The sequence below is a fragment of the Sturnus vulgaris genome, chromosome 12 (assembly GCF_052056855.1).
Source record: "Sturnus vulgaris isolate bStuVul1 chromosome 12, bStuVul1.hap1, whole genome shotgun sequence".
NCBI lineage: Eukaryota > Metazoa > Chordata > Aves > Passeriformes > Sturnidae > Sturnus > Sturnus vulgaris.
The window spans coordinates 7,315,524-7,386,872 of record NC_142254.1 but is presented as its reverse complement, the minus strand read 5'-3'; the positions used below and the strand labels follow the sequence as shown (position 1 = coordinate 7,386,872).

At 41.8% G+C, this 71,349-nt stretch overlaps 3 protein-coding genes across 6 annotated transcripts in view; 1 reads left to right on the top strand and 2 right to left on the bottom strand.

Annotated features, from left to right (window-relative positions):
• Positions 1–7,423, bottom strand: part of C12H19orf12 (chromosome 12 C19orf12 homolog) — a 10,021-nt gene extending 2,598 nt beyond the window's left edge. Inside the window, exons 1-3 of the mRNA XM_014882255.2 lie at positions 7,247–7,423; positions 5,182–5,288; positions 710–886 (exon numbers count right to left, since the gene is read on the bottom strand). Coding sequence (XP_014737741.2) covers positions 710–886; positions 5,182–5,209 — 205 coding nt within the window. The 5' untranslated portion in view covers positions 5,210–5,288; positions 7,247–7,423. The remainder of the gene's footprint in view (positions 1–709; positions 887–5,181; positions 5,289–7,246) is intronic.
• Positions 7,424–27,812: 20,389 nt separating this feature from the next.
• LOC106856702 (uncharacterized protein F13E9.13, mitochondrial-like) lies at positions 27,813–48,932 on the bottom strand. 3 transcript variants are annotated; one of them, XM_014882242.2, is made up of 7 exons: positions 48,881–48,932; positions 48,580–48,655; positions 47,364–47,446; positions 40,502–40,682; positions 35,513–35,663; positions 33,613–33,740; positions 27,813–28,748 (listed from the first exon to the last, which is right to left on the bottom strand). In XM_014882242.2, the coding sequence occupies exons 2-7, from the start codon at positions 48,650–48,652 to the stop codon at positions 28,558–28,560; spliced, it is 807 nt and encodes a 268-aa protein (XP_014737728.1). In that variant the 5' UTR covers positions 48,653–48,655; positions 48,881–48,932; the 3' UTR covers positions 27,813–28,557. The 3 variants fall into 3 exon arrangements, 2 of the variants coding, with proteins under 2 accessions (XP_014737728.1, XP_088027980.1); XR_015806202.1 differs by lacking the exons at positions 48,580–48,655; positions 48,881–48,932 and adding an exon at positions 30,337–30,449 and having other exon boundaries at positions 28,724–28,748; positions 47,364–48,554; XM_088171854.1 differs by lacking the exons at positions 47,364–47,446; positions 48,580–48,655; positions 48,881–48,932 and adding an exon at positions 42,747–44,218.
• A 140-nt stretch (positions 48,933–49,072) lies between these two features.
• CCNE1 (cyclin E1) lies at positions 49,073–61,681 on the top strand. Of its 2 annotated transcripts, XM_014882223.2 has the most exons (11): positions 49,073–49,256; positions 49,549–49,639; positions 49,858–49,926; positions 56,274–56,416; positions 56,494–56,629; positions 57,434–57,580; positions 58,334–58,429; positions 58,785–58,919; positions 59,003–59,114; positions 59,201–59,358; positions 60,203–61,681. In XM_014882223.2, the coding sequence occupies exons 2-11, from the start codon at positions 49,604–49,606 to the stop codon at positions 60,323–60,325; spliced, it is 1,155 nt and encodes a 384-aa protein (XP_014737709.1). In that variant the 5' UTR covers positions 49,073–49,256; positions 49,549–49,603; the 3' UTR covers positions 60,326–61,681. The 2 variants fall into 2 exon arrangements, with proteins under 2 accessions (XP_014737709.1, XP_014737716.1); XM_014882230.2 differs by lacking the exons at positions 49,073–49,256; positions 49,549–49,639 and adding an exon at positions 53,706–53,833 and having other exon boundaries at positions 49,880–49,926.
• The last annotated feature ends 9,668 nt before the right edge of the window (positions 61,682–71,349 follow it).

The following is a 71,349-nucleotide window of genomic DNA, read 5'->3' as shown; positions in this document are numbered from 1 at the left end:
CTTACAAAAGCTTCATTTCTCTTCTTTGTTCCTCATAACTTCAGTCATGTATTTGTCAAAATACTATTCTGGCTATTAATTAAGCTTTGCACCTGTAACAGGAGTAAATACACAGCTTCAGTTTGCATTTTCTGTTATCACTCCTCACGAATTATTTGCTTGTTTTTGTAACTCAACCTGATGGAGGATCACTGCAATTCACTCCGGAATCAGTAAGCCAGTGAAATTCCTGCAACTGCTCACAGGACATTCAGCTGCTCAACATTCAAGGGCCAGGGCTCACATGCCTTTAGTGACAAGGCAGCTTCCAAACTAGACAACTCTTAATTCCAGAGTTACAGAGGACAGACAATTCTTTACTATTAGACTTTGGCTTATTCTTTACTATTAGACTTTGGCTTTCCTGTAATTTTCCGTAATAAGAAGAAAAGCAAATAATGAATCCCAGAGGGAAAAAAAAAAACAAGTTCATCAGGACGTGGATATCAGGAACTTTTAAAATACAGAAATAAGCACCATTTTCAGTAAGACTATTTGGAAAATGATCCTGCCCCCACGTTAAGGCTTATTCACCCTCACTCCCCATCACAGCAGGAAATCTCAACTCTGAATGCCCCCTTCCTTCAACCCACACCTGCTACACAGAGCTCCTCATTTCTCCACTCAGGGATTCAGCCACCCTCTTGTTCCTGAAGCAAAGCACACTTACCTACAGCGATTCCAGGTGGGCCTCCCAGTATCCCCCCGACAAAGGCTGATGCACCTGTCAGCAGTGCTCCCCGGCCAGAGTGTGCCACAGCAGCTTTCATGCCCTTCACCTGGGCAACGTGGCTGAGCAGCTTCATCACATCATCAGCACGCACCGGCATCTCGGCCACTCCAAACCCTGCAAAAGATGCTTTAGGTTTTCTCTTGACCGCTGCAACCGAGACTAAACCCAGCTGCTAAATGAATCTGGAGAACAAAACCCTGGCGTTCCATGACAAACACAGGAAGTATTTATTTTCTCTTTCGGTTCTTTGAAAACCACCCCCTTTACAGGAATTGCTGAAGGTTACTGAAACTGCCAAAGAGATCTCAGGTTAGACCAGGCAAAATGGGTTTATGACAAATTCAGAGATTCTACAGTATCAATTTCTTCAGTACATAGTTTTTTGGCCTGAGCAATTCTCATGTGTTCAGCATCACACACATCTCCAGGAAAAAGACAGAGCTTCACTCTACCACAGCTAGCAGATTATAATTGACAAATCTGTCAGGTATCATCTCATTGTCCTAATTTTTACCACAATTCAGTCAATTATTTACACAGACCAGTTCTTCCTGGTTTGTTACATGTTTAAACACTTCCATGCTGATTTCTGAAGGCAGGAGGCTCACTATAGCAACCAAGAAATCCCTGAGGAAGTGCTGGAGGAGACTCAGTACATTTAGTGCTCGGGGTGCTCTGCAGTCAGGCCATCTGACATATAGGGGTGGATGGATAAAGCAGTCAGGACTCAGCAGAGGTGCCAGAAGAGTCTCATATAGGAGGAAGCAGAGACACAGGACCCCAGCTTGCAAAATGCTATCATGTCCTCAGGAAGGGACAGAGACCTGTCCCTGAGAACAACACTCTGAGACCGAAACTTCACCTCATTCACTTCCTGCTGCTGCTCATTACATAAGTAGTTCCCACTAAAAAGTGGGAAATGCATAATAACTATGCACACCAGCTGAGGAAAGGGCTTCCAGGGATAATTAAAAACAAACAAAAAAGTATCCAATAAGATTAAAAATATAATCACATATATACAAGTTGCAGATTTCTTGTTGCACATGTAATATCAGCACTATGGAATAGATGAGAATTTGGGTTTTTTCCAGCCCCAAGAATATCTCTTATCTCAGTATGTGTGTAATACTTTCTCAGCCCAAGCCAACCTGTTTTAGAGTTTTTCCTGAATAGATCTCAGTGCAAAGTGAAAGTGGAGTGGTATCACACTATTTTTCATATTAAAGATTAACTACTCCAAAGAGAAAGCTTTCTTTTCCACTAAAATGGCTGACTGCAAATCATCCATGCCACTGCAGGATGCAAGCACTGCTGACACTGAACAAAAGTCTGAGTTTTGGGAAGGGACCTCATATGCTCCATAGCTGCAAAGAGGCACAGTAGGAAATTCATCAAATAGTTGATTTCTCTCACTACTTCATTCATCTTTGTGCCAGTCTAAAGAAAACATCCAAGTTCATCATTTTACCACTGTTGCTTTTGGGTTTTTGGCAGGCTGATGACACAGCAGTGGCTCAGAACAGCAGTGAGTGCTGGTTAGGGACAGCAGAGTGACACACTCTGCTTCTAGAGTTACATATTATCTCATTCAATAGGGCTCAAGCTCCAAGTAATGAACAAATGGCTGCTCTGTCTGTCCTAGAGCAGCAGGGAAAAACCCCCAAAATATACAACTGGTACAGCTCCCACTGCCAGGCCTGGGAATGATGGAAAGTGAGACAATTAAGTGTTTGTTTTTTGTTTTCTAACAAAAGGTGAGCAGCTTTCCACTCAGTGACATTCATAGCAGCCCTGAGGAGTCTGAGGTGCTGCAGGATTCACTCCCTCCTCTCAGACACCGATTTGTGCTCGTGTTTCAGCTCCGTGGCATGTCCTTGGACTAACCCAATGTGCTGAAAACAACTTGCATCTTCTCTCTGGGCTAAATTCAGTGAATGTCTCACACGAAGCCCTCCAGTATGAAGGCTCTGCAGCACGGGTGGGACAACACAAGTTGAAGAGGCGACAACACAGGGCTCACTGATAAGTAAGATAATCAGCTTTGCCCCCTCAAACTGAGGGAGTGCTACAATTTCCTACAGCAGTCTAACTGTGACAGATGTGAAATGATGTTGTATGAGCAGCCATGCCCACAGCTGAAGCATGAGGTTCCTGCACTGGGTTAAAGCTGTGTGCCCAAAATCACCTGCATTAGCATCCTGGCAAACGTGACACAGTGCAAAGGTAACCACCTACCCCTGGTTTCTCTGGGTAAGCAAATATATCTTTAATAACTAGCTTCAAAGTGCAGTTGACCTGAAGTTAAAAAATAGCCAGACCATAATGAACATAGTAACCACACTGTTGTCTGGCAGTGTATGAATTATTAATCTGTGGCAAGCAAATTTGTAACTTACTAGTCACCCTCAAGATAAAGCAGAAACTTTCTGGGACTCAAGAAACTGAAAGTAGTTTCTCCATACCAAATTACTGACTATCTCATTCCCCTCACAACTTCCCCAAAGGAAACTTCCACTTTCAAAATTAACATTTATTTGGGCTTTTTTGGCTTGACTGAACAAGGCTCTTGGCATAGCAGAGTGGTTCCTGCTTAATTCTGGAAGTGAGCATCACACTCAAAACTCTCAAAGACTTTATGAGGAGCACTCATTTTCTCTAAACTCTTACAAGTATTTCTACGATCTCTTGTCATATTTACGATAATTTAAGTCCTGCAGAGAACATCAGTGAACACAGTACCTGAGGCACAGCACATACGAGGGTTTTTTTTTTAAACTGTACGTACAGAGCACAAGTGGGAGCCACTGAAACATATATCATGCCCTAACATGTAAAGTAATCCCAGATTCCTACATTTGGCACACAGAATTGTGAATTCCTTGAAAAAAAATTCAATTAGGTTCCAATTAAGAATCAAGACGATCAATCAGGCAATTTTCAGTGAGCAGGTATTTATTTAGCCACACACCACAGGCCTTTAAAGGATATTTTAACACTACACTAACAAGTTGCAGCACAGAGACACCACAATAGCATTTAACCTGCTATTAGGATAAGCAGCCCCCACCGAAAAAACCAACTAAAGAACTGTCAGCAGCCAGCCAGCTCACTCAGAAAATCAAACAAAAGGGCTTATAAAGCTCTGCAGCTGCAAACCTCTAACACCTCACAGACTGGTAATGTCTCTAAGAAGCCAACTGCAAGAATGTGGAGCACAAAGTTGCATCTTACATCAACCTACAAATCAGATTCACAAGCAAGCAGAAGAGGACATTAGGCACATTGCAAAATGCCAGTGGTGCTACAAAGGAGCAAGGATCCTACCCCAGAATAGCACAGAAGGAGCTGTAACTTTGTGTATTAGAGGTACAAACACATGATAGCCAAAAACATTTATAAGCTCTGATGATGTAACTGACAAGTAACTTAATGTGCATTTTGATTCTAGCAAATCCCTACTGAATTCACCCAGACATTAGGAAACACCAGGACTGTAAAATACTGGATTTGGTCTAATGAAGAGATAGAAATGTCAAAATCCCTAAAATTGTGCGCAGTTTTCAAAGGTGCTAAGTCCCCACAGCTCCTACTGGCTTCACAGGGTACCAAGAATCTTCAACTCAAGGAAAAAACCAAACCCAAGAGTTCTAGAACATGAAGTTGCTGAGAAACCAAGCTTTGTTGTGCAATGTTTCTGTGCTACTGCACGTCAACAGCAGTTTGAACTGCAATAGACAGTTCTTTTGGGGAGACCACAAAGATGTACATCTCCTTGTGTCTTTGAAGTCTCCCCAGATACTCATCCAAAGTCAGATTCTGTACTTCAGTTGATGCTCCCTCCCTTACTTTCACCCTATGGACAGGGGAACAAAGTGAGCAATGATCCTGCTCTCCCTAACCAAAGGGAATGGTAAGATCATTTTACATCTCAACTTTGGACCTACAACCAGCAGGTTTTCTTAAGAAGAAAAATGCCATAGAAAGAATTAAAACAACAACATCATACCCAACTCATTGAAAGTCCTGCTAATATAAATAATTGAAGAGGGTCCTCAGGTAACTCTGTGGTGTGCACTTCATTTCAGCTCTTTGCAGATTCACATTCCTATCTCATCACCCTACTTCCCCCTTCACCAAATGATGACTTCAGACAAGCAAAAGCCCTTTTATCCCTGTGCTCACTATCCCACTTAGAGAAAAATGAGCCTCTTCCCAAATGTCCCCACAGGAAACATTCTCATCAGCACCCAGCCTGCCCCACCATCGAGCTGTCCTCACCACTCCTTACAGCTTTTCACTGAGGTAACTGAGCAAACATCTCTGTGCACATACACAGCACAAAAACCCACCCACACAGACACCACAAACCCACCAGCCCAGGATGATACAGAGCTAAGTCCTCTTACCTGCAGCTGTCTCTATCATCGTGGACATTGTGGTGATGAACAAGAATGTGAGGTGACAACTTCTTCTGTCTCAACTGTACAGCAACAAGCTCTGTATGTACTGCAGCCTTTCACAAGAAATAAGAGAACAGCACTGAAACAAGGTACTCAGACACTGAGACAGACTAAAGAACACAACTTCACAAACAACAGTGTGCAAGAAGATGTCATTAATTAAATTAAATAGGCTAGAAGTCCATCAATTATTTCAATAACAGCTGGTGGACAGACAAGGACTCAAGATATTTCCATCTGCAAAAGAGGACGATCTCATCACTGGTTCATACACATCCTGTAAGCATGAGTAGCACCTGGCTCCTAAATCATTACTTTTTGAAAATCCTACCTTCAGAGCCTGGTCTGGTACTTGAAACCCACAAAGCAGGTGGTCTGTCTGATATAAATCATGCATCAGCATCCAGTAAATATACCAGTTTTGAACCTGCTCTACATTTGCAATTTTCTTTGACTTTGCTAAGAACGAGTTGACTCCTGCTTTGTGGCATAACGGTTAAAATATGCTTACTGCCATTCTCACCTCAGCATTTGGTACTCTTTCCTAAGCATGAGGATTCACCGTATCTACAGATACTTACTGTAATAATTTGTTACTGACTATATATTTACTCAGATTTCTTTTAGTTTCAATTATATGAGGACATGGTAACAAACGCTTGTATTTGCTTGACAACCTGAAATCAATTGAAATGCATAAAAGAGCATTTTGATATTGTTTTGCAAGAACTGAAACCTTAATAGCATTGCTCTTCTTCTGTTTATTTATCAAAGCATATAATATAATCAAAACACTTGATTGATTTATTTAACACAAGAGGTAGCAAATTTACTCATTAGATGAGCAAACTACTTCTAGGGACCTAGAAGCTGATTTTACAAGGTTCTTAGATGCCTGAAAATGCAAGTAAGTATTCAATGGGAATGATCTCATTCCACTGAGATAAAAGGAAATTTGGCAACTAACCTGCCTAGGCACTTAGGATACCCAGCCTACCTGGTCTGCTAAATTACAAAGCATCTGTGAAAGACTGGCCGTCACTCCTTCCGCCCTTGAATTTTTATAGACCTGTTCATTGTCCTTCTAATTATAAACTGAGTGATTCCCCCCACCGTTTCCTAGCCAGTTTCTCCATTTGGAAGGCTGTATTAAACAAAGTTACAGGTTGCTTTCATGAGCTGGCTGATACTGAAGCCAATAATCACTTTCAGTTTAGAAAGAGGAAAGAGTGACACTCAGAAACACAAATAGCGAGTGGTTGTAGAGGTATTTACATGAATTTTTTCAAATCTATTTATTCCCAGCAGAGTGGTTTCCTTGTAGAGGTATTTAGCACAACACACAGCGGTGATATCTTGAAAATCTGAACTAAGCCTGAAAATTAAAGATGTTTCCCCTGACTCAGTGCAAAAACATAAAACGTCATCTCATTAAAATTAGTCAACATGTTCTGAATGTTTTAAAATTTATTTAAAATGTTATGACTAAAATAGGCTGAGCATAAAATGTAATTATAAATCCTCTAAAATAGAGATTCAATTACACTATAGCTATTTCTTTATTTGTTTTCCTGTCGATTTCAGGTTTACTACTGCTGAAGCATTGCTCCAGCCGCAATGGGACTTGCAGAAATGAGGACTGGGATGTTCCTTCCAAGCCCACCTAACCGCGCTCCTGTGTCACCTGCTCGGGGTGCCCTGCCTGGCAGGCGGGTGGGGCTGGATGATCTCAGAGCTCCCTTCCCCCCATAATGACTCGGGGATTCCGTGCAGCACACGGGGGGTTCAGCGGGGCCTGGAGGTTTTTAGGGGCACTAGCGCAGCACTGATGCCCGGCCCCAGGTCCGGGCCGGGCCGCAGGGGCTGGCGCGGCTCCCCCGGCGCTCCCTGCCCGGGGCTCAGCGCGAACCCCGCGGGCCACGGCTGTGCCCGGGGAGGGCGGCCCTCACGGGCAGAGCCAGAGCCAGAGCCAGCGCCGCGCCCTTCATCCCCTCCTCCCCTCCCCGCCTACCTCCGCCGGCAGCGCTCGGCTCTCCACAGGCCGGCCAGGAAACAGCGGTGGCACCGGAGGAGGGACCCGCGCAGCGCCCGGCCCGGCCCGGCCCGACCCGACCCGACCCGGCCTCAGCTCCGCCGAGCGCTGGGCCTGGGCAGCGCTGCCCGCTCTCTCGGCCTCGGGCCCTCCCTCCGCGCCTGCTCCGCCGCCGGCTCCGCCCGCCCCCGCAGCCCCGCACGGCCCGAGTGCGCTCGGCGGTGTGCGGGGTGGCACACGGTGTGCGGTATTGCACACTCTGTGCAGGGTGGCACACGCTGTGCGGGGTGTCACACTGTGCGGGGTGTCACACACTGTGCGGTATTGCACACACTGTGCTGTGTGTCACACGCTGTGCGGTATTGCACACTCTGTGCGGGGTGTCACACGCTGTGCGGGGTGTCACACTCTGTGCTGTGTGTGTCACACACTGTGCCGGGCCCGGAGCACGCACCGCGGGGCTCAGAGCGAGGGACAGCCTCTCCTCCTGTCGTGCGGGGAAGGGTGGCGAGGGTTGGGGCTGCTGAGCCTGGAGAAGAGCAGCTTTGGGGTGATCTCACTGTGACCTTCTGGTGCACGAAGGGAACTCTGAGGAAAGATGGAGCAAGGCTGTTTACTAGAGTATGTAGTGAGTGACAGGACAAGGGGGAACGGCTGCACACTGACATAGTGTAGGTTTAGGTTAGAAATTAGTGCCAGGAAATTAATTCACAATGCCAGAGGTTTATGTCCAAAAAGGAGACAGAAGAGTAAATAAAGTTCTGTAACTTTATTTGGATAAAGGGAGAGGCCATGGGACATTTCCTATGAGGGTCTCTCAGACTTGCTAGAGGATGCAATCCCCTTTTTATCCTAATTTCTTGGCTGCATTTCCCCCTCTTTCCCCAGTGGCTGAGGTACTTGAGAGGTGCAGACTTCCCTTAGAGCCTCTTCTAATGTGTATCCTGATATTTTTCTCTAAGTCCAGGAATTTAGCATGGCCTTGGGTGAGCAGCAGTCTGTGTCAATTAGTGGAATTCCTCTGGAATTTTTGGTTCCCCTCATTGCTTATTTCACCTATCAGTATCTGGCTTTATCTACCAGCAGGCCCACAGTGTGTTTGTAAAGATACCTCCCTCTCATTGGTTTCATTAGGAAAAAATTCTTTTATTGTGGTGAGGCATTGGAATAGGGAAGGACACACATTGTGGCTGCCCCATCCCTGGAAGTGTTCAAGGCCAGGTTGGACAGGGTTTGGAGAAACGTGGGATTGTGGAAGGTGTCCCTGCCCATGGCAGGGGTTGGAACAAGATGTTCCTCAAGGTCTCCTTCCAAGCCAAGCCATTCTCTGATGCTATGATTTTAGGAACATGGTTGTGAAACAGAACATCCCAGTCTCATCTGAGCTGGGATAAAGGAGGAGGACAGGGGCCTGGTGGTGTTAGGACATGCCTGGTCCTACTCTGAGAATTTAATCTCAGAATATTTTTGCATGCTTGCCATCCAGGTTTGTCTCAGTCACCAGCTCAGTAAAATGCAGCATGCTAGTCTGATAGAGCACCAGGAGCAATCAAACGAGCATTAAAACAGCTGTGTCACATATGGCTCCTGAAATACCACACTGGCTCCTAATACCAGTACAGTCTCGGAAAAGTTACTGCCAAATGTCAAAAATGCTGCCATTTCTTCAAGAATGGTTTAATAACAGAGGTTTTTGGCTTTGTAAACTAAGCATTCATTATGATTTCATTTCTGATTTAAGAGAAACCATCTCCCATCAGTTCCTTGTTCAGAAATTGAAAATGCAGGATGAGAAAATGAAGGAGAAATATAACTCACAATTTTTGTCCCTTTCCTGTGGCTACACTGGGGACTTCTTAACCTCCCCATGCTTTATATGATCACATAAAATAACTCTCTGTGTAACAACTCAAAATGTTACAGGTCTACTGATGCTCTTGATTTTTATGATTTGGATGTAAAACACAAATGTAATTCCTAAAATGAGCAGAGAACCTAAATGCCATGTACATTTTAAAAAGTAACACCCCGAATTCCAGCTGCAAGCAGCTTTCCAAGGGGCAAAATTAAAAGCAATGAAGTCTGCTAACCATCAAAGGAAGGAATTTTTATCGCTATACCAAATTGAATTATTACTTCACTCCTGCAGTTAAAAATACACACGGGTTATTAGGGCTACATCAGTAGGTATTTAGTAGGTTTGGTTTTTAGTATGATACAAATTACTAAAATCAAGATGTAAGATAACTGTGTAGGGTAAATATCCTTTAATGCCATACATACTGTTGCAATCGCACCAAACGCTGACTCAGCTGCAGTCAACAGAAACCTGGTTCTTTACGGGAATTTGAATCTTTACGAGAATCTGGTTCTTTATAGGACTTTAGTTCTCTGCGGGAATGTGGTTCTTGCAGCCGCTGGTTTGATACGATTGTGCCCGCAGTTCCCAGCCAGGACCTGATGGAATATGCCTGTTCCTCTCCTGGCTGAGCACTCAGCGATGCTGGAGTACCAGCACAGCTCTCTCTGGTGTGCTTGGGCTGGGTCCCGGCGCTGTTTCGGCTCTCCCCGATGGGTTTTTCCGCGCCCAGGTCCCGCTGCCCGGCGGCTCCATCTGGCGGCAGCCGCACCTCGGGAGAGCCCGCAGCTCCTCGCGGGTCTGGGATAAACCCGCAGCTCCTCTCGTGGCTCTGGGATAAACCCGCAGCTCCTCACAAAAGCAAGGACAGCTTTGCTCCGATGCTCGTGTGCTTTTTAATTCTAGGAGCTGGTGGAGTGAGAGCAGTTCAAGGCTGCACATCCTATCCTGTCAATAACTGAACTGTATTCTCTCAATATTTAGGGCCTGGAACATCTTTCTGCTGAGGAAAGGCTGAGGCTGGGCCTGCTCAGACTCGAGAAGAGATGGCTGAGAAGGCACCTCATCCTTATGTGTCAATGTCCAAAGGGAGGTGTCAGAGCATGGACTCTGCTCCATGGGGCTCAGCAATGGGACAGGAGGAGCAGGCAGGAACTGATGGCCAGGAAGTTCCACCTGAGCATGAGGAAGAACTTTCATGTGCACTGAACAGGCTGCCCACGGAGGGTGTGGTGTCTCCCTCCCTGGGGACATTCCACAACAATCCTGGTCACAGTTCTGTGCCATGAGCTCTGCTGGAGCAGGGAGGTGAGATCAGATGACCCACTGTGTTCCCTTCCAACCTGATCCATTCTGTGAATCTGTATTCACTGCACTGAGTGGGCTGTTAATAAATACTAGATGTCATTGCTCTTCCCTCATCCCTTTTATCAGCATTGATTGACTATTTCATTTCCTGTATCAGGATGTTTTATATATTTTTCCACTTCAGGTTACTAGGATCTCCATGCTTTTAAAAATCGAGGTAAAAGCCACATTCCCTTTTACTCCCAAAAATCCTCATTATGTGTCAAAAGCAGGCATCAGAAATCAACCACACACTGGCATTCTGGTCTTGATGAGCCACTTGGCAGATTTCTGTCACGGGCTTCCCTAACATACAGCAGAATCCAAAATGACTGCAAGCCCTTTCATTGTGTCCTCAGCCTCATGTTTGCACAGCTTTTGACATACTAAGAGATAGGCTAAGGGGCACCACGAATTATTCCAGCTGCAGATGGCTGTTGCTACCAAAATAATGATTCATTCTGGCTTTCAGCCTGTCCTTTACTACATTTTGAGAAAATGCTCATCAGAAGCAGGCTCAGTCTGGAGAAACTGTCCAGAAATCCAATTATCTAAAATACCTATTACCTATTTCCTTCACAGGAAACCCCGACAGATTTTTTTTTTTTTTTGTAAGATGAGATCTTGTTGCACTGAAAAAAAAGTTGTTTCTCTACATTTTTCTATGCTAGAGAATCCCAGAGAAAACATGAGGATTAGGCAACTAAATGTGACATAATTAGTTTCATCATTTCATCTAATTGGACTTTTTTTTCTCTAAAAATCTTGAAATTTTTTATTATCACAATAGCAGGACAAAAAAATCATTCCAAACTTGAGGCATGCTTGAAGTAATATTGATCTGTTTGTCTAAGTTTGCAAACCACCTAAAAATACTCTCAAGGTTTGCCTTTTGTGACAATGCATTGTTTGGATATGGGCGAGGACGGTTTAATTTACAATGTTAGATCAAAGCAAAGAGAAAAGAGGAAAATGGAAGAAATGTCATGTGTTCTCCAGAACATGTGGTGGGAGTAGTCCGCAGAGAAGAAAGAGGATGGAAAATGTAAAAAAGCAAGTTTCTAATCACATCCCAGTTTAGGAGGGTATGAGATTATTGTCATTTTCCCCCAAAGTCTGGAAAAAAAAGAAAAGCTGCTTTGCTTATCAATGTCTCTGATGTCTTGGGCTCCAGACAACTTTCATCTCTCCCTAGGTACTGTAATACCCTGGTATGTGTGCTCTTACAGTGTCACAGCAATCACAGCAGCTGTTCTGGAAGAGTCTGCCACTTCTGCTTCATATTACAGTGATCATCTGAACCTTCCCTTCTTGACAACACAACAGTTTTATAACTTCTGAGCTACTCATGTTATACTCAGGATTGCCAGGAGAATGGAGAGCCTTCACAAGATCAAACAAGGCACAACTGTATCAAAAAAGAAAATGAATATGGAAGTAAGGCTACAGCATTTAAATCCTCATAGAGCTACTTACTAAGGGAAATTTGCAACTGCAGAGTGGCTTTTTTAAAGGAATGAGAAAAGGCAACATTTCAAAAAGCAGGACTTAACTCCAGTTGTCACCTATTAACACTCTTTACTCCTGAGCTGGAAGGTGTAAATAATGCAGTAGAAATGACCTAATCACTGCAGGCAGACACAATAGCAGGTTACTGAGATCCACTACAAGCAAAGCATATGCTTGATGGCAAATCTTTTCCCATTTCCTACATTAGATATTCATCGGGGTCTGACTTCTAATTGAATGCAAATAAAGAATAACAGGTTTTTGCATATGAAGTGAAGCTATAGAACATCTGCCTCTTCACAGCCTTTCAATGTACCTTATGTGATATTAAGCAAAGAAGAGGTTTGCCTCATCACTGTAAGAAACAGTGAATTTGAAGAACGCTGTGACAGAACTAAATCATTCCACTGCTGCTGTAAAAGGTGTCTCTTTGATCTCCCCACTTACTCCTAGGTGATAAAATGCCAAGTTGGGCAAAATCAGTTTCAATGCCAAAAAGATGGACTACTGGTGCAGAAGGTCACAAAACACTATTAATTGCCTTATATCATCTCAGTCTTGAAAGATGATCCAAAAATATAGGCTGGTGCTTTGGAACAGAGCACACATTGCTAGCTAGCACTATCCAAGCAAGCTGTTAAAGGTACTTTAGGCATGCTCCTACCTGCAAATGGAATAACCTATCTCCTGCTCTTTTAACCTCTTTTACAGTAGTAATTTATGCTGTTTTTTTACTTCCTCAGCAACCTAATTCACTAATTGTGTTTACTGGCATAGTCATTTTGTGACCTTTTCAGAAAAAAGCTACAGCAATCTGAATGTAAAAGTCACTGTCCTGAAATTAGCTTACCTGTTTATAGGTTATAGCATGGACAAACGCTGGTGTGGAAATAAAAACCTGGTTAAAAATTGCTACACAAAATACCAGAGAGGAGCTAGAAAGATTCCCAGAGAGGAGCTAAAAAAATCCCTATCTCCTGCAGCCACTCTTTTGCAGAATGTGTCTAAAATAGTGCATCTGAGGTTTTGTCAGAATTAAAGGACATAGACAAATGTCAAAATCAAATCTAAAATGCCTATTGTACATTCAGTTAAGGAACAAAACATTTGAGTATCAAGGATGGATGACATTTGAAGGTGTCTGGAATAACATCAGTAACACATTTCCATGCTTGGTACTATTCAGTGGTGTGAGAGAAGTGCACTGGTGCTTCTGGAGCCTGAGAACAATAAGTGTCCAGCTGTGTGTAATTCTGGCCCCCAACACACATTACTTTGGAGACATACTGTAAGTGCAGAGAAGCTGATTTCAGTCCCATCACAGCCAAGGCTCCTTGGCTGACTTCACTTCCAACCTTACACCTACTCCAGAGGTGCTGAATGAGAGCCCCAATTTTCCAAAGGAAGACAAATCATTCCCTCCACCATTCCTGGATATGAGTTCTGATGATGTGGCAGGCAGGAGGGGAAGTCACAGGCAGCTGGGTAGTAGAGTGAAAGAGGCCAGCTTGTACAGATTACATTACCTGATTTTCTGTTATTGTGGTAAATAGGAGGCAAAAAGATGAAAAGGTAAATTTGAGTCACTCTCTACAATGATGGACCAGATCTGAAGCTTCCAGAAGTCACTGCAAATACTCAAATAAGTTAAAATGGGATTTTCAGATTTACACAGTTTAGCAGATTTTAATACTGTCTCCTGGGTCACCCCTCAGCGTCACATGCAAGCACAAAGGTGTCACCCTTTGGGATCACAAAATGCCTATGTGGCTGTAACAGGGTTCTCTGAAGGACTAAGTTAAATGAAGAATAGGGAAGTCTTTCTATAAAATTTATATTATCCTCTAAGATGAGCTAGACTTTGGAAACCAAATGAACTGGAAACCTTGCAAACAACAAAGGGACCTTTTGCTGGCTTTTTGCAGCCCTCATCTTGGGAGCCACTGCTTTAAAAATGTCACAAATGACTGTGTCAGGAGTAAAATGATGTGCATGCAAAACCAGTAATGGGCATAACTTGTAAAGAACAGCTAATGCTGAATGGCTTTACAGACAACAGTTACACACAATCATGAGAGGCAAGTGCAGGAGGAGAGGAGGAGAGGGCACTGTCCAGGCAGGTGACTGAATGCTAGAAAGGGAAAGAACTGGTTATATTTCTCTACAAAATGTTCCAGAAAATTCTTTACTCTTCCCTAAGCAGACAAGCATTAAGTTTTCAAAGTCTGTAGGAAAGACTCACAGCAGGATGTGCCAATTCAATCAATACCATGGAAGAATAAAAGGCCAAGACTGCTGCAGTTAGAAAAAAAACTGTCCTAAATTTCTGAAGAACAGTAGCTGTGTCTCTTTGCTAGTATTTGAGATGTGTATAAGATGTTGTTAGGGTACACATCCACAGCATTATTACTCTTTTTTTTCGGCCGATATTCCCATCATGCCTCAGAGGTGACAAAACCAAATACTGAGTCTAAACCTGAGAACAGAGTCTCATGAAAGCAAGAAATGATGCCATCTACTGAAGAGATTTTCGTCAGAAAGATCACAGGTCTCATGCTTTAGTCATGGCCTGTTCCTTTGCCAGCAGGTTCACTGTGAGCTAAGTGATTTCTTTCACGTAAGCTGCTCACGATGACTACAGAAACCTCCAGGCTTACAGTGCACAAACAATGGGAGAAAAGCTGCTTCGAATAATACACCCAGACAATGGAGTTGCCATTATGGTAGCAATGCAAAATATAGACAGGGATTTAAATGAAACGGGTGATATCTGTATACTTTGGAGGCCTCACGTGTGCCAAATTTGGCAGCATGAGTGTTCATATTGCTTGTTGCTCCACCCCTTGAACAATGAGGCTAAACCCCATATGTGCAGGAGTTGGTAGAGCACAAGCAGTTTTGCTAATCACGCTGCATGCAAAAGCAAAAAGACAAAGGAAACTAGTAATGCTTAGACTAGCATTGGGGAAATAATTAAGCATGAATGAAATATTGTATATGGATTTGAAATGAATGTTCTCGGAAACAATTGTGCTGTTTCAGTTGTGCTGCTTTCCCCCCTAAGTTTCACAAAGTAATTTGCATGTCATTTAAATAAATACCATAAATTATTGCAAACTTTTTGTTTTTATTTACATAAAACAAAATAGTCATTTTCATTATTGTTTGGATTACCTGACAAGAGTGAAATGCAGGGGTCTGAGAGGAAACCTGTCTTTCCCCAAAGTATTACACATTTCTCATGCATGAGAGAACCAGGAAGCAGGACTCCATATTCAGCTTTGCCTTACATAGACAAGGAATGCTCTGTACATGAAACAGAGATATGGGATCAGATCTTGGCTTGAGCCAAGCTTCAGCTCACATTGATTTCACTTTCTTTCAGTGTCATCCACACGTCACCTATTTGATTTCAGCTGATAAATATTTGTCTTCCTTCTTGACTACTTAATTACACTTCTTTGTCAGATTCCTTCTCAAACCTGCTTTCTCCTCTCACCCCATCATGGGGTTAAACAGCAGCCAAATCAGAATCCTTGACAGTCTGTGTGTTTAGACAAATCAGAAGAAAATAAATGAGTGAAATACAGAAATCCAGGAAAAACTGAGGGGACGATAGCCTAAAAAGTTAGGAAGGTGCACACAACTCTGCAGGATCATATGGAGCCTGATGGCCACTCAAAACTAAATACAGGTACCACCACCTGGAAAACCAAGTGACCTAACATCCTGCAAAAGGAGGAATTTAATACATAGCATGAATTTTAATGTTCTGGCTATAAGAGAGTAAATGACCATGCTTCTGACCTATGAAACATGCCTGCAGGTTTCCTCCACAATGCTTTTATTTATATCTAGTTGCTCTCTCCAGTCTAAATGGGAACCTAAGAGATATTTCTCACTCTTCTCACATAACCCTAGGCTACTGTTCCCCATGTTGTTAAACATGTCAAACATCATAGATTGCAAGCCAAATGAACTCATTATACACATGTTCTTTTCTCAGAGGACTAGCCTATAGTCTCACTTTCTAAGGCTGTTTTTTTGCTTTATAAACCCACTACCTATCTTGGATACAAAGGCATTTAAGCATTTACTTTCCTGGACTTTGCTTATTGGAGCCCTAAGATGTGCTTCACCACAAAGGAAATAAAATTGACTGGGTGTAACTTCACGATTTCCAGATATCACTAGGGTGTGCTGTAGATCATGAAATTTCAGTAAAGCACCATTAACAGGGAAAAATCTAGCTGTTATAATAAATACTTTAAATTAATTACAAACATAGAAGCAGCTCTCCACTGACTTGAATTCCTCTTAAAAAAACATACACACTCAAGAGAGGTAATGTAACATCTAAACAATTTAAAACATTTTTGTATGCAGGCTTGGTCAGCACTCTAGCATAAAACTTGAGTCAGGCAGATAATCACACACCTAAACTGCATGTAGGTAACTAAAATTCAAGCATGCAAGTCTGGTGGGAATAGAAAAAACAGGACTGAAAACAATGTCAATAACAAACCAGGTAACAAGCAAGAACACCGTGGAAGGCTTTCTCTGAAAAAAAAGAAAAAAAAAAGAGTTTATATAAAGTCACCAAAACTCACAAAGGTAGTGCAGAGTGAGGGGATGAATTGTAGTTATTTATACAAATTAATATACACAATGGTGCTGAAGTTTCCAGTGAGGATAGCAGTAGGACTGAACCAAATTCACCATAGGAGACTGCACCTCTTGGGTGCCAGCTCTTAGTGAAAGAGGAGGAGGCTGCAGCTTGGGGAGGAAGGAAAGCATCAGCTCCCAGCTCTGGGCTTCCACCCACTTCCAGCCCCTGCAGGAGCTGGGAACCTTTGTTACGAACTACTCCCAGCAGCTGCTCAGCACCTGGGACAGAGCACCTTCCTACTCTTGCACCTTTTACCTTCACAGCCTAGGAAGGAAACACCCTGGCACCCCATCCTTCAGCACCCAGCAGCTCCAAGTGCAGTCTTGGAGTGGTGGTGGGATCATGAACCCAGCACAGTGAGCATACTGAATCAGAAGAGTTTTTAAGCACAGATAACTTCAAGCATATATTTACACCAAAACCCCACAGACTCAAATACAAATTTAAAAAGAAGCACCTATTGAAACACAAACAAAAACTTAACTGGTTTACTGCTGAGACCCCAACTGTCAAGACATATCCAGAATGCCATAGTCGGTGGTAACAGCAAACAGAATTAGCAAGTGATGTTTCCAAGCTCCATGAACTGAGTTTGGTAGTTTTACACCATGAACCACATATTCATTATTATAACAAATTGTATTACTATTTGCAGCATCTAGGGAACCCCAATCAGGGCTCTATTGTGCGACAGACTGTACAAGCACAGAAAAATAGGATGGCTTCTATAATGAGTGCATCACAAGCCCCACTACCATAATTAACATTGATTAGCATCGATGCAAACAGCATGGGAAGACAAAGATTGAGCCAGTTTGGAAGCTGAGGTACTCTCTAACCCTTTAAGGTGGCTCCTTTGGTTCCCAACTGCAGAACAGAGGGGAGGCTGTTTCACTGGGGAAGGCAGCAGTCCCCAGCACTCCCAGGAGCACATTCTAGGACATGGGATTCAAAGAGGCATCTTTGTCACTTACTAATTCACTTTCTATCACAGGCAAAATTACATGGCTGCACCACCATCAATTCTGATAAAAAAGGATGGTTGGCAACGTCTGATCTACTCCATATACTAGAAAAGACCCCAAAAGCCAAATTCACTTAAAATGAAATCTCAAAAGAGTGACCTTAATGGGCATGGGATGTGTAACTGCATGTAATAAACTTCCTGCAAAAAACCAGCCCTTGCTAGATCTAGTAATTGTGATATGCATCTCTTCATCCCAGGTCCATGGCATTTTCCCAGACTTACTTTGGAAACTAATGCAGTTTTTCTTTTTTAACTGTAGGAAACAGTTCTGTAATGCCAGCAAAAAATGGATAGTGTGAAATCATGAGTTTGAATATGTTGATTGTGTTAATGAAGTTATCTTCACTAACCAGATTCCAGACCCAAAACCTTCCTATGAACTCTCCTCTGCCCCAAAATGTTACTACACTTCTTTTATTGAATAACCTAACAAAATCCAGACACCTAGAATTTTAATCCCACATTCAGCACCATGGAAAATATATCCACAGAAAATATAATCACACTAGAAATTTTGTTCAGTTCCCCATGCCACAACCTAGCCTGCAGTCTGCTGTCTCTTCAGACTGACTGCTTGTTTCAAGAATTCTCATATGCATTAAACTGAACATGTATGTAAATATTTGCAGGACTAAACTGTAGCCACAATTTCAAATGCAATCAGGATATGTTGTGCTCAACTGTAGTTAGGGTCCAGTGTTTTGCTATTTTTTGCTGTTCTAGTGAAGTTTCTTAATTTGTTTTTCTTCTAAGCTACTTCCTACAATTTCACTCACAGGGAAATGAAACATAATTCTATAAAGCCTAAAAATAAACTCAGATCTGCTAAAAAATTCATCATTTCACTCCCAGGCTTCCACCAGCTGGGCTCGTCTGCTTTAGGTTTGACACCCCTGAGAGCTACAAGCATGACTTACAAAGATGAGCAAGTTTACATGAGAATGATGAAAAGATCAATTTTTTTAAATCTTTGCCAAAATACCATCCGGGGCATTTATTACTTGAAGACATTTATTTTTGGCAATTTCTCACTCCCTTTTAGTACAGTACTTCCATTATTTGCAAATTTGAAGAGGTAATACCCAAATCCATATTCTGCTTTACGTGTACTTCTTTCAAGCTTGCTCATTACATTCATTAAACTATTTAATTCTCAAGGATCTACTAGAGATACAGCGAAGACCCCCTGAACACCAGTTAAGAATAAACCTGTAATGAGAATAAATTACACACGCATATCAATTGCTACAAGTCCTGTAAGGAGTGAGACCTTTCTGCATAAACATCTGCTGCAAAATTAAATCTGATACATTAATAAAAGCCCTCCCCACCCAAACCAAACAATGGACTTGTAACAGTTACTCAATCAGTTAAAAGAATAAACCTTTTAAATAAATAAATTTGTGCTTCACCAATTTATGTCACTGTGGTACTTAAGGCGAAACCTTTTAAAGGAATAGATTTACTGTGCACACAGATCTCCACTGGGTACGTGTAATTATGCAAAGGAAAGGCATTACTTTTAAAGTGGATGAATGGCTGATACTTTTTGATTTACTGCTAGAAACAGAAAAATGGTAATGGCATGAAATAAGCATTTGCAAAACCGTTTTGGCAGACGGAAAATGTTTGATTTACCTAGGGCATCTATCAGGTTCTGTATTTTAGATCAAAGTAGATAAATGGAAAGGCAAATGGATATTTGGAAAAAAAATCTACTGCTTTTCTGTCAGCCCAGCAAGTAAGTTAAATGTTTGAATGAGGAAAAAGCCCAAGGCTCTTTGGATGGAAGCAAATCATGATTCATCACTGCTCTGGCAACTACAGCTTTCTGTATTTACCTAAAAAGGTGACATGGAAGTCATTGTCACTTTCTTATTCTAGACTTGATTCTGAGAGGTGATTTTAAAGGCAGCTGGCAGAACTCAGCATTTCCACCTGACACTCGAAGTAGACAATGCATACCTTAGGTTATATTTTCATCTCAACTCCACCTTGTTCACTCTCCTTTCTGGTTTGAATTCCCGTGGGTGAAGAAATTATATTCTAGTTAAGAAATACACATGCAAAATCAAAAGCCACTGCCGTCTCAGAAGGCATAGGAAAAGCACCCTGAAGGCAGGGTAAGGCTGACTACAACTACCTGTTACAAGTCAGGATGATGAACCTGAAAGATCAGCTTCTTCCTATGGCAGAATTCTTCCTAGAGGTTCCCAGTAAAAAGCATGATTTCTGATTGTGCCATGATCCTGTTCTGAACTCTTCCAACACTGAAATGCATCCCCAGGAGCTGTGTGGTAGAAGCACTGTGTCCAACCCTCAAAGCACCACCAGCCCAGTGGTACATGTGCTGCACAGATGGTCTGAACATGCAGCGTTAATCCAAAACGTTTGGGTCCCCTCCAATTTGTTGTGCTTGTGGAAATCCACGGGAGGGCACATGCACAGGACCCCCAACCACATCAGATGCAGTGTGAGTGTGCACACCACGTGCAGGGGCACTCCCAGGGAGTGTCAGGTTTGCTCTACAGCACGGTAGGATTTGTTTGTGTCCTGAGAAAAGGCTGGGATTACTTGACATCTGGAAATCCTGACAAACACATAATCCTTGCACATAACTTCTTGACAAAATGTCTGACGTGGGAAGGACACGTCTGGAGAAATTCAGCGTGTGTCCCTCTGCCTGCTCCGTCAGGGAATGATAGAGAGAAGGGTATGGCCTCTCCAGCTCTCTCCACAGCATTATGAACATGAGCAGCAAATCCATCAGCTACTTCTGCATGCATTTATTCTGTGAAAGGGCCGACCAGCTCTTGAAAGGCCAAAGAGCAATCAAAACTCCTATCTTTTGCCTAGACAGGTAAAAAGCCAGCAGACTTATAAATACAGAGGGAGTTGCCTGCTCTCTAGGATGCAAAATAAGCAGATATCTGGTCCTGCTGACTTATATGGCCTGTATTTTTAACTCAGTAGCTTACCCTTGACCACTGAAATATTGGAACAAGTTACCCTGAGAGGTTGTGGTAACAACCTCTCATTCTTGCATTCAAAACCTGTATGGACAGATCCTGAGCAACCTGTTCCCACTGACTGTGCTTTGAGCTGGTGGGTCAGATTAGATGCTCCTTCCAATGTCCACTGTTCTGTAATTTTGTGGTGAAGAACTCTCCCTTGAGTTTTGTAGATGCACTCCCCTTCTAAAAAGCAGCTGATTGATCCTCCCTCTGCCTTAAGCCTGGGTTATCACTGTGGACAGAGTTCAGTGATGCTGTGTTTGTGGAGCTACCCAAATCCTCTGCCGTGATCAACCAAAAATGACCAAAAGTATGAAGTTTCACCAACAGAAGACCAAGACGCATGATGCTGGCCCTCTGCTTCATTCCAATACCTGCGACTGCTAAACAGCCCCTATACAAAGGGTTTTACATGCACAGCTCCACAGATGAGCAGAAAGCCAACCCATCTTCACACCAGGCTCAGCCACCAGCACCCAGACATTTTGTGCCCACATGCCCTTCAATGTCCCCTCCTTTCTCCCCAAGCTTATTGTCAGTTATGTCTCTCTGAAGTAACAATGCCCCTATACAGACTTTCACATATATAAACTCCTAAAATCAAGACTTGTGACTGTAAAGCCACCAAAGGCAGGATGCTTGTACACCCGTAAGTCAGATCACCTCTGTGAGCTGAAGATTTGTGCATACCCAGAGCTAGCTGGAAATTTTACACTTTGTCTGTAGAAAAAGCTTCCATGCAAGGAATAAAATAAGAGTTAAAATATTGAGCCAGAAGTAAGGCCAGACCATATTTCTTTTCCTGTAATAAATCAGCACTATATGTATATATTACATCCAATCCCTTGATGTGTCCAGTTTCAGTAATAAAAACTTAGTGAGCAGGGCAAAAGTTATTGGGTAAAGATCAATATTCTTGCTTGTTGTCCTTGATTGGCAATAATGTGACGCTTTCTCCTTGACTGTAAGAGGTGCTTTTGTGATTTGGGAGCATAAAGAAATTCTGTACTTGACAGATTTATACAGTAGGAATACGCTAATGTCCTTTGACCCGTTTAAGAATAAATATGACCTACCAAATTGTCATTTTTATGGGTATTTACAACTGAGGCACTTTGTAAACCTTAGAACTAATATTTCCCAAAGGAAATCTGTGCTCTCGAATCTTGATAAATTATTGAAAAATACAAGCTACTACCAGCCCTACAAATTTTCTCTTCTCTTTCTCCTATATTTGGTTACATAGGAGTTGTCAAAGGAGACTGGACCACTGATCTATTTTGCCAGGTATGCTGCTGCAGCCATGGTTAGTAATTCAGAGAAATCCTATACAATTTTTGGCTATTTGATAAAGGTAGTGCAAAAAAAAAATCCTAAAACTTAAAGGTTTTCAGTGCATGACTGAAATATTAGTTACAGAATTCTTTAAACTCTCCAATTCGTGCTAGAAGACTATTACAAACTATAATTTTCATAGCCCAAATGCCACCAGCTGCATTTGCTCTCATAAATGCTTCAGCTGATAAACAAATAACACAAGGAGTTATTCTACAAGGAGTAGAATAAACCAGCCCAATTCACCCAGATGCCAGTACTCACAGCCTTGTGGGTGTAGTGCAGCTATTCCTTAAATTTAATAATTATTGCTAACCAACATCCCTAGTTCCTTAACTCAGCAGGCCAAGTGACAGAAGCCTTCACTTAATTGCTGTATCTCAGCTCCAGTTCACCTCACCTTCCCACCCAACTTGCCACAAATTTTTTCCACGACATTTATATTGTCCCTGCCCTCAAAGGTTTCAGAAAAGACAAACTCATTTCCCGCAGAGATGGGAACTAGTGAGCTGAGGACCTCTGCCCTTCAGAATCCTCCTCTGAAGAGGAAGATGACAGCACATGACTGCCTCTATAGTTCAGTCTTAAGGAAAGAGAAATTTTTGACACAAAACTGATTATTAATAGTGTCATCCATACCAAAATTATGAAAGCTATTTTCTTCTATCCTTATTTGCCATCTGAAAATTGGTGAAGAGGACTGCTCAGGACAGTATCTAAGACATGAGACTTAGAGCAGCTTCTTGTTTCACTTCTTGGTTACATCCCTGCACAACAGTACAGAAGCTCTCAAAGGCTTTCAACACACCAGATTTTGAGTAAAGCATCATGACGTGGCACTCAGCTCTACTTTTCCTCCATTTCTAAGGGCAGCTGCTTTTCTGTTTTTCTTTGCGCATCTGTGGACAACAAAATCTTTTCTCTCTCACAAGAATGTCTTCATTAAGTCAGTTTCTGCCTTCAGCTTATTCTTGTGCATATTATAATCTGTGTATATGCACAAGAAAGGCTTGAGAAGCAGACTGAAAAACCAGGAAGCCGGAATAAACAATGAGGCAGGAACTGCAGGAAACTTAAGCATCTTTTCTTGCCCTTATTGTGCTGCCTTCCTTTTCATCTTTGTTTACTGCTGAATTTGGGATTCCTCCTACATGTGTATGAAACATGATTTCAATGTTCTGTTCTGTGACCTCTTTCTGAAGCAATGACACAGCACATCTAACACAGTGACCAGGCACAAAGTCAAACAATTCTGAGTTCAACTACTACTCTGAACACTTGGTTTCATAGCAATTAGCCAAATTTAGATGTACTTTTTTTTTACATTTAACTTACATTTTTACACTTAATGTTGTTCACCGAGTAATAAAAAGGTCCTATATACCCACCAGTTCAGCAGTTCCTACACCCTACACTGAATATGGTAGGACAGAGGGAGAAATTGCATTTTAATAGACAAAACACCCAGTAGCCAGTAATTCATGCACCAAACAGCATCTCTGTCCCATTCATGAATATCCCTCATTCATTCATCATTCATTTTTAAAGGAGTGACATCCTTTTAAAATAGAAATTATGAAACACTAACATTTGCTGGCTGACACTGAATTTACTTTTATGAAACAATGAAAATTTGAGTGATAGGAAAGAGAGGAGTTAAACATACATAGAGTAGTCATTCCAGCCCAAATCAGCAAAAGCCCTTTTTAGCACCTTGAAAAATACCTATTAAAGATGATCAAATTTTTTAATCAAGGTAATTACCCTCACACATCTTTTCCTATCCTTAAGTGTTTAACAAGAAACATCTTAGGCTCTCCTTAGCTCTACTACTTCTAAAGCTTCTAACTGTAAGCAAAGAAACAGATTATGTTGTGAATTGCAATCCTTTTACCTCATGTGAAAGGCTTTACTGTTTGCATTGCAGAAAGACTTTTTTTCTACCTTTAATTATCTGTGCTTTTAAAGATTAGGGTGAAAAAGCATCTACTACTCTCAAGATTTCACTAGAGATCAGCTGGTCTTTTACTTTGGCTGCACCAGGAGAGGTTGGATATCAGGAAAAACATCTTCACTGCAGGGGTGGTCAATTCTACTACATGCCCTGGTATTTCAGCCCACAAAAAACAGTATCTCAGCCCAGTTCTCCACCCTTTCTGAAAAAGGTAAGCACTGTAATTGCACAAGAAAAAAAGAGATAAGCACTGTAATGTACAAGAAAATCCACAGTCAGTTCTATTCCTGAACTCAACTTCCTCAGCACAGCAAACACTGCCTGGATGTCAGGGCAAAGGAAGTGAAGGTTTAATTTAAGTCACCTTTAAAGGGTTTTTTGGAAGATACATGCATGTAAATCTGCTCTTGAACCAAAGGGCTGTGAATTCCAAGCCTGGATTTCTCTACTGGCAGCACTTCCCCTATTGCCATAAGTACCTTGCAAAGCCAGCTTTCACTTAGGAAAAAATGTCTCCCCAAGCACAAATAGAGTAAAGATAGCCTTGGAAACACAACCTAGGTGCAAATTCACAAAGTCTTAACTGAAGAGGCTGCAAACAACCTGAAAGCAGAGCAAACACCCCCACTCACTTCTCCCAGGAGAGCCATGCAAATGTAGCAACTTGTCGAGGACTTCAAGATTCTACTGAAGCCAAATATTTCGGTTTCATTTGCCCTTCCTGCTCTAGCAGGGCCTGTCTGCGAGTTCTCACATTCCTCAGTCTCCCCCTAGTGAGGAGTGTGCTGGGATGGATGTGGGAAACAAGAACTGGACTCCAACTTGTGATCAGGGAGTCTGTGGTGTCAAAATAATGGATGAAAGAACAGCCCAGCAGCTGGATCAGCTGCTAAAATGATACTAAGGAAAATTTTATCAGTTGATACCTTTTCAGCATCAAAATAGAAAGAAAGATGGGTTTTTACTTAAGTCCACCTAAAAATACTTGTTTTATGGATGGAATGAGAGTTTATGAAGATTGATACGCTGATTTACACCACTATTATTAGCACTGCTGATATTTTATTTATCTGTAATTTCATTAAAGAGACTCCATTTCACTATGTATTTTTCCTGGTCTAAAGGTGATACTGAATCTTCATATTAAATAATTTTCCTACATAAATGGACACTTAAATTCTCTGCTGGTTCATAGGTTAACAGCAGGATCCACCTGTGAAGTTTGCAAGGGCAATTGCCATTATATTTTCACAACCTATTGTTATTTTTCTTTCTACTCAGCACAGAAGAGACACAAGAAAGAACACTAACTATGCAAGAGCAAAACCTGAGAGAAAGAAGAGATCCAACAAGAAATGGAGGCCACTATCTGACATTTTAAAAGGGCAAATCGAAAGCAATCAACACCCAACAAAACGCTCAGTGTAAGATGAGGTGATAGCTTAGGATATACTTAGGGTGGTGTAATGAGGCTAACAAGTGCTGTGTGTTTTAATGTAAATTAACACAAGATAATCTCTTCACATATTTAAGTGATGCACTTCAAGTTAATTAATACATATTTAATAGAAGTCTTCTTGAACAGCTGTTATTTACTTCTGGAGTTTCTACACATTAGCACTGGCTGCTTTGTTCTGCTCTGAAGTTGTTCATGCTCCAAAGTACTTTAACAACTTGGGCTGTATAAAAATTGAACAGTCTTCCCAAAAGAGTCAGCCTTTCTGATAACTTAATATTTTCATGTTAAATAATCAAACACTTGCTGAACAAAAGGTCAAATTCTACTTACAGCATCTGTGTGAAAAAGGCAAGCAGATGCTTAATGCTGCTAGACAAATACTTTTGGCACAAAGAATGATACAGAGCTGGTGATCACTCACATTTTCAGGCTTGAAAATCAGCTTTCCTTTACTTCTGTTTCCTAAATTCTGCACTTACCTTTCATATGTAATAATACAGACCCAAATTATGACCTGTTCCTTCCACAAGTGCTGGTGTTGCTTACAGTGGTGTGCTACATGATATTGTGGCAGTGAAAGTGCTGTCTACAGTATGCACTGCATTACTTTGAGTATCACACCAATTCATTCAGACTTCTGTCTTAAACAACTACTGTGTATAACATTACTGCCTTTAGACCTTGCATACAGCACTGAGGAAGTTCTCACTTACCCCCTCCTCCTTTTATTCAGATGAAAACCCATTTGAGTTTCAGGGACTTCTGGGTTTTTAGGATGTGATTAAGTAGAAACCAATACAAGAAACACATTGGCAAACACAAAATTCTCATACTCACAGTGGTGAATGTGACTTTTGACAACAGGCACCAGTTTCTTTGAAAACAACTATCACTACTGAACAATCCTTATTAGTATATCTTGTAGTTTTCAGCTGACTGAAGATTTTTTACTCTTGTGGCACTAGAGCACCAGTGCTCATTGCTTGCAGGTCAGCCTTTCAAGCTCACAGGTTTACTGAAAAGAACTTCCAACAATTGTATTAGTGCATATCTGCTGGAACAACCTTCACTACATCTTCTGTGCAATGCTGTATGGAAATGTACACAAAACAGTCCTAAATGCACATATGTACTCATTTAAGCAGACTGATATTATTAGTATCTAAGTGCATATTTTAATTTAATATGGTGTTTTTCATAATACAGAGGACATAAAATAACATTCTCTACTCAGGCTAAGAATTGCAAGACTAAACCACATCATTGCTTTACCTGGCAAAGATGCTGTGCCTGTGTGGAATACAAATTCATTAAGCATCACCACAATCCTTAAATAATTCTGCACTGCCTCTACCAGCAGCCTGGAGTGAGAGCTGCAGATGCAAGGACTGAGGAAGATGACCTCAATTCTCCCTTCCCCACCCCCTGAATGTGGCTGGTACAAGCTGAGTTAGGATCCAGCTGGAATCAGTCTCCTGACCCCTGTAAGGCCACACGGGTGCTCCTGGTGGCACAGGGATGAGTTTGGGACACAACTGCTGGTTCTGAGGGAAGCAGCACCACACACAAATTTAAAGTGCCTGTGTAAATGTGAACTTTGACAAAGCAGTGCCAGCCACAACAACCAGGCACCTGAAAGGATTTCTGTGCATTGAAGTTGTGTCAGTGCATTTAGGAGAAAAAGGGAGAGAAGGCATGGTTGTCACAGGGCCTAAAGAACCTCTTTTCTAGCAGGTCAACACACCAAAGAGATTTCATTGCTTTTGATGGGAGTCATGTGGGAAACAGACCAGTCCAGAAAAAAGAAACCTGAGAAGACAATCTCATACTGTGACATTCTGGAATCAACCACACTGCAATGTTCCAGAATCACCATTATGTTAACAAAACTAAGTATCTTGAAAATCTTTTTGTCTTTGGAAGGAGGATGTATCCTGTTCAGAGAACATGGGCACTCTGCCAGCTGCCACCAACTCCACGCTTGCTTTGATATCCACAATTTAACTTTCATTGTCATCAGCAGAAGCCTGATGTGTACACACAGGAAAAAGAGAGATCCCAGAGGACAAACTGAGCTCCAAGTCTCAAGGAATGAAAACATATGCCTACATTTTGTGCAGCCATGACATAACAGGTATTCCTTGGGTTCTTTTAAGATTCTTTAGAGCTAAAGGATCAAATCAGAGAATCTCTTACAACATACATAGTAAGACTGTAATATTTTTCCTCTACATTTTACATGAAAAATGAAAATCTGTTTACCTGTGGCTTTGGGAGAAAGGTTTCTATTGTAATTATATCTTGTGTATTCCAAGAAAGTTTTTTTACATTACTATTACTAGTCTAGAGAGGTACAAAGCTGCAGGTGCTTGCTGAAAAATAATAAACCTTTATTAAAATTTCCAGGTTTTGCAAAAGCATTTTGACTACATTCCAAATCTACTTAAAATGGAATTAAATATTTACATTTATTTTCTAATAAGTATTGTAAGTAAATCAATACCCCAATTATCTTAAATTTTTGTGTGGTATTACAAAAATATAGCAACTGTATAAATGCACAATTCTAATGAAAAAATAATGATCTTGAACTTTAAAAGAGCCCTTCATTTGGAGAGATGAAAGTGCTGTACATTCTTTCATTCATTATGTCTTACGGCCCCTGTGTGATGTAGGTGCTATTATCATCATTTTACAGATGGGAAACTGAAAGGCTAATTAACTTGTCCAATTTACAATACTTTTAGCTGTAAACTTAGGGCAACCTAGTGTTAAGGCAAAACAGAACTCAGCTCACCTGTGATGAACATTTTCTAAAAATTCTTCAACTCCGTAAGCATTTAACTTACAGGAGAGAATATCTCACACAAGATTTCAGAGCTGGTTTTGCACTGCTGGTAGCTTTGAGCACCACAGAAATGTTTGCCTAGAAGCAAACATCAGAGCACCTGGTTATTGTGAAGTATGTCACCAAGCTTCCCAGCTCGTTATGGAGATGATGTGCATTTTTATTTGGTGTTATTTGCCATTCGGCCACGTGTTAGTGCTTTAATTCCGTAGGACGTACCACACTGCATTTCTACAAACACACACAAACAAACAGTGTTTGCTGACAAACTCATTCCCTCAGTGTACTTATGTGTTCCATGAATTTCTTGACTCGGTCAGGATCAACAGCATTTGCCCAATATCCTTCTTTCTTGAAATACGAACCAATTATCAGAGCATCTGCATCCAAGTAATTCCTCACATTCTCCAGAGTCACTCCAGACCCAACCAGCACAGGAATCTTCACAGCTTGCTTAACCTCTGAAGAGAAGAAAACCAAAATCAAGGTTAATTCCTGTCTTGGAAACTCTCTCCATAAAGACTCTAATTTGCCTAGTTTTTCAACAGAAAAATAAAGGTATTGAGAAATTGGTGACTGTGGTATTTATTACTTCTACTGCAAAATGAAACAGGTTCTCTAGAAAAAACACCTTAGCTCTAAAGAGAAAAAAAAAAAATCTTACTTTTTATATTCTGTTGTCTGGAATGCTTCCTATATTTGCTTTTATGAGAAAGAGAGCAGGGATCATAGAGGCACCACTGACAGCTCAGCTAGTTTTTCCAGAAAGCAAAACCCAGAAAGGGAAATGGTCTTTTATCAGTATGAGGAATGACAATGGAATAAAAAAGCCTCTTATTTTTCCTGTATACAGTGTTACTTAATCAGACCTTTTACCTGGTTTCATGAGGAGAAACAGACAAAAAAGGCTCAAAGTACAGTACTAGCTTTGGGAGGAGGAAAAAAAGCCCAGTTCAAGAATTATTTAAGCATTCTTCTAATCATTTTATGTCAAACTGACCATCCAAAGAGTGACTCATATGACTGGATGCTTCATCCCTTAGAGGAATGTTGTGAGCCATTATTTCTGACCTTTAAAAACATATAAATTGGCTTAATTAGTGATAAGCTGATGGTAAGGTAGTTATAGCTTGAGGTAACTAGGGAAAGCATACATGCAACAAATAAAACTCTGCTTCAAAACACTGTTTAAATGAAGTTTCATCAGAAGCCTAACTTATTAATTATGCTTCAGGGAAGACTAATTATTTATCACCTTCCTACTTCACTGAAGAAAGGGGATCAATTAAAATGCTCTTGAATCTCTTTTTAGGTCACATGCTCTACCATTTTTCCCATCTAGGAACAATAACTCCTTCTTAAAAAGATTTTAACACAAAAATAAAACCATTCAACTCAGCCCTTCCTGAAATTGTAAAACAAATCAGATAGATCATGCATATATGATTAAAACTTTAGTTATTTCTATGCATATTTGATATTCTTAGTCGTTCTGCTTACAGCAACAAAATAATTAATTTCTAGTTACTTATAGCATTATTACTGATACCCTGTTCAAAAAACCTCAGAATTTTATTTAGATAATATCTATATGCTCTTAGGAACATCCTATCTGCTTTACATCAATACCAGAGCACGATTAAGGTGCATCTGACCACACATTTGTGACAGCACTTGACTGAATCCCCAGAACAACCAGGCTCCAAGTCAATATTGTTCTTACAAGTGCATAAAGCACATTAGCAGGGAGTTGTTTCATAATTATTTCACATCAGCAGGAAAAATGAAGAGCCAAATAATTAAACAGACCATGTTGATATGGGTCTGAGACAACAGCTCAGCCCTGCTGGGCAAAAGGGAAAAACCCAGTGAAACCTGAGACTGATCTGAAACTCCTGAACAACCCAAAGCCTTCCAAAGTGGGAAGTGCTGCTGTGATCTACACGTGACACACACAGTGCACACACATCTCCTGGGCTGGAGATTTATTCAGAATGACAACGTGAAGAATGGCAAAGGGAGTGCTCAGTGTGCAGTGAGATGTGTTACCTCATTAAGTATGCTACAGATGCTACTTTTAAGTCCTTTCCAAGCACATCAGGGCCTAAAGTTGATTAGTAGAAGATGATTTGTCTATTGGCTGTGCTAATACAAATTCTAACCTGTAAAAGAAAACAAAGCAACAGCAGTGAGATGTGCCTTTGTGTGGCAATGTTCAGTCCCTGTCAAAATATCTCTAAACACAGAGCTTTGTTTCAAATTGCTCAGTTTTCCTGGCATTCTTTTTCTGACTTTTTTTTGTCACAACGAGAAAAAGGAGACAATTTTGTGATGTTACAGTAACAAGGTGCTGAAGTTTACAGACGTTTTTCTGTTCCAGTGGACTGTAACTAGAGGGCACTGTGCTCTTTCTTGTGGCAGCACAGCTGCACACAGGTCTTTAATAAAACCCAATGAAATCGGGCTTGGTTGTAAAGCACAATGAAAGCATTTGAACATGGTATGCACAAGTTTCATGAAATAAAGGCCAAGTGCTCCTAGCTTGAAAACAATGGCAAAGAGTGGTGTAAAAATAAGCACCACTGTGCCAATAACTTGCTCCACTACTCTTCTTTAACAGCTTTCTCATTGCAGTGATCACTGTACCGTACACAACACTATGTTTATGGTAATGTTCCACTCTTAACACATTTGAGGTTTTTAATTCAAAGGACTTTTTCTCTGTCATTAAATTTAGGGCTTAAACAGAAAAAGTACTGATCACTCACATCTCCTATCTCTGAGGGTATCACATAGGCAGCAGCCTCTATTTTGGCCATCAAAAGATGAGAGGGTGAGTCAGTCTTGAGGTCCCTTTTATGAGCAGTAATTAAGGAGGTGACAGTCACAGCCAGCTGTTGGATTTCATTATGTACCTGTCTTCCACAGGTTACTCAACTGAGAAACTTTGTTTTGTTCAAAGAGGTAACTGAGCAGTCATTATGCAAAGATTTGGTCACTCAAAATACAAGCTGAATGCAAAGCAAGTATTTCAGCAGTTATAGCCAAAGAAAAAACTTGATGGGTTCACACATCCAACCAAAGAACATTCCACAATGCAGCAAACTAGAACTTCTATAACCTCTTAGATGAAGAGATGGTTTATTAATGAACTGCAATTCAAAACGCTCAGCTATAATTCTTGCTCTTTAACAACACAAAGCCTGATTTTTCAGACCTCGTACTCCATAGACCTCTGGTGCCCTGGAGTGCCCAGGCAGCCCTGGAGCAGAGCCTGCCAGCCTAGAGAAGGCAGCGACACAAACTGCAAACAAAACCTGACTGAACACAGATCTCTGCCTTGACAGGGAAACACTTCCCACAGCCCATCACAAATCAATCAATTGTACACAAAGACACAAAGGCAAAACCACCTCTATATTACTGCACAACAAAGCTGAAAAAGAGACATGACAAAAATCTCATCTGTCTCTCAGCTTTGCTTTCAAGAGCTGCTTTGCAGTGTGATGAAAGGTGCCCAATTGTATCACCGTAATATGGCACTGCCAGGGCTGCATAAATTCCTGAAATGCAAAATATCACTCACATCAACACCAACTTTGTAGAGTATAGATCTGATCTCTTTTAAGAATCTCCTGACATAGATATGCCTAATTTGTCATTTTTTATACTGTGGAATATTGATTTTTAAGTTCTTCTCTTAACTGTTTTAAGACATCTTTCTCATGAGAGGGCCTGCTAACATCCAAAATGCTGTGATCTAAGTACAATAAACCCATGATCAGCACGCTCTTGCTTTCATAACACAAATCCAAACACAGAATTAATGTGTACTTCATTACAGCTGCCAACTCTGATTCATTTTGTTCTTTGGACCCAGAAAGAGAAAGAGACAGACTGACAAGTTTGTTCACATGAAAGAAAAGCAGAAGATATGGTTCTGTCTGGTTGGGGTCCTGTGACAAGAAAGCCTCTGGGCCTACAGGTTGCTTGTGCATACATGAAAGCAAGATTTAACCTAGGATTTTGCCCAAAGACATATCAAATATTTTTTTAAAGTTATTTAATCTGCATTAATAACAGTGGAGACATTAAGTACAAACAGGGATGGATCTCTAGATTAACAAAACTTTGCAATCTCTAAAGCAGACACAGCTTCCAATATCACCTGTTTCATGTATAATTTCTAATTTACTGTACCAAAAGACCCAGCTAATTCAAGAGGCTGTTTTCATACATAATTTTACTTTTAAGATTGGTGACTGAGATATAGCAGTTTGTAATCTGTTTTAGCAAAAAATTTAATATGTATAAAATAACCATTTTGACAAGTTCAACATGGATTTTAAATGCTCTTAAGCATGGGTGATATACCTAAAGCCCTGAAAACTCTGAATGACTTTATGCTGTTTCAAAAGATACACAAATACAACACAAAAGATACAAATACAGCCTGTTGAGGTTCAGGTTCTCTCTGGCAAGTAAAGTATGTTTTTCATGCTGATCTGCTAACTTAAGTTGAATACAATACAGTGCACTAGAACTTCAAAACATACCAAGTTACAGCGTGTCAGGTAAAGTAAAATCTAAAAAACCACACATTCTGTTTTATGTAGTGAGACATTCACATTCAAGCCATTGATCTAAATTAAAATTAGTGATGAAAATTAAATGTCCCCATGATAGAACTTTAATTCTAGCATGGGAGCAATACCATTTCATGAACACAGCCCAAACTTATGCCAATATGAAAATATCAAGAATCATAGCACTTTTGCAAAGGTCAGAACTCATAGGTCAAATGAGTCTCCCTTGACAAAAAGTCCACACTATTTAAAAATTATTTTGATGTTAATATCTTCCTGTCTACCAATGACCTTGTGTTCTTTCTGAAAATCTTCCAAGCAGTACTTTCACTGCTATTAATGTTTGGAATGTTGCTTTGTCAAAATGTCCCTTTTCTTGCAGGAATTCCATTTTAATTGTGAAAGATAAAAACACCAAACTCTTCAAAGGAAAGATTTATGGTTAGCTAGTTAGTTTAATATGGCTTGTTTCAGTACAGCCAGTTTTCTAGGGTTATAAAGTGACTATTTCTGATATTAGCGATTTTTACAAATGAAACAGTATTTTCTTTCAGCCTCAGCATCATTCAGAGTTATAAAAGCTTGGAATAATTGTCATTTTAGAATAATTGCCATGTATAGAAACATACCACAGCCCATCTAAGTACCAGCCCAAATAGGTTCATTCTGATCCAGTCAAGCCCCCCAGTGAGAGTTGGTTGTCTGTCCCTGCTGCCCGGCCGGGTGTCCCGTTTCTCACCTTGCAGCTGCTGGGGGTCAGCAGGGTGGCCGGTGGCCGTGCCGGTCAGCACCACGCCATCGGCCAGGAACAGCTGGGCAGCGGCCGCGGTCTGCGCCACGCTGACATCGGCAGTCAGGGCGTGAGCACTGCAGGGACACACACAGCCCGTCACACACACACACAGGGAGCCACGTCCTGCTTCCCCACCCTGCTGCTGGCACAACCCCCCCAGAGCTGCTTTAGCAGCCTCACATTGGCAGTGCCCAAGCTCGAGTGAAACACCAACCCTGAACGGATCGGTTATTGCTCCGGCTCTAGACAGCGAGTGCTACGTGTGAACCACCAAGTGTCAATTGAGACAGCTGCCTACATGTCAAGCACCTGTATTTCAGAAGTGTTGAGCACACAGAGCTCTCTGACTTCAAGTGGGAGTTGTGGATGTGCCCTCATTCATAAATCAGATCCTGTTGCCTAGGACAGAATCAACAACCTCCACAAGTCCAACTAACAGGAAGTATAGTTAATTCCTATGATATAACCACAGGAATCATCTTACACAGCAATTACAAACATCAATTACACCTGCATCCCAGCTGTTCAACAGCAGGCTTTGAAGTATGGGTGATACACTTTGTCTGAAACCTATCTCAATAGCAGCTATTAATTTATGTGGTCCCAAACTTGGAAAGAATTCCAGCCATTGCTGGTTGAATATCCAACACTGGTGTTTCTGTATTTGAATAGAAAACAGCTATGGCAAACATGTTGCACTGCTGAGTGGTGATGGCACAAGAACAGTTTCTCCTCATTTAAAGAACAGGAGCATAGCTGCTCTCAGTGGCAGCTGCATTTTTCTACATTAAAAAGCTCAACCAACAAGTCCTTCAGCATTTCCTTCTGAGCTTATGTTTCTGCCTGAAACAAACACTTCTCTGCCTTTCTTAAAGGCCAACTGTTTGAAAAATGGGAAGTATAATCCAAATACCAATTCATTAATTGTCAAGACTAAGAATAAAAATGACATGATGCAATTTCATTTACAGAAAGTCTAATGCAATGTATTTGAATTTATATATACATTAAAAAATCATCAGAAAGAAACTGCTCTGAATGGACCTGAACAGCTTCATCTGACCACCACTGCATTGTTTCCTTTCTCTTTTGAAATTACCTGCTTATTACATATTTAAGATCTTCCAAACTTGATTATTCTCATGATTGCTCACATACTACACAAAAACATTTTAATTAGGTTATTTAGCATGTATAATACATAGCACTTGAGCAGTTTTTCTGGGGAAAAAAAAAAACAACAAATCCAAAGAGTGACATCTAAATAGCTGAAAGTACCATGTGACAGGTAAGATAAAGTATAAGCAGAAAAGAAACTGGATTTATCTGTCATAAGTTCCTTCTGTTTGATAATCATAGAACATAACCCTTACATAGACAGCACTGATTTAAGTAGCAGGAATCAGAATTATTGGCAGGAAGAAGAAGAAAGAGAAGAGCTTTTTAAAATGCCAAAACATTATCACTTGGATGCTTTTATATGGCAACTGCCTTCATAACTAAAAAATAACCTTGGATACCTAACTTTCAGAAACAAAACTTCTTTAAACATAATAAACATACACATGCATACAGAGTCTCAATACCAGATGCAAGGCTTTTACAGCTGGCATACTGAAAAACTGAAAGTTAAACAACTACAAACTCCACAGATAAAGCAACTTGCAACTTACAGCTGCAAATTTATTTTTAAATGTATCCCCTTATAGCACTGCAGGTTCGTGCTTAAGTAATAAACTTCTCCCTATATGATTAGCTTTCCTGAAATTGGCATTAAAAAAAAAATGAAGAAAAATATAAGATCATTATTACATTCATATTTTAATAAAATTTTGCTGGTATTTACCTATGTTTCTTTTTAATATCAGCAAAAATCTGAATGTTGTCCGCTCCAATGTGTTTTCTGTATCGAAGCAAGTCACCTGCACAGGCATTTATAATGCCTTCATCAGCCACATGAGAAAACACAAATCCTTCAGCCCGGATAAAATCAAGACCTGAAAACAGTCAAAAGCAACATTTTAGCTAAAACTGAGAACTGGAAAAGAAAAACACTAAAACCAAACGAAAATCCACCTCACTGCCCTCCCTATTTGAGCCCAACACAAACTGTTTCATGTGCTCTAGGACGAGCCATCACTTTTCCACACATCTTCCATTCTTCATTTTCACTCCTATTCTCTCTGACTTCCTCCTATCTCACTGCTTTCAGCTCCCATGTCTCCCACTGACCCCCCCGTTTTCCCCCAGCCCCTGGTCCCCTTCTCTCCCTCAGCCCCTCAGTTTGTTCCTGTGTGGCTCAGAAAAGGCAGCTGCACACCCTGCCCTGTCTCCTGCCATGATGTGCCAGACAGAAGTAGGTGGGTCAAAACACTCCTCCAGTATTCTAATCATGTGTTTTCTCTCCAAAAAGGGGCATTAACTTGCATCTCCTCCCTATTTCCAGAAACGTTCATTGTATTACTGCTCTTCTGACATCTATTCCCCTGTTAAATACACCTGAAGTTGGCCATCAGGTCAAAAGCATCAAGGCTATGGAAACAGAGGAATAGCTCTGTCATCTTTCTTTAGGAAATTAGGCAAGAAAACATAGTCTGGAACATGTTATATGCAACCCACACGACTCCTGACTCCATCTGAACATAGCATGTGTTTCCTACACAGCACCACATCAACAAATTGCTTTTAGAGCTGTGCCAAAGGCTTAAGAAGAGTCAAACATTTGCCATTCTACTCCAACCATCAGTTCTGCCATGCCTTAGTAACATAGGTTCCACCATATTCATTAAGTTTTGTCACTAGGAAAGTTTTGTGGGATGGATAGTGAAGAGGAAGATTGTTAATTGTAATTACTTCACATGGGCCAATCATTGACATTCAGGGCCCCCTTCTACAGCCTTGAAATATCTCTGTTGTAAGACTGAAGCCTTGGACCACAGAGCAGTAAGCCCATAGCTCTGAGGCACAAGATTTAATTCTGACTCCCTTATTGCACTCCCCACTTCTCTCCTGTCTTTCATAGCCTTGAACCTGTCACTTAAAACCTGCCTCTTTTACATGTCTGTGTAAAAGCTCTGTACTCATCTTGTGCAGTTTTGCTGTTCTTCCAGTTTGCTTTGGAAGTGTCTTCCAAGCTCTTCTGAAGCTCTGCTACTGCTCCAGCTTTGGAGTCAGATGCACATTTAATTAGAGCTGACATCATACAAAGGAAAGCAATGCATGTGGAAACAGTCATCAAGAATGCAATCCTACCCACCAGAGAACTGATTAGACACAGGCATTACCTTAGTACATTCCAACTATAAACATAGATGATCTTGAAAATTTATTTACCAAATGACAAGGTGTCTGTTTATTTTAAAATTCCAGTTTCATTCCAAAAGCCCTGAAGTTGCAGAAACAGAAGCTTACGCCTGATAGAGAAGAGCCTGCATTGCTTAGCAACACAGACTCCAGCTAACAAGAAACATCACAGATGGATGCCAAATCAAATGCAAGCTGTCCTGTGCCTTGAGATTAGCGAGTGCAAAGCATGGAGTATTCTCAGGATCCAAAGGCAAGAGTGTGCCACAAGTACCATTGCAGGTGCTTGTAGAGACTGGGTGATAAACACAGTGCAAATAGCTAAACTGAGATTTCTGCATCTAGGAACAAAAGCTATAGCTTGTCATTACATCACCCAAGCTTACTGCACCATTCAGAGTTATGTAAGAATAAATATCTCTCTAATCATAAGACCATGGGTGAACCTAGAAACATGTGACACTTTCACAGCAATCAAGGTTTAACTCAGGACAGGGCCCTTCACTGAGTAATTTCATTTATTAAAGTCACTGCTTACACATTGTTTGTTGATGCTTGGTTTGTGTTTCCTTAGTGCAGTAATATAAGTCTTTCTGCTAAACATTGGATTGTACTTAGTTTAACAAGGCTGTACTCTCAATCTGGGTTTTTGGAGGCCATGAAAATACAATTTTTAACCAAGTGTAATAGGTGCAGGCACCATATCATTACCCTTCTGTTTTATGAAGCCATAATCAGATTCTGCTAATGAATTCATTTTTATGCTCATAAAATTCTGAGAATGATACTACTGCTTACTTTCACATTTGGCAAGTTGAAAAGTCATAGCCATTGGATAGTTAATAGGCAGTCCCATTTCTTACTTTATGGGAACAACACATTTTGTAGTTTCACTGGAAAAAGAGTAGGGACTATCCAATGAAAACTAATAAACAGAACTCTTAGAGGAGCATTGCTGTTGACTGGAGGCACAGTGTCTGTGCTGCAAAAATCCTTCTCAGGACACTGTCTTACAGCAGCCCCTCCTGTGCTCAGCATGGGCTGAAGGCACAGGAGCAGGGTCTCCAGCAGCACTCCCAGCAGGATTCACAGCACCTGTGGGTGCTCCCTGCTGCAGTTCTCAGCTGAGCTGCCTCCCCTCACCACTGCATTAATATGGTGGCAGTAAAAAGGACAGCAAAAACCACAGCATACAACTCTGCCTGACTCTTTCTTACCCTAAACAGTATCATGAATGATAGTAGGTGAATTCCCACTCTGCTGGTACAGGAGGGAAAGGAATGGGCTCAGACAGCAAAGCTGTGTTTACAAAAGACATGGAGAGATTGGGATATCTCCTGACATGAAGCCTCATTTATCAGCTATCAACTGTATCATCATCATTGATGAAGACTGATTCAGAACTGGAACTTCAGTAACTTGATTCTTAAAGAAAAAAGGGCAGCTTCAGGAAGAGATGCAGTTGGACTAGATGACTGTTTAAAGTCCCTTCCAACTGAACCATTTTTTTCTAAATTTATGAGATAAGATTGAGCCCTGATTCATAATGAGTGACCCAGGCTCATGACCCTACAGTCCTTGCTCAAGCTAGTTGAGCTTCTAGTCAGACTGCAGACCTGTGGATTTCCCCCCACCCTTTACAAAATAAAGTCATTACCTTCTCCTAGAGACCAGTGATAAATTCCCTGTACGGTTCTCTTAAGAACAGTTATTCCTACCAAAGACAGGCATTTCCAGGGGAAATGAAATTACTGTAGAGTAGGCAGAGGATGCTACATATGGTTTTTAGCTAGAACACCTTCAGCAAGTTATTTTTGTAGTGAAAGCATATAGGACTTGCTTTGTTAATAGCCACCTGTTAAAACTGTATTGACATTAAAGTCAGTACTAAGTTGCTACAGAAAAACTATTCAAAGATTTGCTACCTACAAAGTAGTACCCACTTTACTATGGTTTTGCTTAAAGTAATTTTCTTTTAGCTTTCCTGTTCAGTGAACTTGAGACAATCATTTTTAGAGAAGTGCAATGAAATGCATTAAACACAGGCCCTTCCTGGTTGGTGTTCTCCAGTTACAGAGGAAATAGTGCAGAACAGTAGTAGAGCTGAGCAAAATCCAAGCCCTCCAGGAATTCTCCCCTTCATTAATAATTGCAAAGAAAAGAAATACATTGTTCCCAGGCTATATCCTTTATTTAGTGATGATTTCTGCTCCTCGAAGGATTGCTTTTAAAAATAGGGTATATGCTATTTTTCCAAATACCATTGTACCTCAAGTGGCCCATATGCATCAGCCTCTGAAAACTAAAGCTGGATTCTGTTATCATTTTTATCTGAGGTTTTCGTATAGGTTCTGATACAGCACTAAAAATTAGGTTTTTTCAATTTGCCAGGTGGCTAGATATTTTGAAAATAGCAACATCTGATTTTAAAGCTCACAAGACAAATCTCAGTTGGAAATACATCTATTAACAACAATTTAAAGCTTTTAGAATGCATTCAGAGTAATAAAACCCACCACTGCAGATAGGTTAACCTACATGATTTTACCTGAATTATGGCTTCCAGTAAACACCAGCATCTTCTGCCTGGCTCTATCAAATTTGTACATGCAAAAACGTGCAGCCTTACCATAAAGACTGTCAATTTGGGCAAAAACATGCATTAACCCTCAATTTACAAATTTGGAAAGTACAGGCTTTCCATATTAAACTAACCTTCATCTTTACATCATGGAGGGTTACATATGAAAAACTAAAATTGCTTCAGCACACAGTAGGAGTAGGGAGTTTAGCAAGTCTAGGATTCATGCAATAAAGATAGATTAATTTATATTTAATTTCCCCAAATGCAATTTAATTTTAAGTACTTCGGCTATCTGTACACTCAATTTTTGTCATTATATAAAAAGCTTCATTCTAATCATTCATTAAAAAAAGACAAAACTTAGTTTTAATGGGTAATAGCAGCAGCAACATATAATTAGATGCTGAAACGGGGTGCTTCCCCACCATGGGTTAAATTGATCCTCACATATAACTGAGGTAAAGAAGAGTTACACCAAAGTTGGCTTTTAGACACGAGCAGATTTAAACTAATCATTACATTTAGACAAGTTTCACCTAGAAATCTGTGGTGGCAGCCTTTAGCAGTCTCCAACTGAAGCAGTGCACAGGCACCATCCATTCCAATCAAGCAGGCATTCTCAGAATCTAACTGCTGCTTTTTCAGGGCACAGTGAGCCTTCCAGGGTACCCACGGCAGCACAAGGTGTAATTTAGGGTACAGTGAGCTTTCCCTGGTACCCATGGCAGCACAAGGTGCACTTTAGGGTACAGTGAGCCTTCCAGGGTACCCATGGCAGCACAAGGTGCACTTTAGGGTACAGTGAGCCTTCCAGGGTACCCATGGCAGCACAAGGTGTAGTTCAGGGTACAGTGAGCCTTCCAGGGTACCCATGGCAGCACAAGGTGCAGTTTGTGGGGAGTGAATGCCACAGAACAGCAGGAACACCTGAGGAGCCCTTCCCTTTACCTGCAGCCAGAGCAATGGCCATTGCCTGCTGGTTGGCAGCACACAGCACCTGGACACCCAGTGGGACACGGGGACAGCTCTGTCTCAGGGCAGCAGCCAGCACTGCCATGGCAGCTGTGACCTCGGGGCCCGGGCACACCGTGTATGGCACGTCGTGCATGTTCTCCACCATCAAACCATCCTGGGGAAAGGATTACCAAAAAAACATCATTGCACTGTGCAAACACGGCTAGCTTACCCTCATCTATTGTGCATTAAGATACACGAGTGTAAAGGTTTTCCTTCAAAGGAAGGATTTTCTACAGCAAGTTGTGTTGATGCACACAAGCACTTATAAAAGTGCTTTCATCAACAGCATGGTATTTGCAGTGAAATCATGAAGAGAAATAAATGTGATTTTAATTATACATTCATCAATTTGGGTTCCTTTGATCCATCCTAAAATGTGAACTATAGGCAAATGAGTTAAATCTTATACCTCATTAAAAATAATGTAAAGTCAAACTTCAATTATCCAAGGGGAATACAGGATATTGAATATGTTTGGATACCAGAGGACTCTGAGATAATCAGGGCAATTTTCAATTCAATTAATGTCAGAAAATAAGTGTTACTTTGGATAAATAAAGGAACTTTTTGTTGAACTATTATTGTGCCAAATGCCATAATATGAACTATTGCTATTTCTCCCATTCTGCATTCAGAATTACTGGAAGGAAGATGTTCCTGTTTATTATCTATTATACCCCTCCATCCACATGGACATACTCTTAGCAAACAATGGTGATGATAAAATCCTCTGCTGATACAATTTGTACATTACCTGATGCCATGCACTTTTCCAATCATCACACAGGCTATACCAAAAAGTTTGCAACAACTGCAGATAATATATAATTTTGTCAAGGATTAACAACGAAAGTAAAAGTAGAGCCTTGAAACATATTCTGTGCCTGGTATTTTGCATTAGCAGTGAGAAGATGAAAAGAAAACCAGATATTTCTCACCAGCTTAATTCTAAAAATGCAAAAAGTTTAATAGACAAACTAACTGTATATATATGGCAAATAAATTCTGCTCTCTCTGGAGTTTTATCACACATCTTAATCTTTAAAATGAGAGCTTTACCTTTCACAGATATTGTAACTGAACAAGAATTGAAGGAACATTTTTTGGGAAAAAGTACAATTAGAGATTAAACATAGCAACTTGGTTATTAATATTATAAAGAATCAGGAAGGGGAAATAAAAAAAGTTTTCTTTTAAAAAATCATTTATATGTAACATTTCTCTAATCTTTGCTCTAGTGTGGAAGCTCTTCTGGCAGTAAAAGATAAGACAGTATATAAAACAGTCAGCATTTAATGGCTGAATTACAGGCTAAGGCACAGGCATCATAAATGAACACCCAACACAGAGGGTGGGGGAAAGTGAGAGGGAAATAATCCAGGGGAGCAACATGGTAGGTCCAAGCACACAACCTGCAAACATTCAATGCACCAGGGCACAGTGCCTTTCCTAAATTACTCACAGCTGAGTATTTAAATACACAAACACAAGCTACCAAAAAAGTAAAGGGACATAACCTGTTAATGGAAAAGGTGACCTGATGTGAGGACACTCCACATCAGACCTTTGCACTATGTGGTGCCATTCACCAACATATTCAATTACATAATTCCAGCCCAGGAAAACCTGAACGAGGCAAAGGAACACCAGGTATGGCAACCAAGCAAAACATCTGCACTTGACTTTTTTTGTGTGTTCAATTCAATATGTAACATCCACACTTCTGTACCTGTGATGGGAGGTAGCCATATGAACAAAGATGATAACCTGTCCTAAGAAAACCACAAAAAAAAAAAAAATCATCATTTCTAGTCATTTTTTCTGGAATGAGGTTAGGACTGTTCCAACAAACCTGAACTGATCAAATGGTCTTGTATCTGAGGCACAGCTACTGAATGTTTTGTGGTACCAACAGAGAGAGAAACCTTGCAGCCTTTTGCTCTCTCTACACTTAAATATATTAAGTCAGTCTAAGCAAGAATGCAAAGCAGTAGTCAGCAGCTGCACGTAGCAAAAGGACTAAGGGAAAACTATAATAATTTAACAAAACAAATTCAATAAAATGCAATGAATCACCAAAATCAGGCAATTCCTCCAGGCCAAAAAGCCTGGAAGCCATTAGCTCTACTTGGCAGGCTTCAGCCAAATCTGGGTATCAGGGAAACTCCAAGCTTACCATAAGGGCCAGGAACCAAGAATGCAAAACTGAATCCCCAGGCTTCCAGGCAGTCAAGAATCAATCTCAAAATGAAGAAAGGCAACTGAGAACAGGGCTTCAAAATGCTCAGCCTAAAGAGCCATGCTAATAGCCAAAAGAAGCAAGAGAATGGTCTGGCAGAATTCCACAGAAATTCACAGTGAAACAGAGCTTTTCACAACTTGTACTACTCTGACAGTTCTGTATTTCCATAAAGCAAATTATTCCATTAGCTACATTAATGAATTAATTCATTTAATAAATTATAAAAACCCCCAGCCATAGTACTACACATGAAAAGTGTCTCATTGAATTCTAACTCATAATGCAGGCATATGGGAGGATTGCAAGTTTTCTCTCCTACTTTAAATTTACTATATTTGCTTTTCAAACTGCCTCTTCCTATGGCCTCAAGGTTCACAGTTACAGTGAATATTTTTGGTAGAACTTTAATAATATGTTATTCTTTTGGTACCATCCGACTGTTCTTTTGCATATTATGCTTTGTTTAATTAAAAAGAGAACAACATATGTTCTGCAATACAGAAAGCTGAATTACAGATGCATTAAGTCAAAGCTTTCTATCATATTTTATATAAAAACATAACACCACAGATTTGTGTTTACTGAATTGATATGTATATGAAACAAACTTCAGTACTATCAGACAGCTAATTAAAATGGGGGAAAGAAAACAGTTATGCTAAAATAAAGTTCTTGGAACTTAAGCTTATGGTTTAGAAGCCTATGGAAACATCTTCTGCATTATATCCTCCAAAGCAGGATTTATGTAGATAGTATGAGATAAAACTCTTGCAAGTACCTTCTGTGCTCCTTTTCCATTGAATATTAAGATAACTTAAGTGTTGCTTATATGCAATAGCCTTATTATAAGTAATTTTCAAACAATATATCTTCTTTTTACTTTGAATGACTTCTGAAGTGCTACACATGTGAAGTGCCCTTTGTATCACAGTTAGCTGCTGAAAAACAGGTCATTTAAATAGCTCTCCAACTAAATGAAAAATAATTTCCTTAGCTGCACTCCGCTTACAGAAATAACCTCTTAAAACACTTGAGCTGCACACATTACAGCAGAAAAGCCTCAAAACAGTAACAACACTACAAACCACAACTGATGTAACAATTGCACAGGTTTTAACTCAGTATGTACCTAACATATCTTTTTCCCAGGGCAACTTTAACCCCAATGCTTCTCCCCAGAGAAAGGCTTTACCTGCAAACACATACAGTATAAACCTCTCCAAACTCATCACCTCTACTCCTTCCTCTAGAAAGGGAAGAGGGTTTGTAACATCCCTATTATTATACAGGCTTAGGTGGGGACTAAAACAATTACAGCAATTACCCCCACACCCCTCACCTACTCCTTATAAAAGAAATCTCCCTTTGCAGAGCACTTCATTGCTGTTTTTAAGCACAGCTTTCAGTAATTTCTTTAAAAACTCACCTCCAGAGCAGGAGATCACTGCCTTAACAGAAGCAAGCTGCTATCTCATGTTCTCCTGCACTTGCCATAGGAGGTAGCTGTGGGCAGTCTGTCTGATGTTTTATTTTCCTGTAATACAGCTGAGATTTGAAATGTTAACCTCTATAATCAAAGTGAAAGCTACCTACATGTTTCTATGCAGAAATACTACTTTATTCTGTCTCCACTGTTATTAAATTCTAAGTGTTGTGAATTCCAGTTATCACTGCAGTTATAAGAGCAATAGGCTTACCACTCTTTTATTTTTTAAAAACAACAATATAAAATATACACTAGTAACTGCTTTTAACATCAGCTACTCCATAGCTACAGTTAGGAACAGTAACTAACAGTCAAGTGGGAACCTGTGCTCTATTTCATAGCTACAAAACAAATGTCAGCCAGGCTGAATGGAATGAATAAAAGTTAACCTGAATATATATATTTTGTCTCAAATTGTACAAATAGGAGGGATTATAATGCCTCATAGCCTGCTGCTTATAAAATCTTGTCTAGGGAGTTTCACTGTTTAGCAACACACAAATACAAAGCATATACATTTTGAGCACAGATGGCTTCCTAACTGAGCACTCACTTGTTTTCATTACTATGCTCTAATATCACAAATCTTTCATATTTATTATGTGAAGCTGAGAATGTGCCAGACAAGTCACCTTAGTCTGAATATAGCAGGATTTACTTCCAAGTGCAACACAGATGGAGTGAGCAAGACCATATACCTTATTTTTAAATGTTACCACCAATTTGAACAATTTGAGACAATATGTAAACATCTAAATAGCAGCAAATGGTTACATATCTTCTTAAGTGCTACTGTGGGCAGCATTTGGGAACACTATCAGTACATACAACCATGGAAAAAAAACTTTTTCTAGCCCTTCTTCTACAAGAAAAACAGACAGCTTAATAGTTCCTTTGAAGAAATATATCCCATTCCAGAATAGTTTGGCAGTGGTGATCTCTGTGTAAAAGCTGGGAAGCTTCTGAAGCATTTATCATGAAAACTTGCATTTCTCTTAAAGTAGCACAAAAAAACTAAAGAATTGACAAGCAACCCTATTGATATTTATGGAGGCTCTCCTGATTATCTCTGAGACTTATCTCCTTAATAAAGGATTTGTTTGTTATATTCCTCTAACACTGTTCTGTTCTATTCTCTAACACTGTACAGGACTTCAGAATGAAGACTGGTGTGGAAGTATATTGATGTTCCTGTGACTTCTATAGGAAAATGGGTTATTATAACTCTAAGCCCTGAATTTGTCCAAATGTGTAGACAAATGACTGCATTCACCTCATGTGTCTCCCTTACAGGTCTGTTTAAAGATATAATCAAGTTCAGAGACTTCAATGCACTTTCAGAAAAGGTAAACCTGTTAGAGCTGGAACTGCAGAAATCAGTGTAACTGTTGAAAAGACAAAGTCTAAAAGACAAATTGCAACTTTGTGTTAGTACTGATTTTAAAGCTTATCTCAAAACTGCTCCAGCTTTGTGCATGCCAGCAGTGGAAGTAACTGCTTCTGTACCTTCCTTCACCTTCAGGAATATTTGGTGTCTTCCCCCTGCTGTTGAAGGTTTCAATGTGTAATTATTATGTAAGGAAATGGGCAAACAGGCACTGGAATGTGGAGCAATGGCTTTATGAGTTACAGATTACTTGTGCAAGCACTTCCTCTGGCACAGGAAGGCAGAGATTAGCATTTGTCACTCTTCTGATGTAGATCAAATCATGTTCTACCTCATGGTGATAGATACTGCAACAACAAAATATGAAGGCAGAATACAGAGTTATTGCACACCTATTGTTTCAGGAAAAATGAAAAGGAAGAAAACGTCCTTGTTCTCTTCAGCTTGCAGTCAGGGACTATTCTAACTGGGTGGACATCTCACACGTTTGTTCATCTGGTTCACAGGTACTGAAGTCCACCAGGCTAGCATCATTTTACCCCAGTGCTGTTTTATCCTTTCAATGATTCTATTCTCAGCATTCTTTCCTAATTTAGCCTTACCAGTGCTTTGCCCAAAACCTACCTTGTGTGACTTGTCTTGCATTTTGACCTTGGTCTTCTATTCTTTAAACTAAGCTCTTGTATTCAATTTTGTTCTGTCTGTATAGTATCATTCTAATTTATAGATTAAAAATGTTTCAATCAGCTTGTTAATAAAGTTTTTTCTGAAAACAGCAGCTTGGAGCAGTGATAGCTTGTTCATTGAAGACATTTTCAAACCTTGGACATTAGTACAACATCAGAAAATGTTCATAATGCTGTGGGCAGGTCAAAGAAAAAGCACATCAACACCCCAAGACAAGGTGTAATGAAATGTTTAAAACATATCTGACCTTTCAAAAGGACATACACCCTGTTAAAATCTACTGACCTATGAAGATTACTACACCATTTTAGGTCCAACAGCAATTCTGACAGCAGTCTCTTCTTGCCTCTGGCTGAGACTGGCCTTTTGGGCCTGCTCTTCTGGACGTGCAAAGCAGGCATGTTTGCTGCCAGGGGCCTGGAGAGAGGCTTAGAGAGGGCAGAATAGGGCCTGAGCCTTTTCTTTTTAGATCCTGAATTATCTGTGCTGTTTTGTTACAAACACAGCTGTGGGGTGATCCTGCACCCTCCAGGTTCCTGAGGTATGCAGTGTATCAGCTGTGCACATGGCATTCCTCCACGACCTCAGGAAACCAGAGTCTTGTACAAAGCTAAAAATACAGTTGCTTGTCAGACTGGATTGATGAAGCATTCTACAGCCAGAGACCTTGAATGCCAGCAACAGCCCATATTTCAGGCCACTTTTTTTAACTCCTTGACTTGATTCATCCAACTCAAACAATTTGAATTGTACAATTTGAATCTAAGCTTTTTCTAAACCCAGTTGTTTTGGGTGCAGGTGATAATTAGAGTTTTTTGTAACCTAGAAGGCCTACTTCCTATGTTGAAATAAAAGACATGGATTTAAGCATCTCCCTAATCGATGAGCTTCAAGATGCCTTTGGTGTACTATAGACTCAATTTAAAATACTGGCTATGCAGAAATGGTTTTGTGTAATGGCCATCAAGGAAAGAAAGAAACCAAAACTTACAACTCCAGCATCCTTGTAAGCTTCTGCCTCTTGACAAGCTTGATCAATGATCTGGGTCAATGGAAGAGAACTTCTTGGTGTCCCTGCAAGAATAATGCTGTTTACCCCAGGGCATGCACAAACCAAACCATGGACAGTAATAGATTTGGGTAGGACGTCCATGGGGATTGCATATTGAAACAGGGACATAAAGGGCCAACTTGTTCAAAGGCTGCCCTATCTTCTTGTGACATGCCTTAGTGATGTTTCTTTCCTTATCTGAACTTGGCAGAGCTGCTGTAACCATTCAGCTCCTAAATCTAATTCACAAACTTGAGGAATGTCTGCTACAACCCCCTGTTGTACTAGGTCTGCTCTTAGCTTGCTATTCACGAACTTCTAATTTATCCTGCATTAGTGATACTCCAGACAATACAACCTAGGGGAAAGACTGACCTCTAGGACAGCATAGAACACCTATACTAAAACCAGTGAGTTTAAAACCAGTAAATGCTATCCTTAATCTGCAAGATTGATGTATCTGATCTCCATGGCAGAAATACACACATAGAGATTTTGCTGGAGTTCAATGAATTTCCCTTAAGACCAAAGACTCTGCTGATATTTAGGCTCCTAAGGTCAGGCAGTGGGAGTCCGAAATGGGGACTGTGCTGAGCCCTGTGTCAGCTCTGTAAGCTGGCCTGATTTCACAGCACAGGCTGAGCTGGCCTTACCACCTGGGGGCTGCTTCTGGGAAAACGTGAGGATCCTGAGCTCTGGGCATCAGCCTGTCAAGGGGAAGGTGGGCTCAGCAAATCAGCTCCACCCACCCTGAGTCCCTGGAAAGAGGGACGAGGAGGCCAGGCTGGAACAGCTCTTGCCTGCTGTCTGAGCTTCCCAGTGCCTCTCAGGCCATGAGAGAACTCTGTCCAGCCTCCATCCTACCCAACGCCATTTGTGCAACTCGCTAACCCTTGCTTCTCGAAGCAAGAGCTCACCAAACCCCAATCCTTGTTTTCTCAGCCCAGGTCCTCTGTGGAACTGTTTCCCGCCTTTTCCACTATAAAATGGGAGCGCCCAAACTTACGGCGCTTCACGAGGGTCCCGTGGTTACGGTGAAGGGACAGTCTTCCAGGGGAACCGCAGCTGGGCTAGGGGGTGACGCCGGCGACACAGACCCGGTCCTGGTCCTGGTCGGGTCAGGTCCTGCCGGCCGTGCCTCCCGCCCGCAGCTTACCTGGCAGCGCTCCCACATGCACCATCCCGACGACTGCCGCCCTGAGCCGCCCGAACAGCCCGGGCCGCTGCATGGCCTGCGGGGAGGGAAGGAGGGCGTGAGGGGAGCCGGGCCGGGCACGCCATGGTGGCGGCCCCGCCTCCCTCCGCGGACCGGGACAGAGACCGGGCCGGGGGCCAGGGCCAGGGCCGAGTCCGGGACAGGATCCTCAGCCCCTCAGCTCGGGTCGGTTTGGTTTGGTTTGGTTTGGTTTGGTTTGGTTCGGTTCGGTTCGGCTCGGCTCACCCCGGCGCGGACTCACGTGCCACAGCCGCTCCCGCCGCTTCCGCGTCCGGGCCCCGCCCTGGCCCCGCCCCTCCAGTCCGGCTCCGCGCGGGATCCCGCAGGCCCCGCCCCCGGCCCCGCCCCTGCCGCGCGCGGGACCCGCGCTGCTCCCGCGCCCCGCCGGCCCCGCCCCGGCCCGCGCGCGGGGCCACGTGCGCGGTCGGGAGGCGGCCCCGCGCCGCCGCCGCGCGTTTAAATGTCCCGCCGGGCGCGGCCCGCGCCGCGCGCAGGGACGGGAGCGGCCGCGCCGTGAGGCAGTAGGCGCCCGGCGAAACCCGCCCGCGTCCCGCCCTGCCCCACCGGCCCGGCACCCGCCGACCACCAGCTCCCGGCCGGCAAGGGCTGGTGCGGCGGTGAGTGAGCGGCAGCGCGGGTGGGGGGAGCCGGTGGGGCCGGTCTGGCCGCCCGTTGCGCGCCTCTGTCGGCCTTTGTGGGGGGGGTGGTCTGCGGCCTGGGCCCGCTCGGCCGCGTCCTGCGCGGTGCTCGGCTCGGCCCGGCCCGGCCGGCCACGGCGGGTACCATGCGCCGAGGGAGGTGAGTGTGCCGGGCCCGCTCTGCGCGGGGCCCTGCAGGCCGAGCGCCCCGCCGGACACCCCCGGCAGGCTCCTGCGGCCGGCGCTCGCTCAGCTTCTCCTCTCTCCGCAGCGACTGCGCGGACGAGAAGGGTCCTGCCAAGGGGGACGCGGGTGCGGAGTACGCCATGCGAGCCCGCAAGAGGAAAGCTGATGTGGCCACGGTGAGTGCGGGCCCGGCCCGGTGTCCGCGGGCCAGCGCCCGCCCCGCCGCCGGGCTGGGCCCCCGCGCCCTCGCCGCCTTTTGTTGGGGGTGCGGGGCCCACGCGGTGGGGCCGGGGCCTGCGGAGCTGTGCTCCTGAGGGACCAGGCGGTGTCACAGCGGCCAACAGCTGCTTGGCCTGCGGTTTGTGCTCCGGAAATCATATGTCGCCTTTTCTAGTTCTTACAGGATCCTGATGAAGAAATTGCCAAAATGGAGATTACTAGAAAAAAGCCGTGTGAAAAACAGGTAATTGCATTGACTTTTTATGTAAATATTGTAATCTTACTTAACCCTGCTCTTACTTTGCAGTACCTCGTTATTTGTGTTAACGTGGTGAAACAAGTATGCTGCTGCCACATGCTGCATAGCAGGGGGCAAGGGAGACTGTTGGCCCTGGTTGATGATGGAGTGTGCAAAACAATTCAGTTCACATATGTAGTTTTGAAGCCTTTGCAAGACACAAGGCCTGTGTTGGTCTGAAATACTATGTTAATGCTGAAGTGAATTCAGCTGTCCTGGGGTTGCAGGGGTGCACCTATCAAGCGTTTAGACCTACTTTGCATTTATTTCTCTAGAGAAATGCAAAAGTATAGTCATGTGCTTATGTACCTTGTACATGTGCTCCTGTAGATTGATGGCCGAAGCACAAGACACTTAAGCATGCAGACAGAATCATCTCCTGAGGTGGTTGTCTTTGCAGTCATGTCTCTACTTCTCTATTATGTGTGTGAGAAGAAAGCTTCCCCTTTTCTTCCAGCATGAGCTCTATTCCCATTGACAAGGGTAATTATCAGACAGACTGAGTAAGGGGCTCCTGATTAGAACTTGGAAGTGTATACTAGATGCTCATGGTATAGTAAAATAGGCTTTGTTTTTCTGCAGAATGAAGGAATATTTCTGTAAAGTCATTCTACCTGTGAAAATCAGTCCTGCTGTGGAGGTTGATAGTGACCATTGCCAGCTTTCTCATCAAGGCATGTAGAATGAGCTGACTTATAAAGTCAAAACTAGTTTTACTGGTGTCCTCTTCTGGTGTCTCTTTGTGTCCTTTCCGTATTCTTGAAAAAGCAGATGCTTTTGGTTCTCTCTTGGATGCCTTGTTGGTGTGTGGTGTTGAAAGCGTGATGCTTTTGTACCTTTAGTAGCCTGTGTTCTGGAATAGGTTCATTCCTCTCCTTTTTTTCCCTGAGTGCACACACACCTGCTCAGTCACTGTCACTGAGACTTCAGCCTGTCACTGCACACGCAGGGTGATGCTGAAGTTGCAGAAGTCATGGTCAGGGTGTGCAGCCTGTCCTCATTTGGTAGGCAAGGCTGTGCATAATGTGGCACATCTAACCCGAAGTGGCAGCTGGAAGTTCTAAGACTGAAGTGCTACCATAACAGATGGGCATCATTGTTTGGAATGGCCTCTGCTTGTTGCAACTGCGTACACTAGTTATCAGTCAACATATTAAGCAGGGCTCAAATGGTGAGCATTTAATGAGGGGATCTCTCCTTCCCTTCTGTCTTTCTTTTGCACAGTATATTAAACTAATTTCTCACTTCTGACAAGGAAGAGCTGCCTGTCCTTCACTGCAGCTTTCTCCTTCACTAGAAGATTCATTCTGTTTAAACTGAGCAAGGCCGCCTTGTGCATGTTTTTTGCATAATAGCAAGGTATTTGTTAGAAAATCTCAAGGGGGACCCAATTTTACTGTCTTCTAGAAAGACAGTGGAAGGAAACTTGAAGTATCTTTTGCATGTGTTGACCTTCAACTTTGAAAGCAGATAAAGACTTCCAATTTTGTCTTCTTCTTTGTGCTCTTGGCCTGGTAGTCATTCAGTATTACTTCAGAAATCATAGGTAAACTAAAACTTAGATAATTTAGGCAGTAGGCATCAAAAATCTTTACTTGGGAATTTTTCAAGGTAATCATAGGATGCTGGTGGAATATGACCCTTTAATTCTATAAACAGTAACCAATATCATGCCTGTATATCTTTCCCTACACAGAGAAGGTATTTTTGTTGTGACAAAGTAGCCAGATTGTTCCAGATCTGGTTAAAAAAGCTAACATTTGGCTGCACAGCAGCAGCTCTTCAGTCTATGGTGTGACACAAGCTATTCTCTGATATAAATTGCCATGGACCACTAATGAGAATATGTTTACTGTTCCAGCAGCAGTATAGCAGGCTGGAATGATAGCCAGGGCAACAGTTATTCTGTGGAGACACGACAGTTCTAAAATGCAAGCAGCTATAAATCCACTGCAGCCTATACCACATGACTTCTACATTAAATAAATTGTTTACTGACACTAGTTTATCCACAAGGCAAACTATCAGAGTCACATCCCACTTTATGACATCTTCATAGTCAATTCATTAGTTTGCTTCTGTGGAACATAAGGCCCCAGTTCTTAATTAGGATGCCGTTACCCTTTATGTGATGAAAGGGTAGCTATATCATCAGGTCTGTGACAGCAGAATATTGCATAAATTCTGTGTTTGATTTCGGAGAACTGGCACTGCTGTAATTCTGCTAGCAATTCTCATACTAATTCTGGCTGCTTTGTGGGATGAATATACTTCCAAGGCTCCATGTAAAACAAAATTCATCTAGCTAGATTAGAATAATCTGTATAATTGTGATACAAGTTGCATGGTCACCTCCATATAAAGTGAAGAATTGAATCAAGAAGTTAGTTTCTTTCAATGAAACTAGCAAATGTTTTCACATGTAAAGCTGAAGTAAACTCTCAGGAAGGAGTTTTGATTAGTTCCTCACTAAACATTTTCCAGAATCTGATTTTAGCATTGTCAAAGTGTTCTACCTAAGTGTTTTGAAAATATCCTCCAAAATGTTTCTTTGACTAATCTAGATTAATTCTTGAAGATTCAATTAAAAAACAAACAAAATCAAGCTCACAAAAAAGGGGAGTGTAAACTATACCCAGGTTGTGAATCTGACTTGGCTCTAATCTGGATCAGGACATTTAGACTCTTGTTTAAAAGGAGTAGAAGCTCTGTGCTATCCCAAGAGGATTGGAACAACTTAATAACGTGAGTTGCTCTTTTCTGTCCTGTGTACTAAATGTGGAATTCCCTTCTCTTGGCAAAGAAAAATTCAGTACTTCAAAATAGTGCATCCTGTGAGTGTAAAATGGCTGGAATTGTAGATCTCGCTATTTCTGATGGGCACACTAAGGCTGTGGACTTGGAAGTGATGCCATTGTCTCTGGTATAAGGTGTGGCTTTTAGAGTGACAAACAGGCTTGTTCTGCTGCTGTTGATTTCCATGCTGAAGAACCTCTGATGCTGCTGTTTGAATGCAGTTCTGGGTCATTCTCTTCCTCCTGCTGCACTCCTTGCTTGTCATGGAAGCTCATTCTGGTGGCTCCTAGTTCACACTGAGGTTCACAAGTGTTTCAGCAGTTCATATTTTTAGGTGTTTCTTCTTCACTGAAGGCCTTGCCTGGCCTATAACCAATAATCCCAGTGGTCACTACCTGCTCTGTTTTGTGTCTGATCTATATCCTGAAGGTTCAAAAATATTTTCTATGAATATTTGATGTATGAGTGAATGGTGACATGCTGCAGGAAGCTGAGGCCTGCTAATGTTTGACCTTTAAAAAGACCCCACCTCTGAACTCCAGGGTTTTCTCTGATTGGAGGTTGTATGGGCTTGGGTGCTCTAATGGGCTTATCACTCCCCTTCTGCCCTCTTGGTACCCTTTCTCCTAATGAACCTTCTCATGTGCTTAGTTCTGTTTCTCTGGTCTGTGTCTTGTTCTTAGGTCTGAGATAGAGATCTGCATCTGATTGCTCCTGTACCTGGAACATTACTGTGGGTGTCACCAAGCTTTTTTGCTGGGCTCCACATAGATTTGAAGAGGCTGTTCTCTCCACTGATTTTTTTTTTCTTTTTTTTTTTTGCTTGTGTGCTGCTTCAGCTCTGTTTGTCTCAGAAGTAAGCTCAGGACTGTAGTATTTCCTCTGTTAGGCTGCACAGATTCTGGGTAACAGCTGTTGCTCTCTGACAGGTCTTCACTTTTGGATTGGCTCTGTGCAAGCCCAAAGGAAGTTCTTCATGGTTTCCTCATACCCTCCCCACCTTAAACTGTTCCTTTTTTCCGTGGTGGCTCCTATTTCCTTACAGTTGCAGTGTGAGGTAATGCAGTTTCTTGATAGTGTTTCTTACTTTCGATTGAGTGTCTTGCTAAATCTGCTTTAAAGACTCAAGAGCCTGATTGATATGTTCATTCACTCAGCCAAAATCTGTGCCAAAGTTATGGTGCTCCTTCACGTACATTAATTAATTCCTGTCTCCTTTCCCAATAGGCTGTTTTCTTTTGAGCCCTGCACGTGAGTTTTGTTCTTGTCTCTAGCTAAGCTGCGTACTTGCAGTGTTGCTCACATCTTTTCCCCAGTGTCTTGTTAAGTGACATTATGTTGTCAAAAACTTTCTTTTCCCTTCTTTTCAAAACACCTCAGAGACACTTGAACTTTAATTTCTATTTCCTTATAGAAAATTTAGGGTGGTGAAATATCTTTAGTATTGTCACATGTGCTATGTCTGCTTTGAGAGCTTTGTGAGCAAGTCTCTTGTCCTTCAGAAGCTGCTGGTGTAGTAGGCACCTTTAAATAGATACTGTATAATCTGTTTGCTGTTTGCTGATTAACTGATAAGACAGCACTTCTCCCAAGGCTGTTGGCAGCTGGGCTTGCTGTGCAGTTTGGAGAACAAAGTGTGACTAAAGTCTAGTTTTGAGGGAGGACAAAAATCAACTTCAAGCACTGCCAATGTGACATTTTCAATTGAACTTTCTGTTTGTAAGGAGTCTAATTTTTAAGATCAAGATACTGTTCCCTTGTTCTGCCTCCTCCCCACCCAAATTAGATCCTGGCATTGCTGGGGGGTATGTAGCTATGCTATATTTGCATGTAGAACTCACAGGAAGAAAAAAGGCTGATCTGTGTCAGTAACTCAAAGTGCAACGCAGTCTTAACTGTGAGAGAACTGTGAAATGTGGGTTTTGTTTCATCAAGTCAGTGGTTTCTGTTTGTGAGCCTGGAGGAGGAAGGAGCCATTTTGCTGGAAAGTGATGTCATATGTAAGAAAGATGGCAAAAATCAGCTGTGGATGCTCTTTTGCAAGAGGCAAGCTTTCACACAGTGTTTTACTTGATAGTGCCTAATGATTCTTCTGAACAAGTTTTTAATTAATTTTTTTAGCACATTAGAAATCTATTAGGGAGTTCTGTCCTTTTAGTGGTGCAGATCAATTTGCAGCAAGATGGCTGACTTCAACGTTAAGCAGAAATGCCAAATTTTAATTTGCCTAAGCATGATGAAACAGTGCTGGCTTGTATACTACTGCAAATAAAGTAGTATTTTCCTGGGGCATTGTGTGAAGTGTACAAGATCCTGTTTAAGAACTAGATGATAGAAGAGTAAACCTGGTCTTAAGTTCTGGTCCTAATAAAACTTGAAATGACATGACAGGTGAAGTTTTGGATATCTGACGTTTGCAGACCATGGCAGAATTCGTCATACAAAATTATCAGCTGGATAATTTAGTAGCAATTGCTTAATGTGTATTTAGCTGTATTCTGAAAATTGGGTCACACATGGTTTGGGTTTTTATCTTAACTCTGCTAAATGAATGAGTACAAAATTCTACAAATTATTTTGTTGTGTTCACTGTCTGAGGTGCTTTGCATGAAAGCATGGTTTCAGGCATACTATCTACATATTCCTTACCAGAAGTTCTGACCTCATATTTGGGTCTTTGAGTTCCATCTGCTTGTTCTTTACCTATGGGCAAATATATTTTTGGTAAAAACAAAACTTAACATGAGAGTAGGAGGTTCTGATTTGGGTATCCTTCCATGAAACAGTTGTGGCCTTTCAAAAGGAGAACAGGGTGAATGTTCTTCAGCTTTAGTTCCAAACTTTCTCTACTGTGCTTATAAGCAACACCTCTACTCAGCACAGGTGAGGCCACATCTGTACTATTATGTCCAGCTGTGGACTCCCCAGTAAAAGGAGAGACTTGAGCATGCAAGAAAGAGTCTGTAAAGGTCCATGAAGGTGATTCAGGAACCAGAACATCTTTCCTATGCAGAAAGGCTGAGGAAACTGGAGCTGTTTAGCCTGGAGGAAAGATCTGTAGCGATTTGTGTCAATTGTTTATAATTATTTGAATGGAAGATATAAACAAGATGGAGCCAAGCTCTTTGTGTGATGGGACAAGAGGAGATGGACACAAACTGAAGCAGAAGAGGTTCCCTCTGAATATTATGGAACACTTTATACTGTGAGGGCAGCAAAGGATGGCACAAGTTGTCCAAAATAGTTGTGGAGTCTCCATCCCTGAAGATACTCTAAAGCCTTCTGGACGTGGTCCTGGGCAACTGGCTCTTGGTGGCCCTGTGTGACCAGGGAAGTTGACAAAAAAAGACCTAGAGGTGCCTTCCAGCCTCTAGCATTCTGTGATTCTGTGCAGTTTAAAGAGATAAGACATTGGAAGAAATTGTGACAAAATCTGTCTACAACTAAAACGATTACTTTAAAAAGCACAGTGTAAAATCTGCTGTTTGATTTCACAGATGTCCTGGAATAACATTCCCGAGCATGCCCACATGCTGATTCCCACTCCTGACAAAGATGACGATCCCGTTCGTGTTGACTACTCGCGCTTTATCCATCTGAGCGTTGTTCCCACCAGAGCCACCCCGCTGCCTGCTCTAGGGTGAGTGTGTGGGCTGCTGCTGCTGCTCTGCCTTCCTCTGCTCTCATGATCCAAGACTAAACATTGATCTCTCTTAGCTGGGCAAACAGGGATGATGTGTGGAAAAACATGATAAACAAAGAAGAGACCTACGTGAGGGATAAGTACTACATGCAAAGGCACCCCCAGCTGCAGCCTAAAATGAGAGCCATCCTTCTAGACTGGCTAATGGAGGTAAGCTTCTCTGTGATTGTGAGTGTTTCAAGTGTGCTTTTGTTGAAGTGCACTAATAACTGTCATGAGTGCACTTGAGGAGCATGTTTAGCTTCAGATACTTGTCTTCATCTTAAATTTTGTCAATGAATGGCACCAAACTTAAAGAATATATGGTGTATTGAACTGATGATTTGCAAACTGATAATATATTCTGTTACTCATTTGGATAGATAGAGGATAATAATCAATTTGTCATTAACACAGGGTAAGCTTTTAAGGTCATTCTGCAGAAAAAGGCTGAACAAATAACTGCAAAAGCCACTGTTAGAAGGAGGGTAATAGGTAGCTCTGAGATTGGATCCATCTCGCAGCCTTTTAGTCTGTTTTTGTCATGCAAATGTGCTACAACTCCTCTTGTATGTGAGTCTTTTTTGCTATTTGGATGACTCTGTGGCATAATCCTTGTTCTTAATTTTAAAGTGCTTGTGAGAATTCTCTTTTGAGGTGTTGGAATGATGGATCTCTGCAAAAAATGAGGAGCTGATCTTCTGACATTGTTGAAAGTGTGCTTGCATTTCCTAGAAGGGTTTTCATTCTGATCTGGCTTTTTCTTCTTGGAAGTTACTGTAATGACAGTCAACTTATGTCAAAGGAAACTGTTTAACTCTTGCACTTAGTTAACATGTTACTTCACAATAGCAGTGAAGTTGACAACTAGTATAAATTTTAGGTCAATCTCATGCTTTATTTTTTAATACATATGTAGCATCTAGTTTTGACTTTTTAACACTGTTCTTGACCTTTTGTAATCTCTGTCTCCAGGTTTGTGAAGCTTACAAACTTCATAGAGAAACTTTTTATTTAGCACAAGACTTCTTTGATCGCTTTATGGCAACACAACAGGATGTTGTAAAAACACTATTGCAGCTTATTGGTGTCACTTCTCTATTCATAGCAGCAAAGCTTGAGGTAAGTATCTCCAGCTTTACTTCACATAAAAATGTGAATGGACACACTGCACATTTACTGGATGCTGGATACATTGTGGAAAGCTTTATGGAGTAAGTTGCTATCATTTTTTTCAGCTAGGAGACAGAAAAAATATATTTTTTTTCCTTTGTCAACGTTCCTGGTTTTTTTGAAGTGGGCAAAATTAAACTGTGATGTTAGCTAGTTTTCTTATTAGAGAACTCTGTTAGAATAAATCTCAGGTTTTAGTTGCAGTTGCTAAATGAATTTTTGACTGGCTTCTGTATACAGAGACAACTTGTTGCAATTCCATTGCAATAGAGTACCTGCTGCATGATAATCTGAGCTATTCTTACTGGAACAATTTGAACTACTAAAATGCACAGTGCCTTTTAAGTTCTTAGTCATTTAAGAGAGCTGCTGTTCAGTCTGTTCTTAAGTGAGTGATAAAAGGTCTTTTTTTAGGATGTTTAAAAAAAAAAAATCTGTCAGTTATGATGCAGTCACAGTGGTGCTGTAGTCACACAATGTAGGTTTGTGCTGATCCAGCCAAAGTGAAAGTTGAAGGCTGTGATGAACAAGAAATCTGTGTCTATTCAAGGCAGAGAACACCAGGCTGTAGATGTCCTGTTTCTGTTTTGGAAGGCTGAGGCAGTGGTTGTTCTGTTTATTTCTTTACTTTTTGTTAAAGTAATACATGAAGCTAGTTGCAACCTATTCCACAAATTTAATATTTGATCTCCTATCTTTCAGGAAATTTATCCACCAAAGTTGCACCAGTTTGCTTATGTTACAGATGGAGCCTGTACAGAAGATGAAATCATCAGTATGGAATTGATCATTATGAAGGTAATATTTAAAAGTGGAATTAGTTTTTAAGAATGTATAGCATAATCAGACTAAAAGCAGAGCTCCTCAGTTAATCTTAGGTGCTTCTAAGAGGCACAGTTTCTTTTACTAATTAGAAAGCAGTGTTTTCTCGAAGTAACAAGTGATCTAAAACATCCACCAGTATGTTTTAATATAAAATTATTGGTTCCCTGTCTGTATCAGCAGGAAGAGCTACAGGACAGTATTTTATTTGCATGTTTTAAAGATGTCTTAACCAACTGGAATTCGAACTTCTGATTGTTAAACCATCTTGCATGGTTTAAGTTAGGAACTTAAATTGGCACTGAAGTCTTGTGTATGTCTGTTCTTTCAGGCTCTTAATTGGAACTTAAATCCACTGACAGTTGTATCGTGGCTAAATATTTACCTGCAAGTTGCATATTTAAATGACCTTTATGAGGTAATGCTGCCACAATATCCACAGCAGATATTTGTACAAATAACAGAGGTAAGACTGATTTCCTTCAAATGTTTTTTTCACCTGGAAAAATGTTTTTGTGTCAGGCTTACTAAACATTTATTGTCTTGTAGCTCTTGGATCTCTGTGTGCTGGATATTGGCTGCTTGGAATATACCTATGGAATACTTGCAGCTTCTGCTTTGTATCACTTCTCTTCATCTGAGTTGATGCAGAAAGTTTCAGGTATTGACATTTGTAAACTTGAATCTTGTGTGTTGGCAAATGTTGCATCTTCATTCAGGCAGATAAGCATGTGTCTTGTGTTGCAGGTTATGAATTCTGTGAGATAGAGGACTGTGTGAAATGGATGGTCCCGTTTGCCATGGCTCTAAGGGAAGTAGGAAGCTCCAAACTCAAACACTTTAGCGGGATAGCTCCTGAAGATTTGCACAATATACAGACACACATGAACAGCTTTGATTTGCTGGTATGTATGTGCAGAATGAAGACAAAAGCCTGCCTGTGAAGTCTCTGAAGTCTTGTTTCTTTGTTTAGGATATACAGTCAACGTAAGCATTAACAGGTTGAGACTGATGGATGATACAAGGCATAGGGTTGTAGTCCAGATCCAAAAGTCTTGAAACAAAGACTTGTCTTGGGACTGACTTGTTCAGTATTTAGTTTAAAAAGGTGATTGTGCCTTCAGGCTCTCATCTCAAGCAGTATAGAACTACCCTAGAAGTCAGGAGCATTGCTTTACCCTTTGGATTTCTTCAAATACCATGTGTTAGACCTTTCTCTCTAGGGAATACCACTAATAAAGTCTTGTCTGATCCAGAGAAAAATAAAGATTGATCACTTGAGACTGATCTAGTGGGTCTGTTATGTAACAGTGGTTGTTTAAAAGTGGTGGAGCAAGAGTGGTTCTTAGTTTGAGAAACTTGCAGAGGATCAAAGTCTTGTTCAACAAATTGTAGTTTAAGCTATTTGGGTTATTTTTTCTCTTTACGTTATTGAATTGTAAGTAGAAGTTAAAGTTCTTCCTGTTCAGTTATTTCAGAATTTTGCTTTCTTGAAGGTACAAAAGTGCTTGTATGTTATGAATACCTAATGCTAATAATCACATTCCAAAAACTAATACTGATCTCTTGGAGCTGTACTACAAGTAACTACTGTGTACTATGTGATTTATCAGCTACTTTTAGGAGGGTTAGATACGGATATGCATTTCCAGATTAACAATCTATCAGATTATAAAACACTGAATTCTGTTGATCTGTTGCATAGACATTCCAAAGTAAAGATTTTTTTTTTTTTTCTTGTGCTTTCAGGACAGAGCTCAAGCAAAACAAGCCATATTGGCTGAGCAAAATAGGACTTCACCTTTCCCCACTGGTGTCCTTACACCACCACAAAGTAGTAAGAAATTGTCTTCTGGACTGCAATCAATATGACTTTAGGAACTGTTGATGGACAATTTTGCTGAAGTGCCTGTTCTGCTGGTTTTAGCTCCTGCTCCATTACAGAAATGCTGCCAGTGAAGTTCATAAGCTTTCATGGAATCTGAAAAGGAAACCTTACTTTCAGACAGAAGTTTTTCTATTTGAAATAGTTTTATTGAATGTTAAAGTATTTTAAAGAAATGGATCAAGTACACCAGCCACTTGAAAGAACACTGAAGTGTGCTCCAGATGCTGCTATGGAGGGTGATGCTTGATCAACTGTTCAGAAAAAGGGCTTGAAGTTTAGATTAGTTACTGTGCCTGTTTGTCCTTTGGGTAATCTGCAGATTTCTGTCCCTCATTGACAAATGGGCAAAAAGTGCTGTGGAAGTCAACATTTCAAAGCCTCTTTTTCGAATGGTTGGCTTACAACTTGATGCCTTTTAAAAATCTCTTTATTGTAAAAGCTGCTATGTCTCTGTGTATTCATTTTTAATAAAAATGCTGTCTAAGACAGCTGGTTTTATGTATATTTCTATATTTCTTTTAACTATGATCAGTTAAGATTTTTTTCAGACTGTGACCATTAATAAGTGTGGGAGTTGGGGATTAATAGTGTAGTAACTATTGCTTTATTTATTTACCACTATTGGCTTTTCCATGCAAACTTCATTTGGATACTAAGGTAAAATTGTCATGTTGGGCAGCTTGGATTTCCTCTAGCCAGGTACAGGAGGCTGGGGAGGGGATAATAAACATGACAAGTACATGTTAACACTCTGTAATGATCAGCTTACTGGGAAATTCTTGAATCAGGTTATCTGGATTGTTACCCTTGAGTGTTGGTCAGTGAGAGGTGATCAGTGGGAAAAGTCTACCTCTTCTTAAATAATCATTTAAACATTGGGCATTTGGCACAGTGTTTGACAAATAATTGTGTGCAGAGTTAAATTCTGGCGAGGTATGTGCCTTTTTACAGGGAAGTCTTTGACCTTTGAAATGTCCGAGAATCACAGAGGTCCTAGCGGGACATTTTCTGTAAACTTGGAGAAGAGGGGAACACACAAATAATTGGTTCCTTGTTTTTTGCATATTTTTTGGTGCTTGCTGTGAAGGACTGTTCAATAACACTGAAAACTTTTGTTCATCATGTCCTGCTGCAAATAACTTAAATGCTACAACACTTAATATTTCAGGAAGCTCGTATTCTATTGTTGGTTAGATTATTTTTTTTTAACAATAGTTCCCAGCAAGGCTGCTTTTTATTATTTTTTTAAGTTATTCTGCTATTTTCCCTGACCCAGAATTCTGATAAATGTTAAAGCTTTAATGTAATAAAAATGCCAATGGTAATCAATGGTAAGCAAATTCTTTGGTGCTGCTGGCTTTTTTTCCTTGCAATGAATGGTTATAAGTTCTGTGTTAACAAAACAAGTGCAAGTGTGAGCTGAACGTGTTTGCTGGTGCCACTTTAGAGAGGTTTTAATTTCTCATAGAATTGCATGCCCTAGACAAACAAGATGTAATATTTACTGGTTATTGAAGGATTTGCCAAGACATATTTTGGTGCTTTGTCCTTAAAGGTAGAACACAAAATGGGGATGAATGAGGGAAACTAATCCTCTTGAAAGGTAATCTCTAGACTTAATTCCTAAATAACCAACCATGCTGCAGTGCTCAGCCTTTTAGAGTTTGATTTCTAATCTTAGTCCCTTTTAGATGTTTCACAAGAAAATTGCAATTGCACTTTTTAATTTCTAACTGTCCTAAAAATGAGGATTGCATTTAACTGCTCAAGAAAATATCCTGTAGTAATATTATAGATATGATCAAGTCCTAAATTTAGTTTAAGCTAAATATTTAACTATGTTTAATACCTATGCAAGAGTGAATGTAGATGTTCCATATGTTACTGGGCTATGTGGGAAATCAGGATTTGAGAGACAGATACATCTATGAATTAAACTTGTTCAGACAACAGGCCTCTCCAAATGTGATCTCTGCTTCAGGTGGTAATCCTGTTAATTCTACAATTCTCTTTGTTTTATTGTCATTATTCTGATGGAAGGCAGTGTGTTCAGAGTGTGGAGATCATGGCTTTGCAGCTGCCCAGGTAGGAATGCAGTCACATCCCAGCTGAGGGGGCTTACCTTGAGAGCTATTTTCTTACTTTCTCATCATTTATCTCATCTTTTACAAGAATCTGTTTCTGGTTGTCTATTGCAACACGTGGATACTGTGTCTGTTTGGTGCTGCCTCTAGGGTAGCTTGAAAAAAAAATTTCCACTGGTTGCCACAAGCTGAAAAGTTTAAGAGAAAAAGAGTGCAGGTAATTTTAAGGAAGATAGTTGTCCCTATTAGAAAAAGACCCAGCCACCTCCAAGAGGGAGTTTACTCCCTATTTCTTTGCTTGTGGATCCTATTCTAAATTCTGATCCTGGCCTAGTCTGGTGGGGGGAAGTAAGGGGACAGTTGTCTAATTAGGTAAGAGAAAAAGGTTTGGGATGTTTGGGCTGAAGTTTGTGCAACAAAGAGGCTAATACCCAAACTATGTTCCTGTAGGCTCTGCCCCCAGATGTGTAACCCCGGGAGGTGGGGAGAGGCCTCCAGGGATGAACAGCCCCGGGGTGATGCAGGAGGGGCAGCACTGGGCAACCCTGAGAAAGCAATTTAGCTGTGCAGTGCTGCACACTCCTCAACTGGAAACTGTCTCTCTTTAATAGCTCCAGACCAGCATAAAGCATGCTGCAAAGTAAATTGAATTTGCAGTAACCCAGGTGGTGTATGATTATCTTCTCCTCTTGAAAGGTTTGTCATAACAATGCATCAAACCCTCACCTTGGTCTGAAAGCTGGGGGCATCAGAGAAACTGAACAGAAATAAATCCAGAGCTTATTTTGCATTACTGCTACTGTGGAAATTAGAAGTTGGGGGTTGCTGTGGATGTATTGAAGGAAACAACCCCAAAGGAGCTGGGGTGGAGAGGGCAGTGCTGGTGAGCAGAAAGGATGGAGGCATGGCGCTCCCCACTGAGTCAGCCAGATGCTCAGCTCTTGTAAATGCTGTAGGTACCTAACAGAAATAGGTATTGGTATAAACAGTTCACAGAAATAGTTCTGCATAGCTTGTCTGCCCTAAAGCAAGGAGGATGGTCTTTCTCTGGTTCTATTTCTAGGTCTCAGGTCAGCATCTCCTCTTGGTTCTCAGGAATTACAACATGAGGGGTTTATTACATCCTTGCTTGCACAACGTGGAGGCAAGAGCCAACCCTCATGGCCTGGCTCAGGGTTCTCAATTGCTGGGTGCTATTTGCTGCCCACACATTGCAGCAGCAGCAGCCTGAACCCAGGAGGCTGGCTGGGTGGAACACTCCCTTCAGCCAGGCTCAGCTCAGACCTCAGTGCTGGTGTACAAGGCTTACAGCAGCATCTGCTCTGAACCTGAACTTCAGCTTGGGAGTTGCCATAGCCTACAATGGGCTTTTTTCCAGACTTTATTTGGAGTAACAGCTGCAAGGTGAAGCCTTATTGAGCAGTTGAGGGGTCAGTGTGCAGTACAGCAGGGGACTGGTGAGTGTGCAGGTTGACATTGGATGTACCTGTTCCCCCTTGTTTGCTGGCATGAACCTTCTGTTCTGGGAATTCAGGGAACTGCTGTCTCTAGGTGTTTATCAACATGCATTTAAAGCACCAGATTATTCATACTCCATCTTCCACAAGCTTCTACCATCAAAAAGAGACACTGGCACATGCTGTGAAATAACACAGGTTAGCTTTGTCTAGCCTTGAGTTTGTTGGGGATTAAGAGCAGCTCTGCCTTGCTGGCAAGGCCAGGGAAAGCTTGGCCTGGACTCTTGTAGTCACTGTTCAGGTTTGGCATTTAGATAAGGGATGTAGCTCTGTCATGTGCTGCCTGTGGCAGGAAGCAGCAGGGCTCTTCTCCTTCTGCTTGTCCTGCCCTCACCCCAGCCGTGGGGTGGCCAGTCAAGGTGGAGACACTGAGAGGTCTGGGGGTTTGATTTTTTTTTTTTTTGTCTGTGAAATGGCAGGAGAAAAGTATGTACAAGTATGAGCAGACTTTAATGTCTATTTCTTCTTGTCATAGCAATTTGTGAAACTTCTTTGCTTTGAAGTTAAAACTACAGCAGAGCACCCACCTGGCTCGAGTTGATGAACAGTATTTTGATGATGATCCTGTGCTCTTTCAGCCACACTATCTGCAAACCAGCTTTAAAGTACAAAACATGTTTCTCTCAAATTTTGAATAGTCCACTATTGCCAGAACTTATACATAATCAAACATTTAACTAAGACTGCAGAATATTGCAATGCTATATGAGCTATCTCGTTTCAATCTCTTGAAATAGTAAGTTTATGCTAAGCACAAAGGGTAGGTTTGTATATGAAGCTTTTTATTTCTGTTAAAGGTGAGTTTCACATCAGAAGAAGAAAAGAAGTATTCTTTGTAGGCTGAATAAAACCAGGGTTTTCAAAACTCCACAGACTGGCATGTTTGAGGGAAAATTTAATGAGATGGCTATCAAGGAACGAAGGAAAACCTTTCTAATCCCAGAGGCTTTGGTCCTACAGATGCTGGCAATTCAGGGGAACAGACTGTCTACTGGAAGTGCAAATCTACTTGAAAACTGGGTATGTTTTACCAAGCCAAACATATTTTCATGTAACTCATATAGTAAGATAGCAAATATGTTTTTATAATGCACTGATTTTTTTTTTATTTTCAGCATGATGGCAATGATATTCAAGGAGAAAAAATATGAAATCCTAAATGTTTGACTGGGATATGAGGAAAAATTATGTGCAGAGGTTCTTCCACCTGGTGCCTGTTCTGTCAGATGTGCCCCAGCCCCTGATCCTGGGATGGAGGAGAGCAGGTGCCTGACAAGAACTGTCTGTATTTGAGGAAAAAGATTTCCTTTATCAGCATGTGCTCCTGTGCTCTGTCTCAAATGTTAACTTGTGCCTTGGCTTGGCTAAAGAAGTAAGGGTTTTCCTGCTTTCTTGAATTCCCATGACTACTGAAGAGAGTTAGTTACTTTGTTTATGCACAGTGGCTGGGGAGGGGAAATGCTTCTGTAAATCTAAATGCACTTAAAGTCTTTCTGGCAATATTACAGTTGGTCACTCTTCATTTAAAAATCAGTATTTAGGCATGTGTATTATGCTTTTATACTATAAAGGCAACATCAAAGCACCAAATGTTTGGGTCTCTTACAGACTGTATACAGTAGCATTCCTTGAAAATGAAATGATAATGGGTTTAATCAAGAGCTAAACAATTTTCCTGGCAGAGAAAAGCAACAAGCCTAAACATTTTTTGGAAAATCGTGCAGTTAACAGCCACCCCACAGATATGATTTTCCCATAGCTGAGTCTATTTTCTTCCTTTGGGGGGCAGATTATTTTATTTTCAGTAGGGTCAAAGTAACTTATGTACAGATGTGAGTTTCCAGAAGGAAGCTGTTGGTGACACAAGCATGTGAAGTCCACTAAAGCTGACAGGGTGAGACTGGCTGGTCTGCATGAGCAGGGAGCAGACACTGCTCTGGATCTAGGATTGTTGCTTTTTTCTTAAACAGAGATGGAAGAGGCCTCACATACAGCTAAAAATAAGTGTCTTGGCTGGAAAGAAGAGAGTAAAAATGTAATGAAACTGTGTAGGAATGTGTTTGGGCTCCTCCCAAGGCAAAAGAAGAAGTAGGGACAGCTGTGATTTGCTCAGGTTATCGTGTTCAGACTCCAGTTACACAAACTTACCCATGGTGTGCTCTGCATGCAACCAGGACAAATGGTTTGAGCTTTCTTGGATTGGATCCCAGAGCAGCCACATCAGATGGAGAAGAGTAATATGGTGCTTTATTTTGCAGTTCTGTGCAAGGTGTTTGGGTTTTTTTGAGGGGGGTCACTCTGTCAGGACACCAGTCTCTGGAGCTCAGCACCTCAGCCCAATATTTCTACATGTCAAGAGTTATTGACCATGACAAGAGTTAAAAGATAACCTTTATCTTTTCCCCCCCATTATCCATCTTCCAGTTCTTACCAGATGCCAATGTCCTTTTTGGACTGTACAGCTCACAGTGAGGTTTGGTTGTTACACTTGGGTTTAAGATCAGTCTGAGAATAAACAAATTGCTTTCTCACCTCAGCCAGACCTGCCAAATGCTGCTGTCTAATGTGGGTAAAGCTGATGTTCCTGGGCTCACAGGAGGCACCCCTCTTACTTCTGCCAGAATGATGATGATGATGTTATTTGAGCACAGGAGAGGGCAAGTGAAAACCTTTTTACATCTCTGATTGGGAAGTCTGGTTGTCAGCCTTGTGAGAGCAGAGAAAAATGTTTTAGTTTTGGCCAAAACCTTGCAGAATGAAGAATGCTCTGAGGAAAGGTTAGCTGATCCTGCGTGGTGTTATTAGTATTCTGGGCTTCAGTCAGGAGATTAATAATAGCCACAGACAGTGTCTCTTCATATTAAAGTGTCTTCACATGAGTAGTTTGGGTGAGTGCAAAAGGACTGCAAGGCACAAGCAAGCTGTCTTGTCTCGCCCCGACTGACAATGAGTCAACACTTTAATATAAAGAACAGACAGTTGGTAACAGTCATTAACATAACAAAGTGCCCTATAGATCACTCCAAATTCATCTGACTGTTTTTAAGCAAATGTTTTCCCCTGAGAAGTGGCAACGGAACAATTTGTTGAATGTTTTGCTGCCTGGGCCACCCTGTTCTGCTGGGAGTGGGAGAGGAGCTGCTTGTGGGATGGCTGGGCTAGAAACCCCTTACTAGGGGGTGGTATTTGCTTGCACTGACTGAGTTGGTTGGTTTCTTTAACCCGATTTCCTACCAAATCTGAACTCATGGGGGTTTTTTGTGGTTCCTCTCCCCACTTCCCTGTCTCTTGGCTTCCTCCTGACTTCTGTTAATGCAGAAGAAAAGAAGAAGAAAAGAAGAAAAAGGAGTCAGACAAGCCACTGATCCTCTGTGAAGGAGTGACACAGACTCAGCAACTGTGCTCTGTGCTTGGCCACACCATGGATGAGTGGCAGTGCAGCATCTGTGCTGGCAAGATCAAAGGTGGGAAGAGAGGAAGACGGAATTGAGTTGTGATGCACATCTGGCATTGAAGTGGGATGAGTAGAGCCTAAGAGTAGCCCCAAGGAGGGAGGAAATGCCATACACGAAAGCAGGTCTGTTACTGCTCCTCATGGAGAAATTTGCATGACTTCCTTGCATACCATTGTGCTGGGAGGATGCAGGGAATGCACCGGTGCCACACACCAGGAAGCCATCCTGCATCTGCCCAGTGCAACCTGGAGATGCTGCTGGTGTAACTTCCCTGTGCTCTTGGGCTGTGGTAGGACTCCAGGCTCTGCTGCCATTTCCAAGGACCGCCTGCCGCTGGCAAAAGCTCTGCAAGTGCCGGCAGTGGGTCTGGATCCTGCTGCTGCCCATTGGACTTTCTCCCAGCTGCCTGCCTAGGGACAAACCACCTTTCCCGGGACTGCTGTCACGGCAAGGGGTGACCCCAGGGATAGAAACTGTGGGAGTTTGGGACACTCTGTGCCGGCTGAGTGGCACCATAGGGGAAGTTACTACAGCAACTGGTTTTGAGAGGCATCACTTGTCTGCTCTAACTGCGTACCTACGGCTGGATTGGCAGCTCGTGGGGTGGCTGTGTGTGCTTTGGGACCTGCTGCTCACCTGCACGAGGGAGAAACCCCAGATTGTCCCCAGCTGTGGTGTCAGAGAGGAACCAGAGGGACCCGCCTGTGCCAGCACGGCAGGGCGGCCGTGCTGGGCGGTCATTCCCGGGGCTGGTGAATGCCCCTTTGTGCAGGGCTGTGCTGGGGGCCGTGCTCCTCCGGGGCTGCGCAGAGAGGGCTGGGCAGGCTGGGCAGGCTGGGCCGGGGCCGTGGGGATGCGGCAGCGGCTCAGAGCCCCACGCTGCCCGCGCTAATTGGGGCTGGAGGAACGCGGAGCCGCCGCGATTCTCACGGCGCGGGGAGGCTCCTGCCCGGCCAAATCATTAGCGGCAATTAAGTACAGAATGGGTACATTACTGACATGTTATTGTTAGGGCTCGAAAGGAAATATAATTAATAAAACTCCCCCCACCATCCAGAGCAGCCCTTTGTGCTCCCTGCCGCACCGTCCATCTCCTCCCGCAGCCTCGGACAGCGTTAACATCTGAATTAACATAAAATCACTTTCTGAGATCTGTTAACATTTATAATGTTGCTGTACTTTGCCTGATCATTGCATTTTTTTCTGTCGGTTTGAGTTCGGTGAGGGGTTTCTTTTTCTTTTTTTTTCGAGTGATACCAAACATAGACCCATTATGCTGCAAAAAATCTCATATTTGTTTAATGATTTCCCATTGGTATCTTTGTTGCTATGAACCAAAGCATTAAATAGAAGCCAGCACGTTAATGCCGTGTTGTTCTACATAATAAATTTGAATATTCCCCAATGAATATTTTCAACAGAAATTTTCTGAATAAAATGCATATGTGCTAGGGTATTACTAATTACTTAAAATCAGTTTTTGACATTTAATGTTGACATCTAAAATATTTCCTTTAATTTTTGGTTGCTTCTGCAAACAGAAATGATGGCATTCGTCCTGAGGAAGGCTGGGTGGACAAATAATGTTTTTACTCACAATGAAATGAAAAGCAATAAAGAAAATGTGTTAAATGTCAACAGTAAAGCATATCTTCTCTCCATGTATTATGAGGAGAATATACCCCAAAATATGCATACACACAAAAAAATCCCTCAAGTGACTTAATATGTTTGAATATTAATGGTTGGAGTGTTAATCCATTGCAATGGCTCCGTTTTTTTCAAAATTGGCTATTTAAATACATTATTACCTCCATAAATTCTCTATGGTCACTGTGGTAGCCACAGCATGAAAAATAATCATCATAAATCTGAATTTACAAAATATCTCCAAAAATTGCACAGTTTTGCTGAGAGAAACAGAAGATGAAGTGTGTATTATTCAACTCGATATATTTTGTCCTTGCAGGAGCTGCTTGTCTGAAAAGCCAGCAGATGGAGTCTGTTGGAGGACACGAGGGCCTGGCTCGAGGAACCAGCTGGGTTCTGTAGGAGAGGGAGGACTGAGAGCCTTTGCCGTGTGAGGTGAGCTCTGGAAACCTCTGCTGAAGAAGTTGTGGATGCTGCAGCAGCTGCCTCTGCACAGAGCAGCTCTGCTGGGAGTCAGTGCAGGGTCCTGTGCCTCTGCTGAAAGGGCTTTGGCCAGGAGTGCTCAGAGGGCTCCTGCCATCCTGCCTCTTTCTGCTGGGTGGTGCAAAACCCAACCTTGTCCTGGTTTAGGGCAAATTTGGGGGGAACCTCTGAATGGGGTCCCTCTAGGAAACAGATTCAAGCAGTCCCTCCACCAGATGGTTTGAGGAAATATTTCCTTGGAGAGAAGTGGGAAAAAAACCTGTTTATTTAACAAGCAAAGCAATTTCCAGCACAAAAACTGAACAATTCTAAACAGCAAAATCTCTTGCCACTCTGAAGAGATGACAGATTCAGAATTGTCCCTTTCGTGGGTCGCAGTCTGGCTCACTCAGGCTGTTCTCAGTCCCTCCATCCCTGGGAAATGTGACAGCCCAGGCCAGGCCTGGTGGGACACAGGTGTGAGCTCCCTGTGCTCTTCTGGGTTTTCAGTCCAGAGCAGGGTCACACAATACCAAGATAAAGGGAAAAAAAACCCACAGTCTAGGGAGCTTCTCTGCCTCAGCTAGCCAGAAAAAAACCAACGAAAAGCAAAGGAGAGCTCTCTGCTGCTGTCCACTGCACACAACACAGTCAGGGTGAAGGATGCAGGGGAGCCAGTGCAGTCTGTGATAACAAACTTTGCACCTCTCCTCTCCCCCTTCACTCCTGGAACCAGGCTTAAAAAGCTGCAGAACTCAATATTCAACACCCACAGAACAGACGATTGGGGATGTACAAGCATCATAAAGTGACCCCAAGACAAAGGTGCTGTGGTGTCAGTGCAGGCAGCTGGTGTCTCAGTGTCAGCAGCTCTGCAGGGCAGCCCTGGAGCACACCCTGGGGTCAGTGAGCTGTGCTGGGCCATGGCAGCTGCCTGACACTGCTGGGACAGTGCTGGGTGGGCTGAGGGGACAAGGACTGTCCTGCCCTCAGCTCCCAGCACAAGATGCTGCTCAGCACTGTGACACTGTCCAAAGCTGCTGTGATGTGTCACAGAGCATCTTGGGCACTCAGGGGCAGGAAAGGCTGGGGCAGAGCCTGCCCCAGGTTTGTGCATTTCCAGTGGCTGGGAAACCTCTTCTCTCTCCTTTGAGACTTTAAACTCAGTTTTTGTTAAAATAACCATGAGGAAATCCATGAAGTACTTCCACACCTCTGCATCCCTGAGTGTCTCTTGTTACACGTGTTTGTCCCTGAATGTCCTGGGGTTGTTATTTGTGGTTAGCAGTTGCTGGGATGTTCCCTGCACAGGGGAGTTGGCCATTCCACAGCAGTGTGGAAAAGAAGAGGGAGAGGAGAGGATGCTGTGGTTTTTCATTGCTCCCCCTGGCACTTGGCCGTGACAGAAGGAGGGTTGTGATCAGGGTATTTGCAGAAAGTAGTGGCCAGCAGAATCTGCAGGACAGTCATGAGCATCATTTGTGTCCCAGGACAGGGGCATTTGGGGAGTTACCTGGTAATAGCAGTATTTTTTAGCAGAATGAGGGAAGACTGCTCCACCTCTGACTTTCTCCAGTGCCAAGATATCTATTCCTCATCATTCTCACCTTGTGCCCCCTGAAGATTTCTCTCACCTGTGGGGGTGAGATCCCTGTGCAGTGTCTGCTTTTGGATTTCTTTGGCTGCATTGTCACTCAGCTAATAGTGTTCAAAAGGGGACCTCGGTGAACCAAAATTTGCAAAGCTGGAGAAATACTGACCTATGTTAATGAATGAGTTTTGCTGTTACTCTTCTCTTTCCCTTGAGCTCTTATAACTGGAGTAACCTGTGCAGTGTCTC

Bases quoted from the DNA above. Each gene is read 5' to 3' on its own strand.
- CCNE1 (XM_014882223.2), top strand. From the start codon at position 49,604: ATGCGAGCCCGCAAGAGGAAAGCTGATGTGGCCACG. The intron at 59,115-59,200 runs GTATTGACATTT...CTTGTGTTGCAG, and splicing joins GTTGATGCAGAAAGTTTCAG to GTTATGAATTCTGTGAGATA. The intron at 59,359-60,202 runs GTATGTATGTGC...TTGTGCTTTCAG, and splicing joins TGAACAGCTTTGATTTGCTG to GACAGAGCTCAAGCAAAACA.
- LOC106856702 (XM_014882242.2), bottom strand. From the start codon at position 48,652: ATGCAGCGGCCCGGGCTGTTCGGGCGGCTCAGGGCGGCAGTCGTCGGG. The intron at 47,447-48,579 runs GTAAGCTGCGGG...TTATTCTTGCAG, and splicing joins GCATGTGGGAGCGCTGCCAG to GGACACCAAGAAGTTCTCTT. The intron at 33,741-35,512 runs GTAAATACCAGC...GTGTCCCTGCAG, and splicing joins GATATTAAAAAGAAACATAG to TGCTCACGCCCTGACTGCCG.